Raw genomic sequence first — 66648 nt, 5'->3', positions numbered from 1 at the left:
GATTTTCTTTTATCTTTACCATCGAAAATGGAAACAAAAACATACTTGCGACATAAACATAATGCAACACAGTGTAACATACTACAACAGCCAATTTTTATGTTGTTGTTGCAATAAGTTGCGATATGTTACTTTGATGGAGACAAAGCTTAAGTTTCTAGATACCTGAATTCCGGGTAGATTAAATTCCGACACGAAAACAACCGTATTGTTTATATCATCCTTCAATAATATATCTTAAAATTCTTCCAAATCGTCTGCATATTGGGCTGGGTACCGATATGTCTCTGGAATTGCTACAGTTTTTTTGCCTCTTTTTCTATTTATTGACGAAATAATATGCCGTTATCGATTGTTCCCATATATATTGGGTGTCCACTTACGCACCGATTTAATATATATTATGTTCTCAAAAAGTTTGTGAACATTCTGGATTGTTTAAATATAAATTACTTCAGCAGTTTTGCGAGATTTCCTATCCTTTAGGTTCATAATGATTTTCCTCGCTTTGTAGATGTATATCTTTATTTCTTCACCTTATATAGAGTAGAGTGGGGTAGTTTGGTACACTTTTATCGGGAGCTTATATTTTGGTACTGTTTGTATAAGACTTCCAGCAAACATGGAAATAGTTAGTATGATGTTTCACAATATTATTTTTTGTGAAATAAGTATAAATTTTTACATAGCTTATGAAAAAAATTGAAATAAAATTACATTCATCATTTTCCCAATGTGCCCCAAGGTGGATCAGTTTGGAACAAAAATAGTCTCAAGCTGTCCTAATGGTGAGAAACACGGAATTAATAATAAAATTGATCTTTTTGATAAAGTTTTGTGATTTTCATAAAGCAACACAAAGTGTACCTATAAAACAGTTCATAAACGAAACAGTAAAGTTTAATAATAGGTTTGTTCTAGCAAACAGTCAAACTAGTCAGAAACCGTCAGAAAACAGTTGGTCAGTGAGAAAACATAATACATACAGTCACCAGTGCTATCCCCTCTACTCGCGCTGGTCCACTATTCGCTGATGGTTTCAAACCGTTTGAAACGGATGCTAGAACAAACCTAAAACATATTAGATGCCAGTCTTCTAGTAAATACTCCCTGCCACTTCATTGCGATATGGCAGTTTAGCTACAATTTCGCGTTTAAGTATACCTAGAGCTAATATCATTATGTACCGGTTAGAAAAATCTACATTTTTTTGAGGGGCAGTTTTATAGGTATACTGTACCAATCTGCCCCCGTCTATTTAATCCAATCTGCCTCAACTGACTCTGGCGTCTAAAAAATTAAGTCGTCAGTTTACAATGCACTCTATACTTGTAGTTACTTAAATATGGCATAATTTATAACCGTCTTAGATTATTACATTAAATCACGAATAGCAGCACTCTTATTAGTTTTGCAAACTATATTACCATATGATGAAATATTTAAGTTTACTTTTGACGCCTAAAATTTTCAATTGACCACAAAATTTTTAAATGTACTCATGCCGGAAATATTGGATTGCATTGAGACGGTAAATTCGAATTGTCCCATAGTGCCCCACGTACCAATGTACCCCACCCTACTCTATGTATTAATTTTAACGAAAATTCCGCAATATATTGCTGTCTTGTTTGTGTCAGTAATTTGTTATTTGTCTGTTGTTTTACTGATTTTGAGAAATTTTACACTTCTGTTTTCCTTATATGTGTTCTCTGTTGTATCTCTCAACATTTCTAATCTTTTTTTTCTCTCCTTTTTTCGATCTTCTCATTTCTCTATTAGTTTCTTTATAGGCATATTGGTCTTACTTTTTGTGTGTAAGTATTTGAAATATTTTTTTTTTCTGTTTCACCATTCAATTTAAATACCTACGAACAATACCATCTTTAACTGGAAATTAGAAACACTTCTAGAACTTACGCGTTGACGTTAATGAGGATTAAAGATATATTTTTACAATATGTTATTAAATACGATTGCTCTGGAATATTAAAGTTAACCAAACCACAGAATAACTAACCATACAGAAGCGAAACTCAGGCCGAAAACGGTAATATAAATTTCAAATTTCATGCTCATGCGTCACGTAACTGGTGCAACCTCATTTTGCGACTGACAGTTACAGTTAAATTTTATATTTATATATGTTTTATTTTATAGTTTATTTATATTTTATAGTTAAATTTTATATTTCATATTTAATTAATAACTACTTGTCAAAAATATCACATCATTCGGAATGGTCTATTCCTTAGAACATCAAGTTCTATTCTGTAACTGGTGCACAAGGTCAAATATTTCGGTCTCCACAAAATCAATGGAAACGACAGTAAGATTCGTTTCTGTATGGTTATTTATTCTGTGACCAAACTAAATTTTCCACTGAACATCGTATTAAGAAACCGTAATATAAAGTAATGAGCGCGCCAATAACCGGCAAAATAACGCAAAAGATGGAAAACATCATACATTGCAAAGTAAAGAGAGATAAAACTAGTAGAGATGGAAATTATCGGTATAAACGTATAAATTAACATTATATTACATAGTTTCCCACCTTTAAAGGTCTGTGACGGGAGTATTTTATAAAATTCTGTTACAGTGACAGTTGTCATATTCCTTCAATACGTCTAAAGGTGGGAAACTAAGTATGTAATGTAATGTTAATTTATACGTTTATATCGATAATCTCCATCTCTACTAGTTTCATCTCTGTTTATTCGCAATGTATTATGTTTTCCATCTTTTGCGTTATTCTGCCAGTTATTAGCGCGCTCATCACTGTATTTCTGTCTTTTGCATAATTTTTATGCTGTACTTGTACTTTTCTGTTTATGAACTCTCTGTTCCTATAAATGAATTGATGGTTCCATGACATCTCGTAACCCGACAAGTGGTAACGGACAATTCGTAATGGCGACAGTTCGTAACTATACATATTCGTAACGGTACAATTTGTAACGCCTACATTTATTTTTTTTAGCAAGTTTAGTATTACTGAATTTAATAAAAAAATGCATTTTGCATACATTGCTCTACTGAAAGTGGTAGTTTTTTTAAGATTACTTTTTTTAGATATATTTCACACATATTTTTGCATATAATCTTCTTATTAATATGACAACTAAAGAATTAAAAAAAAATATCTTGAATTATCTCTTTAGTTGTAACACTAAGTGAGAAAATTAATTAAACAAATAAAAAAAGTTTAATAATATTGTATTTATTATAATACATATTATATGTAATTATATGTAGTTAATACAATTTACATTACTATACTAAAATTTACAATCAAGATGCAGTAGAAATAAACAAACCAAGATACGTTAAATGCTACTAAGGAGCACTCCCAAATCATAATTTACAATGTATATACATTGTAAATCCCAAATAATGATTTCCAAAGTTTATACATTGTAAATTATGATTCGGGAGTGCTCCTAGCAGCAGTTAATGTGTCTTGGTTTGTTTATTTCAACTGCACCTTGATTGTAAATTTAGTATAGATGATATTAATTTTAAGACAATTTTAAAAATTTATTGCTCAACGAAATATTAAATATGTTGAAAATGTTTATCCTGATACTCGTTCGTTAAATTAATAAACGTAATTCCAATATGTAACTGTAACTGTAATAAAAGTTAGTTTCCACTTTAACAAAAATAAACAGAATTATTCAATTTTGACGTTACGAATTGTCCGTGACCATCTCTGTGGTTACAAATGTCGCGTTACGAGATTGATTCATGATGATTGTTGGTCACGGAATTGATTTTTTATTTCATTTGATTTGATTTGATTTTGATTTCTTCATCCATTGATTTTTTTGTTTAGTCCAGTCGTCAGAGATTAGACCTCTAAAAATTATACGAACAAGCTTAAAATTTTGCTGAGAATATCAATTTTGGGATCCCAAAACACACCAGAAAAAGTTTGCCACTACTGCCCCGAACTTCCCCCTAACGCCTCTCTCTGAGGGGGAAACAGATAACATTGCTTTATAAAGATTTTGTAGGCCGTAGAAAAAATGTTTCAAACAAAAAATAATAACTTTGATAATTTAAAAAAAAATGTTAATTAGCGTTTTTTGTGTAGAATGAACCGTTCTTTTAGAAATATCCCATGAAGTAACCGGCGATTTTGAAGTTCAGTGAATGTCAGAAAAATTCGATATCTTTTGATCAGAATGTCCTATCGACAAAAATTAGTCAAATAGCGTTTTAAAGGTGAAGAGTATGTCTTTTGTTTGTATTTTTTATTTTTGTGTGTAGATAAACTGTTAAGATAAACTTTTTGCCACAGAAATCGAAATTATCTGATAAATAAATAAAGATTTTGCGATTTTTGCCATTTTTCGCTTCAAATAAGATCAAAACTTATAATATCAAATTTCGATTTTGAGTTTTCGCAACAAATATGAGGTATTTGAAATACGCCTAAAAACGGTAAATTTAAACTTTCACTTTATAAACTATATAAAATATTTAAAACAGTTTCTATTCGGTTACACAAGTAGGTACGTTTTTCGAAATAACACAACTTTAGTTACAACTTCCACTGAATGCCTTTTTCGTGACAGCATTTTTATCGTGACGCGAGATCATATTTTATAGTGCGAAAGTTTATATTCATCGCTTGTAAGACATACTTAAAATACCTCATATTTGTTGATAAATCCCAAAATTGAAATTTATTTTTATAAGTTGTGAAGATTAGGCTCTGGTAATATAAATTCCATAGCGACCTGTCAACGAAAGTGATCAATTTCATTGTTCTCATAAGATTCGTAAGAAATGGCAAAAGTCACCCAACTTTTATTTATCTAACAGTTTTATAGAAAGGGACTTCATTTGAGGCAAAATGCAAAAATTGCATACGAAAGTTGCACTCTGTACCTTTAAATCCTATTCGGATTTTTGTCGATAGGACCCTCTTTTACCACTGAATTGAAATAAATTTGATTTGAACAATTGATTTCGCGCGCGTAACTAACATTCAAAATCGCCGGTCGGTTCAAGCGTTGTTTCTGAGACAACGGTTCATTTTACGCAAAAAGCACTAGTAAACATTTTTCTTAAGAACCATGTCAGCTACATTTTTTGTTTGAAACACTTTTTTTACAGCTTACAGATTCTTGGTTAATCGATATTTTCCGTCCTCAGTAAATTTCATGATTTTTAGAAGTTCAGTGGCATTTTCGTTTCTTACGACTGGAATAATTTGCCTTATTAATTTTTGACTTTATTTTGACTCGAATCAAGTTTTTGTTTAAATTATCAACACTCTTTTTTATTACATTACAATGAAAAAAAAAAACAAAAGTTTTATTGCTATTACTCTCAGAATATAATTTTTTTATTTGCTTTGACTATATTGATGTTTTTATTTTAAATATTTGTTTTTAATCCACGGGTGGGCGAGCACTTAAGAAATAAATGATTGGGTGCTTGACAATAGATTGCTGTCTTCATAGTCATTTACGTATTTTTAGTCTTACAATTTTTTATATTGTAATAAAATAACTTGTACCTAGATTTTAACGTTTAAATTTTTAAAAAGATTTTAAGCCTACCCAAAGTTTAAATATAATATTATTATTTTACTTTTTATTATTTTCGGTAGTTGTTCTGTAGTTGTGTAGTTTAGTTTTGACTTTTGTAAACTTTGTACTATTCTATAATACTGTTATAAAATAAAATTTGCATTAAAATATCTGTGTAATATATTGTGATTATGTGTTATAGAAAAAAACAAGAGTATGAAAGTGTTAAAAACTTTAAATAACAAAGGCCGACAACAAATACATCGAATGAAAAGTAAAAATGGAATCATTATAGACGACAAAAATCAGATAATAAACTTTTTTGAGATTATTATACAGAATTATACTGGTGTCTAGCGTAGCAAACCCGAAACCCATGATATCTCCCCAAGTCCACACATGAAAACAATCAGACCTGCTTCCCGCCCCCCTTCCCTTGGTGCAAGGTGAGCTACAGGATGTCGAAGAAGCTGATATTAAGTGGTTTAAACAGTTCCGGGATAAAAATGTACCAGTTGGAGGTCCCATGCTCCAAGAAAGGGCTCGCCAGTTCGCAGAACAATTAGTGCAAGCAGACTTTCGAGCCAGTAATGGCTGGTTGGATCGGTTCAAAAAGAGGCACGAAATTAGTTTCAAACAAGTTTGTGGCGAAAGTGCTGCCGTGGATGATGTAACTTGCGAAGATTGGAAAGCTAAATTGACAAACTTGGCCCGTGGATACAATGCTGATGTGACAGGGCTTTTTGACTGGGTTAAGTGATGAGAAATTCGTTATATAGAGGTTTGAATTCGGCTTTAAGAACCCCTTTTTAACGAATATTGGCCGCATTTAACCTCAATATAACGAACCGCGTTATTGAAAAATTCCCGATATAACAATTTTTTTCAGACCCCTCAGATTCGTTATACCGAGGAAATCTGAAACCGTCTTTATTTTTTTAGATAGGCATGATATTCCTATTAAATATTGTAGAGGATAACACTATGACAACGCTTCAAATATTCTGGTCTACAAGTAAGAATGAAGGAGAAATGCGAATTTACCACCTTTGTACCATGTGCCGTACATTCACTAAACTTGGTCGGTGTTCATCCCGCTGAGTGTTTATCAGACGTGACACAGTTCTTTGAAATGATTCAGGCAACTGTATGTATAACTTCTATCTGAAAATACATACATATATCACCTAATTCGGAATTGGTGTTTGTAGTTTCTTATAATATCAAGGTCAGGATGATTTCTTCTCAGAACACGATATTTTTTCCTCTCGGAGCCATATCCTACTAAGTACTATATGCACATGTTATAGTCAAACCCCGAAGTTCAGGCACTTCTAGGTTTGACTAGGCAATCCTCAGGTCTGACTAACGGTCTTAGTCAAACCTCGAAATAAATTCCATTTTCGGCCTTTGACAGAAGTGATGTTGAAGTGACAGTTAAACCTAGGAGTGCCTAACTTTTCAGTCAAAGGTCGAAGGAAAAATAATCTGTTTCGGGCTTTGACTAGGCGATCCTAGAAGCGATTGACAGACTCGGTCAAATGTAGATCTTTTGTACTGTACACTGCCAGATTCGATAATAAGGTTCTTCAGATATAGGAAGAGTTAGAAAACGCTATCAATTCATCTGGTGAGAAGCAATATGATACTGATGATACTATTAAGGGCGTAAATGAATGGATTTAAAACACATTTTGCGCAATGTGTTTTAAATCCATTTATTTTTTTCAAATCCTGGGAAAACTAATAAATATTTTTTAAAAATTTACACGCAGAATGAAAGATTTCATTATTACCGAAGGTCGAAAGTCCCTTAGAATAACCAAAAAATTTCATTTGAGTAAGATATTTGAAACTAGGAATCTCACTTGAATTTTCTCTTTTTTCACCCCTGTTTTTGTATTAAATTAAACATAGAAGTTTTCAGCGACTTTTGGCCCTCGGTAATAATGCAATTTTTCATTCTGAGTTTAAATTTTTCAAAAATACTTCTTAGTTTTCTCAGGATGCGCAAAAAATGAATGCATTTAAAACAAATTGGCGCGAAATTTTGCCCCTATACCCTTAACTTTCTCACTAAGTCCTGTAATTTTAGATTTACTTAACTATTCATTTGAATAATGTTTCTCTTATAACTTGCAGACTAAATCAATTGTTTTACTATACAGTGCACTACACCGTGTACGCGCCTTGCTTTGCCTAGAATCTTAAAAAATTTCATAAAAACGTTTCAGCTTAATATAAAAATTTTATTTTAGCTCAAAAATATGAAATGGGAATGTAATGTCAACTATGAAATGAGATACTTCAATAGAAGAAAAAACTAAAGATCACTATACTGAAAAATCCCCTGGACCGTCGTTACTAAGAGAGGAAGAAAATTGTTCAATAATTGAGATTATTTCTTCGATGTGGTTGTTGCATTCGGCAAAAATGCATCCTCTACATATCAGCAGACGCGTCTGCGGATGCATCTGCGGATGCATCTGCCGATGTATCTGATGCCTCCTCTACATATCAGCAGATGCGTCTGCGGATGCATCTGCGGACGCATCTGCCGATGTATCCGATGCCTCCTCTACATATCAGCAGACGCCTCCGCGGATGACATCCCCGTATGCATCCGCAGATGTGTAGATGGGGTAATTTGGTCGTCTGTTGGTGGTCTGTTGTTTATTTTTCGCGTCGGCAGATGCAAAAAATAAACAACAGACGACCAAATTACCCCATCTACACATCTGCGGATGCATACGGGGATGTCATCCGCGGACGCGTCTGCTGATATGTAGAGGAGGCATCAGATACATCGGCAGATGCGTCCGCAGATGCATCCGCAGACGCGTCTGCTGATATGTAGAGGAGGCATCAGATACATCGGCAGATGCATCCGCAGATGCATCCGCAGACGCGTCTGATGATATGTAGAGGAGGCAAAAAAAAGAGAGCTCTGGCACACACGTGAATAATTTGTATCAGGTTGTACATATTGAGTGCTCCTACATCAGACTTCGTGGTCAAGCTAATGTTATGAAACAATTAACTGAATAAAAATGTTCGGCCAATTACGGTCGGAAAAACTTTAACTGTTAACCATACTATTTTCTCAGCTTTGATAAAGGAGATGCTCGAATTGTTTTGGGTATCATACAAGTCTCATAAAACCGTTGCCGGTTTATACAGAGTAGGGATGAAACACGGAACAATGAACAATCAACACACTTTTTTCGAGGAGTCGAATACAAGAATGCAAAAAGAATTTTCTCAATAATTAGGAAGACGTGTCAGACGTTTGGCTCTTTCTAAAAAAAATCAGTGCAAAATATTCTAAAGTGGGTCAAGTCTTTATAAAATGTTACTGCAATAAAAAATCCTCGTCAAAATTATATAAACATTAAAGGTCCAATTATAATTATAATTATAATTATAATTATAATTATAAATTTAATATATATAATTATTTTATAAATATATTTCACCATGTGAGAATAAAGAATTTTTTTATTTTAATTGCGACAGTATAAAAACAATAAGCATTAAAATTAAAAAATGACGTTTTATTAAAGCCAATTTAAAAAGTTATATTTGAATAGGTACCTGATAGGGGTTTGACTGGTCAAAGCCCGATTTCACGAAATTAAGTTTCGACTTTTGCCTAACTAAATTAGTCTCTCCTAGGTTTGACTAGTCAAATGCCGAAAATGGAATTTATTTCGGGGTTTGACTAAGAACGTTAGTGAGGCCTTAGGATTGACTAGTCACTAGTCAAACCTAGGAGTGCCTGAACTTCGGGGTTTGACTATAACACATACATAAAATAAAATAAAAAGGAGAGGTTAAAATCATAATTGTCCCCGCCACTGAATATTACATAAAACTCTCAAAAAAAAACATAATTAGATGTGTTCTTGGGTCTTCCCCACTTGCAAAAACTATCGTCAGAGTGTCACAACACAAAATACCTCCAACCAAAGCACTTCAACAAACAGAGAGAAATTGTGATTTTGATATTGAAATACATATCGACATTATCAAGCTATCTGTGATTTATTAGCGCATGCCAGCGTTATATATTTTGACCAGTGCGTCACTTTACTGGCGTTTATTGAAATTAAATTGATATTCAAGCCGGTTTTGAGACTCAAGGTGCTGCTTCTCAGTTGAATCTACCTCTCTCTTTTTGATATCAAGTTTACAGTTCGTGATCAGAAGGCTACTTTTGGAATAAACACTACACAAAGGTAAGTTTACATCGTTCCTATTGTTTAATAATCGGTTCGATATTGCTATTTAATCTTATCGTTCATGATTTTATTAGGTTGTTATAAAGTCATTATTATTTGTGTTATGTAAATAAATTTCATTAATTTAAAGTTGTAATAAAAACTATAAATATTAATTTAAAATTACATGAAGGTTTTATAACAATTATTCCAGTCATATTGAAAAATTTAATAGTTTTTAGTTGAAAAATGATATTTGATAACGATAACTATTCCAGATTTTATTCTATATAAAATTTTATTGAACCAACGCGTAAAATTAATTAATCAAGTTGCAGATATTTTACGTACATGACAGTTAATTTTTTTGATCTCTCATTCTATTTTTATTACATATTATGCAGAGTGGAAATAAAAATATTTCGCTTGCAGATATATTTTTTTCATTGCCCTTGCAAGTTTCTTACAAACATTGCGTCTTCGATTTCTTTACCACACCAACTTCTCCATGGTCGTTCATTATGTCTGTTCCATAGATAAAGAATATAATATACAGGGTGTTTGGTAAAGAATGGGCCATAGCTTAACCTCAGGTTCCTGAGGTGAAAATAGGCCGATTTAAGCTAACTTACCCAAGGGCGGATCCAGGACCGATTTTCGGGAGGGGCCATGAACTTTTTTGGGGAGGGGTACCAGGAGGTCTGGAGGTAATTTTTAAAAATTAGGGTTACAATGGTGAGTTTTAAGGTACTTTTCACACACTTTTGAGTGCCTTAGAGACATTCAAAGCTTATCGTTATTAAAGTTAGTACTGACTCCTACATATTCCTTCGGATCCAAGGGCAGTTCTTTCAACACATTTAATACTATTTTTCCCAATGCTTCTCCTGTCAGGCATTGTTTCCCCCTTTCTTGATATTCACTAATTATTTTTATGTTCTCATAAGCGTCAATGAACTTGACAAATTCTTCATGAATGTTGTTATTGTGTATGTATCTTAAATTTAGAAAAAGCTGTTCCACGTGTTATACGTCGGTCATTTCATCAAATATGGCAGAGTAATAATTTGCACTTTGACTCTTATTCATTATTTGTTCATCTTTCTTCACCACAACATGTTACCAATTGATTTTGACTAGTGCTGCTAATGTATGTTGCTCGGAAAGATGCTTTGGATAGGTGTTGTTTAGAAGTCTTATCTCCTGATGCGATTTTAAATCTTAACAATTCCCCTCATTGCTATGTCCAGTATCTACGTCTAGAAGCAGAAGGCCATCATCACGATGGCCTTTTAGAGGAATACTTTATCGACCTAAGAACACTATAGACTCTACTATTGGTCGAAGTCTTTCCCTACTTTCTAGTATCTGTGTAGACCTGTGAAAGTCTGTCTGGTTAATGACTGACTTTTGCGGGTTGAGATAACTTTGTAGAAAATCCAGCCCAACCTGAACGCACTCCTTGTGGTATGATGTTTTTTCATGGGTTTTTATCGCTCCGTCTTGGCCCATGAGTTTGGCGAAATATTTTAAAGGTTTTGTGACAAGGCTTTGGGCTGTCATCCCTTTATTGTGACCATATTTTTCATTAGAAAAATAAAACGCAATACTTGCAAAACAATCCCTTTTGAATGTGCGAAAGTACCAGCCAACTTTATTCTAAGTGATGGTAACACACGTATAACTCTTCATTTCTTTTTTATGCTTTTTGTGTACAGAATATGCAAATTCATACGATTTTGATGGCTACCAAGGTCGATCTAACAATTGGCACTTTGTAAAATTATCAACATTTTAATTTACAAAACATCCTATGTCATTCTTGAAGCTTTCGTTATTGCTTTTGTTCAATTATAGTTCAGAAGACATATTTATCCCTTGTTTTTTTACATATAATATGTGTTTGAAACTAAAAACCTGTGAACTGCAAATATTTAAATTTCTATGTTTTTTAATTCTCGGTAGGGGGCCATGGTCCCCATGGTCCGCCCTTAAACTTACCTTAGTACAAAGCTTAAAATAACCGAGATACAGGGTGTCAAAGTTAAACTTTTTTATTATTTATTATTGAATATTTCCTGACAGGTACGAGATAGAGATAACAACATGAAATTTGGTATGTGGGGTTTTTTGGGTCGAAAAAACTAAATTCCCTACCAACAAATTATTTATTGCCCAGAGGGCGCCACATACGCCTTTCAGCACTCATTTATTACGTTCAATTTTTTTATCCCTCACTCTGTATAATTTTGACATTAAAATTTTTATTCTACTATTAGTTTTACTTAAAAAAGGTATACTTCTTTCATCTCCCTAAACACAACCGTTTTCGAGATAAACGCATTTTAAATCTGCGATACACCATCATTTTTAGCATAATATCATTGTAGTTACACCCGAAAAATAACTTAAAACCATAATAATTGTGCCAGTTCTCAAATTTATATTATTGCATCGCAAATTCCATTTGAAGAAATTTGCGATACATTTTTGGATAATTTTATGGTTTTAAGTTATTTTTCTGGTGTAACTACAATGATATTATGCTAAAAATTATGTTGCACCGCAGATTTAAAATGCGTTTATCTCGTAAACGGTTGAGTTTAGGGAGATGAAAGAGGTACACCTTTTTTAAGTAAAACTAATAGGGAAATAAAAATTTTAATGTCAAAATTATACGAAGTCACGGATAAAAAGGATTGAACGTATTAAATGAGTGCTGAAAGGCGTATGTGGCGCCCTCTGGGGCACACATAACTTTTGGTACAGAATTTAGTTTTCTCGTCCCGAAAAATCCCCACATACCAAATTTAGTGTTAATATCTCATGCCTGTCAGGAAATATTTAATAATAAATAAAAAAAAGTTTAACTTTGACACCCTGTATCTCGGTTATTATAAACTTTGTATTTAGGTAAGTTAGCTTAAATCGGTCTATTTTAACCTCATTCTTTACCAAACACCCTGTATACATATATCACTCAAGTCTGTTCTCAGAAACTACTAAAATATTTTCCGCTATAAAATGTCTTCTGTCATCTTCACCAAACCACATACCTATTAAGTACACTTATGTATGTCCATATTCTCATAACTTTGCATCTTTAATTTTGACACTTTACTGCTATTTTTACCGTTTATTTTATGTAAACTTATATGCGAAGATTATGCAAAATTAGATGCTTTTATTCTTCGGTCGTCAATATATTATGTGTTTTTCAATTTTTATGTTAGCCACCAGGAATAAAGTAAATGTTAGCTTTATATTTATATACTAAGGATTTCCACTGTTTTTACTGTATTCCTTCACTCAACCGTTCTCTCCAGATTTTCTGTTTTGCCAGCCCCCTTCCTGCGGATTTCTTCTTTACAGTGCTTCATCCCCTTCATCTCTGAAAGATCTTCGGGGTCTCCCTCTCTTCCTTCTTTCTATCGGGCTCCACTCTGGTATTCTATTTATCCAACGATTTTTGTCTGGTCTTCTGACATGTCCGTACCAGGTTAATCTCTTCTGTCCTATGTTCTATTTATTATATCTGAGTTCATTCCCATTATTTGCAATCGCTATGTTATTGATTCTATCTCTTCTTGTTACTTTGCAGCTTCTCCTTAAGAATTCCATCTCTGTTGCTCTTATTTTTTTGGTGTCTTATTTATTGTTCAAGTTTTACACCCATAAGTGAAAATACTTCTTGTCATGGTGTTATATATTCTTCCTTTTGTTTTTACACCGATGTTCTTATCCCACAGTACCGGGTTCAATTTTCGTAGCAGTCTCTTGTTTGTCCTAGCCTATTTTTTTTATATCTTATTCAGTTGTTCCTTTGTTTGATATTATGAAACCTAAATATTTGTACTTATCTTTTCCTATGATTTGTTTGCCTCCGTCTATTTCCAGCTGTTTCAATTCTGTATTTTCCGTTATTAGTTATTCAGTTTTCTTTAGGTTTATTTCCATCCCATTCTTTGTATATTCCTGTTTAGTCCGTTCTTTAACGGTAAAATATTGCAAAATCTCTAAATTTTAAAGAACCGCTTGGATTGACATGAAATTTGGCATACACATAGCTAACAAGTCAAAGAAAAAAGTGATATTGTGCCGATATGTGCTTTTGCCCTGGGGGGTGGTTTTCACCCCCTCTTGGGGGTGAAAAAATATTCGTCCAAAGAAAGTCAGGAAATGGATAAACTGGCTAATTTTAAGTAACTTTTGTTCTATAGAGTTTTTTCACTAAGTCAATACTTTTCGAGTTATTTGGCAGTGAATATGTTCATTTTAGCAACAAAATAGCCACGCTTTTAGACGGTTTTTCGCAAATAACTCAAATAGTAAGTATTTTGTCGAAATAACATTCTTAGCAAAAATATAGCCTGTAAAATTTTTTAAAAAATGGTATATATATCACGTCTCTACACCTAGTAGAAGCAGAGTTATAGCTAATAAAATTAGGTTTATATTCGTCAAATTCCAAATGGAATACTTTAACGTGAAATAACCAAAAATGAAGCACATTTCGGGGAAAACTCATTACAACTTATTTAAAGTGTTTAAAAAAGCTTTATTTTTGTTTTATAAAAAAAATTTCTAGCATCAAAATTAAACAAGTTACGCTCAAAAAAACGTTAGTCCCTTTTGGTTTTGGTAAAAAAATCGAGAAAATCACCCCCTAATTAGTATCTTAAATGATCTTAATCGTTACGACTTTACAAGTTTCTTGACTCGTGTATATATTGTTTATATGATCTGTAAGTTTCATCGGTACAAAGTCCTTATTATTGAAAGGGCTGTAGTTAAAATGGGTTGAACGAGTCACTGATCACGAATGTATGCAAATTTAGAAACACCAAATCTTAATCAATTTTTGTCTAACAGAAAAACAAAAAAATACATGATATTCAGAAAAGCAAATCTGACTTTTTTTTGTTTTTCGAGATTTTTGGTATCTCTAACAATTTTTAAGTTATTTTGAACAAAAAAGCATATTTTTCAAAATTTTAATTTTTAAAAATTTTACTTTGAAACCAAATTTTTTCAAAAATAAGCACTTTGAATCGATGAAACTTACAGATCATATAAACACAACATAAGTAAAATAATTTTTGGAGTGGTAACGAATAATTTCATTTAAGTTGCTAATTAGAGGGTGGTCTTCCCGATTTTTTTTTTTGAAAAAACAAAAGGGACCAACTTTATTTTGAGCGTAACTTGCTTAACTTTACTGATAGAAACTTTTTGTAAAAACAAAAATAAAGATTTTTTTAAACACTCTAAAAAAAGTTATAAGGGGTTTTCCCCAAAAAGTACTTAATTTTTTGGATATTTCACGTCGAAATATTCTATTTGAAATTTGGTAAATATGAATCTATTTTTCATTGGCTATAACTCCGGTTCTACGAGATCCAGAGACCTAACGCGTACACCATTTTTTTTACTTTTTTATAAGCTATATTTTCGCTAAGAACGTTTTTTTCGACAAAATACTTACTTTTTGAGTTATTTGCGAAAAAGCGTCTAAAAATATGGTTATTTTGTTGAAAAATGAACATATTCACTCGCAAATAACTCGAAAATGTTGACTTGGCGAAAAAGCCCTATAGAACAAAAGTTACTTAAAATTAGTCAGTTTACCCATTTCCGGACTTATTTTGGACATATATTTTTTCACCCCCAAAAGGGGGTGAAAGTCACCCCCAGGGCAAAAGCACACATCGGCACAATATCACTTTTTTTCTTTGACATGTAAGCTATACGTATGCCAAATTTCATGTCAATCCCAGCGGTTCTTTAAAATTTAGAGCAAAAACCGTGAAAGAATGGACTAGTTCCAGTTGTGTCATCATGAAACTGAGGTCATCTTCGTCTTGTGCGATCACTATTTGGTCGTTAGCAAAACTTAAGGTATATAGATATTCGTTTCTTACTGGTATATCCATTACTTCGTCTTTCCTTTTCCATGGTTTCAGGTTTTTTTCCAGGAATATTCTTTGAACAGGGTAGGAGAAGTGGAGCAGCCCTATAGTAGTCCCTTTGTCGTCTTAAATAGACTGTATATTCCATTGGCCGTTTTGATAACTACTTTTTTTATTCTTGTAGAGTGCTTTTATTAATATTCATGGAACTTCAATGTCTTCCATTGCTTCCCATAGCCTGGTTCTAGATATCGAGTCATAGGCCTTCTAAGATCTACAAAAGCCAGATGAACGGATCTATTGTTGGTCATTCTTTTTTCTGTGGTCCGCGCTGTGGAACCTGCCTGGTCTTCTCTGATTTTCTCCTTTATATGCATTTCTAATTTTCCTTTATGATCTTTCCACACACTTTCTATAGACCATATATTTCTGATTCGTCGATAGTTTTTCTAGATTTTTCTATTTCCTTTCTTTATTTAATACCTAACTGTCAATTTGTGTCGCGTCTAAGTTGATCATTGTCTGCGAAAGGTGTATTTATTTTACCCATCAATAATCCGGCTGCACATGGATTCGCTCCCGGCTTCAGGTAGGAAGACCTAACCCTTCGGTCATAACTTAACTTTCGGGTATGAGTTTCGGAGCGAACTCGTGTACAATAAAAGTGGTTTTATAGGGGTTGGGAGCGAACCCATGTGCGCCGAATAATCCGCAGCACACTCTGGTCCAGTTTTACATCTTGTACTGTCAGCTTAATATTTTATTGTCTGATTGTAATTCTGTATTTTGTGCGTTGATACCACGTCCTGGTAGGCAAAAAAATTATTTCAAAATCTTTCAAAATCATGTTATTAATAGATGATAAATATGCTTCTTTTCATGAGCATTTTTCAGTGCGTCACAAATGATAGAAAAAAAAAAGGTTAAGTCCGTGATAATACACATTTATGACATTTATTCTAACATGACATTGTGTTTATTGTGTTTATTTCATTTATAAAATGGTATTTTCTTTGATTTGCATAGTCTTATAAATTGTACAGATTATATTCGTAGATATATTATATAATTAGTAAATATTTTTTTTTCGATTATAGCGCCACCTACTGACAACTATAATAAATGTTATAAATGTCACCGACGAAATGTAATCACCGACGTGCGTTTTTTTTCTGTCACATGCAATTTAATGCGTTAGAAAGAAATCGAAAAACTGTGACGAACTGAAAGATCCTCATGAGAAAAAGCATACATCATAAATGTAGTATACAATCAATACAAGACCAAGGTATACAATCAATGCGTACTCCCTGTTCTCACTTACGGTTCCCAAACGTGGACGTTTACGAAAGCAAAGATGGACAAGATCATAAAAACGCAAAGAGCAATGGGAAGGCAAATGTTGCACATACGACTAATGGATAAAAAGAGAAACGAGTGGATAAGAGAGAAAACCAAAGTTAGGGATGTTAGACAAGAAGTTGCAAAGTTGAAATGGAGATTTGCCGGACACACTATAAGACAGAAAAAAGACCGATGGAACAAAATTCTCATAAATTAGAGACCGTGGGAATATAAACGAAGCAGAGGAAGGCCACAAATGAGATGGGCAGATGATGTCAAGCATCACGTGGGCTCTAGGTGGATAATTGTAGCGACAGACATAGAAGAATGGAAAACGATTGGGGAGGCCTATGTCCAAAGATGGACCGAAGAAGGCTAATTAGAAATACATTATATTTTGGAATGTCATGACCCTCGGAGGTATAGTCCAGAGAAATAAGGTTTTTGTCGGGACACTTGAGCAGCCAGGTTGCAAATGGATTTTTTGGGTACTATATACCTAATATATTATAAATACAAAAATACCCGTCACAGTTCGGACGAGAAACTTAGTTATTAACAAATAAGGGTCAAAAATGGCAGTTTTTCGTTTAAATCGCTACAGGTAAAAATAGGGTAATTAAATATCTTATTTATAATATTCTTCTTTTTATAGATGAGCCACGGTTTAAAATGACACTTTTTGAATTTTGGTCCGATCCTTTTTTGTTTCGGAAAGTGCAAAATCAGACTAAAATTTCAAAAATAAAAAATGTGCTATACCTTTTGCGAAAATGGCCTTAAGACTTTCATATTGCACGAAAAGTTGAGTCAAACATTTCATATAATGCACAAAAAATTTTAAGGCGATTTGTCAATTAGTTAAAATTTTATTCAATTTGTTTATCGCAATGAGCTTTTTTTCGCAATGTTATTGTTGAGAAAATAATAATGAACTAGCAATTCTGTGAAAATCACATGCAAGAATGATAGTTATATTTTAAAAGTATTGAAAAAAAAATCATTAAATAGTCGTTTTTATCACTCCGAAAAAAGTTTAGTAAAATAGAGTCATTTTTGGCTTCTAAACAATTTGAATAACTTTATTAATATTGACTATAGAGTAAATCTACTTTAGGATTTCAAAAGCTGGTATTTTTATACGAATTTTCAGAAAAAAAACTTTTTGTCTGGGTTAATCAGGTTCAAAGTTAGCCACTTTTATTATTTAATTCGCAGTTACTTCTATATACATTAAATTCTCCTGTAAGAGTGTTAGTTACCATACTCCCCCGAAACGACTTGGCCGATTTTTATAAAATTTTACACGTTTATCCTGTAGGACGTTGAAGAGGTTTTAATCTATTTTTTATACCCACAAGTTATAAGGGCGGTTGCCCCCTGACATTTTTTTTATTTTTTTGGACAATATTATATACCTTAATTTTATATGATGTAGAATAAAAAATACATGCAACCCTTAATTTTCACTCTTCTATCACCAACCCCTATTTGTTAAAAAAACAAAAGATGTAGATCTTTGAAACACACTCAGTGATCAAAAGATCCACAGGTACTGGTTTGGACGACCACTCGTACGAAAACAAACAAATGAAATAGAGAATGCGGAAAAATCCCCTTACGAACAATTCACACATCCACTACATAGAGGTTGAAGAGGGCGAAACACATTTCTAAGAGCTGGTGTTTGGATCTTCGATTCTATTCAAAAAATTTTTCCCAGCCCGAAGTAGTGGATGTGTGAATTGTTCGTAAGGGGATTTTTCCGCATTCTCTATTTCATTTGTTTGTTTCCCTATTTGTTAATAGCCATCTATATATTTACATCTATAAAATTCTCCTGTCACAGTGTTAGTTTCCATACTCCTCCGAGACCGCTTGACCGATTTTTATGAAATTGTATATGTATATTCGGTAGGTCTTAGAATCGGTCGTAATCTATTTTTCATATCCCTGAGTGATAAGGGGAGTTCCCCCTAACATTTTGTAATGTTAGGTGGGGTTGTGTGTACATAACGTACTCAATAAGACTACGAGTACATACAAATTAAAAAAAATATGATCAAAATCCATCAACAAGTTCCAGATATATTAATCGCAGCATGTATTTGCAGAATCAGTTTCATTTTTTGAGTGCACGTATTTTAGTAATTTCCCTCCACCGACCACGAATTAATTCCGTTCGGACTCCATTTTTAAAGCTTTATTAAGCACTCTGCCGAGGTTCAAAGTTTACTCAAACTTTTACACATAACCTATATAGGGTGAGGCAGATAACTGGCCTATTAGAAATATCTCGAGAACTAAAGGCAACAGAATCATGAAAATTTGAATAAAGGGGTTTTGAAGGATGATCTATTAAATGAAAATATTTTCATCTCTTTGCAACTTCCGGTTATACCGGAAGTTGCTTATAACTTCGTTTTTTAAATGGGACACCTTGTATATTTTTACATTTTTGGATTCTCTTCGATGTCTTCTTTCTTAAAATATGAGGTTTTGTAATATTATATAGGGTATTTTAAAAGATAATTACGTTTTTTTATTAATTTCGTAGTAATATTCACACCCTGTAGAATTGTAGTAGTTTGACATCTAAAACTCTACTTACGTTTAAATGATTTCTAATATACTCTACTATTGTTAAGAATCATTAGTATAGCTAAATTTTTAATTTTAGTATACAGGGTTGGTCGAAACTTGGAATGAGTATTTTCTGAGTTTTCTTAAATGGAACACCCTGTATTTTTGTATTGCAATGAAATGATATTTTATAGTACTTTTTTATTTCTTAAGCATTCCCTATACCTAACTGCTTTAATTTGTGAGTTATTGGTGATTCAAGCTAAACATTCATTGCAACAAAAAATACGTAAAATTTTATTAGGTTGGCCGTGAAAATACTCAATCCCAATCAATTTTTCAGAAATAAATACAATATTAATCCAGACTGGTCCTTAAAATTACCAATAATGGTTTAGCTATCAAAATACCTACGTAGTTAAGATTGTTGGTGATATTAACAATTAAGCACAAATTGAAGCAGTTAGGTATAGGGAATGCTTAAGAAATAAAAAAGTACCATAAAATATCATTTCATTACAATACTAAAATACAGGGTGTTCCATTTAAGAAAACTCAGAAAATACTCATTCCGAGTTTCGACCAACCCTGTATACTAAAATTAAAAATTTAGCTGTACTAATGATTCTTAACAATAGTAGAGTATATTAAAAATCATTTGAACGTAAGTAGAGTTTTAGATGTCAAACTACTACAATTATACAGGGTGTTAATTTTGCTACGAAATTAATAAAAAAACGTAATTATCTTTTAAAATTCCCTGTATAATATTACAAAACCTCATATTCTAAGAAATAAGACATCGAAGAGAATCCAAAAATGTAAAAATATACAGGGTGTCCCATTTAAAAAAACGAAGTTATAAGCCACTTCCGGTATAACCGGAATTTCCAAAGAGATGAAAATATTTTCATTTAATAGACCATCCTTCAAAACCCCTTTATTCCAATTTTCAGGATTCTGTTGCCTTTAGTTCTCGAGATATTTCTAATAGGCCCTTTATTTGCCTCACCCTGTATATCTTCAACTTTAAAATGGCCCTAGTTAGGTTGCTTAATTGTTATAAACAAAGTAGCCGTCAATTAAATAAAAAAAGTGGCAAGCTTTGACCGTAATTAACCTAGGCGAAAAATTTTTCTTTGAAAATTCGTATAAAAATACCAGTTTTTCAAATTCTATTGTAGTTTTAGCCTATAGTCAATATTAACAAAGTTATTCAAATTGTTTATAAGCCAAAAATGACTCTATTTTAGTAAAATGTTTTCTGAGTGATAAAAATGACTTTCTAATGATTTTTTTAAATGCTTTAAAAATATGACTATTCTTCTTTCATGTTGTTTTCGCAGAATTGCTGTATCATTATTATTTTCTGAACAATAACATTGCGAAAAAAAGCTCTTTGGGATAAACAAACTGAATAAAATTTAAACTAATTGACACATCGTCTTAAAATTTATTGTGTATTGTATAAACTGTTTGAGTCAACTTTTCATGCAATATAAAAGTCCTAAATTCATTTGCTCAAAAGTTCTAGCAAATTTTTTATTTTCGAAATTTTAGTTTTATTTTGCAATATCCGAAGCAACAAATAATCGGACCAAAATTCAAAAAACGCTATTTTAAACCTTGGCTCATCTACTAAAAGAAAAATATTATAAATAAGACATGTAATTACCCTTTTTTTACTTGTAGCGATTTAAACGAAAAAACTCTCATTTTTGACCCTTATTTGTTAATAACTAAATTTCTCGTCCAAACTGTGACGGGCATTTTTGTATTTTTAATGTATTAGGTATATAGTACTCAAAAAACCCATTTGCAACCTGGCTGCTCAAGTGTCCCGAACATGGTATATTCAGCTCTTAATGTGCCATCTTAGTTCCTACTGGTAACAGAAGGTTCCTTTTTTTTAATATTGTGTTTTTTCACCATATTAAAAATATACTTACTTACTTACTTACTTACTTACTTACTTACTTACTTACTTACTTACTTACTTACTTACTTACTTACTTACTTACTTACTTACTTACTTACTTACTTACTTACTTACTTACTTACTTACTTAAGCCGTCCTCTTGTAACTTACGGTGTCGAGGTAAGTGGAGATGGAGAAATCAGACGTCTCCATGCCTTTCGGTCAGTAGCTAGTCTTTCTGCTTCTCTCCACCAAATATTTCTTTTTAGGCAAGCCTTTTCAATATTTGCGTTCCACGTTCTTGCTGGCCTGCCTCTTCGTCGTTTGTTGTCGGATGCCGCTTTCCATACCCTCTTTACAGTTCTACCTTCACTCATTCTCGGCATATGTCCGAACCACGATAACTGATTAAAAATATAGGATTTTTAAATATTTATAATCTAAAAAGTCAATCCTTTTTCAAACGGTTTTTTAGTAACAATTTTGATCGATTTTTAATCGTTCTTCTGGATAAACAAATTGAATAGCTTATAAACTGTTTGGTCGATCTAGCTGAGGTTTAGCACACTTCAATAAATCATTCAGTTCCATAATATCAAGTAGTTATGTTACATGTCATTATGCAAAAAACAAAGTTATTAACATTTATAAATTAGTGCAAAAATAATGGTTTTATGCTATTATCTCGGTCATTTATTTATGTACTTTAATTTAGAAACTCTAAAATTAAAGAATTTTTTAAGATCTACAAATTTTATTTGGACCATTTTTCTCTAAAATGTATAAAAAACGTCTTTTAGGCAAAAAATTGTTTTTTCACTTTTTATGATTGTTAAAAAACACAAAGCAAAATCAGTTGTATAATAAGTATTCAAGGATTGGTCATCAGCTATGCCTCATATACCTTTTAGCATTAGCGTAACCGGGGGCTTTTGGGGGTTAAAGCTCTCCCATTGGGATGTACTTTGAGCTCTAGATGTTTAACACCATTATGAATATTCAAAGGTGTTGCTTGCAAATCTAGCCAACTGGTTACGCCGTTGCCTTTTAGAACCTTCAAAAACTCATAATATAAGATTTTTACGTAAAATCGATATTTTTCACAGATAGACTGGGATAATCAATTACGATCACAATAGTATACGATTTTTCGTCGTTTAATGACCTTGCAAATCAATTAAGTTTCCGCTTAATGAGTAAACATAATGGTAAATACCATAAAATTCGTTATTATTCTGTATTTGTTTTTAGAAATTTATTTGACTTGCGTTGGGGTTTCCTCACTTTGCTAACATAACAGTGACGGATCCAGGGGGACGATGGGGGTGATCGGCCCCCTTCTCAAACTAAGTGATTTTTTTATTTATATTTAACGATTATAAAAAAATTCATTTATTTTTATAGAAATTTAGCCAATCCACCCCCCCTCTTAACAGATATTGCTAGATCCGCCGCTGTAGCACAGTAATAAAAGTAATAAGAGGGACTCATATTAACACCAATTATTAAAAGATAAGACTTAATATTCTTGACTAATATCACAATTAAAAATTAATTTGGTCACGAATTACGAATACTTATTATGGAATTATATTTACTATGTATCCTTCAATACCTAATGTGAAACGAAAAGGAAATGGAATTTACTATGCTTCTGGAGACAGATTAACTCATTATAAATAAAGGGGGAAACAAGGAGATGCCTTATTCACAAGTTTAATCTATGCTACACAAAAATGAAATCAAGAAAAGACGAAATATTGCGATTAGGGAAAAACCACTAAAAAAAATCAATATAGGAAGTTTAGAATTTGAAGAAATAGTTTCCAAAAGATCATAGAACAATAAATTTAATGAGCCATAGACTGAAATTATTTTTAAAAATTATTCACAACCATATTACAACAGGAGGAATACAAGAAGTGGGGACTAGAGATCAACATAGGAAAAACCAAATATATGAATATCGGTGGGACGCAGCAGGACTTGATACTAGAAGGAGTAGAAACAATCAGTAAATGTAACGAATATAAATACCTGGGTATGAAAATCACGAATGATGGAACACTGGACGGAGCTATTAAAGAACGGAATATTCAGGGCAAGAAAGCATTAGTGAAAAGCATTATAACATACAGCTGCGAAGTATGGCATATGAAGGAAAACCCAAAACGAATGTTAGAGGTCACCGAAATGGATTTCTGAAGAAGACCTGTAGGAACAATAAGAGAACATATCATCAATGAACGGACACACATACAATAAATGACGAAATCAACGAAATACAACTACGAAGGTCACGTACAAAGAATGCATGAGGACATATTCCCAAAACAAGTACAAAATTGGAAACCCCAAAGTTGAGGAAGAAGAGGTAGACCGAGGAAAAGTTGGCAAGCAGGGCAGGAATAAATAAAGCCATGGATGAAAGAGGTCTGCAAGTAGATCAATGTGCGGACAGAGAGGAATGGCGAACGGGTATCGGAAGACGGAGAACGTTGTAAACCTATAATATCAACCATATTTACAACCATATTTACAAAAAAATAGACCCTAAATTAAAAGTAACACATACTTCGAATTTCGTAATGGAGTGGGAACTATGTCCCTATACAGTTATTAGCGCGCTAATAACCGGAAAAATAGCACAAAAGATGGAAAACATATTAAGTTGTGAGATAAAAAGAAATGAAACTAATCGAGCTGGGAAATTTAGCGATATTAACCTATAAATTTACATTATATATTGATTGTTTTTCACCTTTACACGTATCAGAGAAGTATGTCAACTAAAACTGTCACTGTGACAGTGACAGTTATGCCCAAACTCGTGCGATACGTCTAAAGGTCGGAAACAATCAATATAATATAAATTTATAGGTTAATATCCCTAAATTTCCCAGCTCGACTAGTTTAATTTCTTTTTATCTCACAACTTCATACGTTTTCCATCTTGTGTGCTATTTTGCCGGTTATTAGCGCGCTCATCACTGTACTATACAATGTGAACTAAAGAGGTTGAAATAAATTAACTTTCTCGAGAATGGGCGACTTTGGGGAGAAATACCGAGATAGGTCGATTTTTATTTTTAAATTATGATTTTTTTGGCATATATTTCATACTAGTGACGTCATCCGTCTGGGGGTGATGACGTAATCGACGATTTTTTAAATGAGAGTAGGGGTGGTGTCATCGCTCCTTTGAAAGGATACTTAATTCTCTATTCAATAATATAAACATTAACATAATTATTAATACATGGTGTCCAAATTTGTTTTAAATAAATTAATTGAGACATAAAGAAGAATGTACGTAATGCTGCCAGAAAACAGGAGAAAATGTTTATTTGACAATGTTTTTATGACAAGTGCTAAGTGGCAGGTGGCTGGCAGCTTGAACATTGAATTTAAGGAAAGCAATGTTTATTTGTCAAATAAACATTTTTCTCTCTTTTCTGACAGCAGTAAAATGTATTTTGAATTAAATAAATTACATAAATTCTTGTTTTTCTGTCAATTAATTTTACTCAAAAATTATTATTTTTGGCCACCCTTTACAAACAATTATGTTAATAAGACTAAGTTTTCACTCTAATGGCATATAAAACAACATAATGCTATTCTATACCACACCAGAATGAAAACAATGGGAACCTTCTCTGGTTTCTCTGGATTCATTTTTAATTATGTTAATGTTTATATTACTGAATAGGGAATTGATTGACATTTCTAATGAGCTAGCACACGACCCCTAGGCTCATTAAAAAATCGTTGATGACGTCATTAAGCCCAGATGGATGACGTCAATATTATGATATATATGCCAAAAATCATCTATATAAATAAAAATGAATGTTTGTATGTATGTATGTATGTATGTATGTATGTATGTATGTATGTATGTATGTATGTATGTATGTATGTATGTGTGTATGTATGTATGTATGTACCTTATAGACTCGCCAACTATGAATTTTATTGTAAGATGATCTTAATCAAAGTTGTTGTGCATGAACCCGGGAAGGTTTCTGAGTTGATTACGATCTACCAAAGTAAAAAGGGGGCTCCCCCCCCCCCCAAATTTTCTTTTATTTTTTTAGACAAACTATTTTTTCTTAATTTTATACGATGTAGAACCAAAATATACATTCAAACCTAAATTTTCACTTTTCTATCACTAACCGTTATTTTTTAATAGCCAACTAAGTATTTGCCTCTTCTATATAAATAAAAATGAATGTTTGTATGTATGTATGTACCTTATAGACTCGCAAACTATGCATTTTATCGTAAGATGATCTTAATCAAAGTTGTTATGCATGAACCCGGGAAGGTTTCTGAGTTGGTACGATCTACATGAAGAAGGACGTAACTAACCAGGCAAAGACCGATCCAGGGTTATGATGTCAAAAGAACGAGAATAATTAAAAAATACATACACCACTGAATTTTTACCCTTTTATCATTTTATCAACGACCCCTATTTACTAATAGTCAGATTAGTTCACAATTATCCCCGCCAGGCGTCTAACGGTGTCACTTCTTACTCAGTAAACAGCAATATAGTTGTTTATGTATCGAGAGTGTGGTAGTGACGTTTATAATCGTCATTTTACCTTCTCAATGTAACTCTCAAGTAAATTTATTATTAATTTGCTGGACCACAATCAACAAGGAGAAATACAAAGGAGAGGATGTCTTTATCCAGCGTATTCCGACGATTCCAACAGATTTGCCATTTGATTTCAAGTATCTACAATTTCCCGTGCCCTTGGCTTTTGCCATGACGATAAACAAATCGCATGAACACGCTTAAACAAGTTAAAGTGTGTCCATGTTACGGGCATGGAAAATTAATCGAGCGTTGGAAAACCGCCATCGTTGTAAATTTGCCCACCGGAAAAAAATATTGCTTATCAGACAGAACTAAATTAATTCTTTTATATTACATATTATATTTAATATTTTTTTTGTTTCCTTTTAATTTTTATTTATTGAACTTTGACAGAATTTTATATATTTCTAAAGCGGTACGAAGTTCGCCGGCTCAGCAAGTTTGAAAATAAAAATCGATCTGTTTCGAGATTTTTTCCTTAATGTCACAGTCTTATGAAATAAATAATGTATTCCTTTGATTTACACCATACTGTATATTTAATAACAAAATATTATACTAAAGTAATAAACTAAAGCAGAAATAAAAGTGTATTTTAGTAACTAAGATCTTTAACAAGAATTTGTGTGCGATATCAGTTTCTACATAACCTTATCTGTAAGTTGAAAAGGTTAATAGCAATGTTGACCCTTCGTTACCAATAATTTTTTCAAGAACTTTATCCAATATAAAACAACAACAAAACTATTTGAAAATGTTATTCACATTCACCAAAATGATATTTTTTAGTAATGGATATAATACGCAAATAAGTAGTTTTAGGAATTTAATTTTTATAGCATCTTTCGACGTTAATGCAAAATTAATTTTTTTATTGATATATCTTTATATCATTCGCAGACAGCCGTGTTGAGCCAACTACAGAAATCAAGTCTATTTGGCAACTAGATGTTCATTCATGAAATACTAAATACGGTCAAGAAAGCGAATAGCAAAGCATGTTTTAATCTCATAATATATGATAAACTATGGCGATCGTACAATATTAATTTACACACAGTTAGATATTTTCTAGCAATACAGCGAGCCAAAAATAATAAAGCACCTGGACCAGATCAAATCACTGCTAAACTACTTAAACTTTTCGACGAGGAAAGCATTAGTTATTACCTACTTATTCACTGTCTTTAACAAAATCTACAATTAAGAAAAAATACCAGATGATTGGTTGGAATCACTGTTTATAAACCTACCAAAAAAGCAGGCCCACCGAAGGCAGCAATTTTAGACTAATCAGTTTGATGAGCCACACGCTTTTACCAATTATACGAAACCAAGTACTCCTTCTATGCTAAAGTAGAGTGGGTAATAAGCAATTTGTATTTAGAAATGGACTGGGAACTAGAAAGGCACTATTTTGTATGCACGTCCTCTTAAATACAAAAAAGTTCCAAAAGAACGTCTATATTTCTTTCATCGGCTTCGAGCCTTCGAGGAGGCATTCGATCGAGTCTAACACGATACACTTTTCGATTGCCTGCGAACAGCAGCAGGGCCCTGATTCCGTGCACTGTAGATATCTACACGTCGCTTTCTATCGATGTCAATTTTCGTAAAATATTTGAATTTTTAGCTTTAATTGAATTATTTTCTAGTTTTACTAGGTTATAATCTAATTGATGTTGAAGTGACACTTAGTAAAACAAGAAAATATTTGAATTAAAACTAAAAATTAAAATATATTGACATCGCACCGATCGCTTTCTATGAATGTCAATATATTTGAATTTTTAGTTTTAATTCAAATATTTTCTTGTTTTACTAGGACTTTTATGCCCGATTTCACCAACGATACCTAAACAGTTGCCTTATTAAGTAATTCTTATCGATAGGAACTTCTTAAGTCAATACTTAGGAACAATCGCATTTCACAACTAAAAGAACTGCTTATCTAGGAAATGCTTTCTTAAGTATGTAAGTACCTAGTAAGTAAGTACCTAGGGTACGTTTGAACTATTTTTGATAAATAAAAAGAAGAATAAGATGACATTTCCTTACTTTTTCGATTAGGTATTTGTCATTATTGTTTGTTTGCCAATTTGGTTTTATTCAGTTTTGTACTGTTATATATAGTTATTTTATTTAGTAGTTAGTTATTTGTGCATTAAGTTTGTATATAATAAATATAGTCTTGTATCTATGTTATTTGTATATGTACAGTGAAATGGAGGAAAAGAAAGAGTTGTAAATTTCATATATGACCAAAAATTTAAGTTAGTTGAATTGTCATTAATGAAATAATTTTAAAATAAATAATATGTTGAAAATTGCTTTTTATTATTAATTTTTTAATGACCACTTTTAGTTATATCATGAATTGGTTTTTGAAACACAACACTAGTTTGTTAGGTAGTAGGTACACTACATAATTTTGTCAACAGCCCTGTAAAAAACTACAACGGATTTTCTATATTTTCCAACACATATTATATTAATAATATAAAAGAAAATACAAAATTACAACTATTGTTGTTTGTTTGGGTTTATATGACTGCGGACACTAAATCCATTCGCCAAAAATTACAACTAATATACCTAATATTACAGAATAACAGAAAAATTAAGGCAAGAAGCAAATTATTGACAAACGTCACAAGTACATTAGTCAAAATTGTAAAAAATATAACCTGACTGTCAACGATAAGTAATACCTAAAGTTTAGGGAGATCGAAATCCGTATCCTAACGTAAGGTAATGCTTAAGCGTTTTAGGCAATTCTTATCGTATGGCGAAATCCGTTTTAGCCTCCTCAGTCCCAGGAAATTTTTTGTTTCTTAATTTCAATTTTTCGGTGTGTTCTATGTTACATTAGGCATCAAGAAAAGAAAAAAAATTACAAAAAAATTTTTTTATGGCGGCCATCTTTAAAATCCAATGTCTCCTATGGGCGACATTGGGTTTTAAAGGAATTTGTGTTTTATGCGTAACATAGCCATGATTTTTTATGAATACATTGGAAATAAATACACAACATTGTTTATATCATTTATTAAGTAATAAAATATGATAAAAAATAGCTGATAGATAATTCACTGGTGTCAGTTCATACACAACCTTGATGCTGTTTCGGTTTTCTTGGAGGCAGAGGAACACCTGACATGTAGAACATTGATTCTGGCTGAGTTAACGCACTTGTCATAGTTCATGGTACAGCTTGAAGCAGTTTCTATTTTCTTGGATGCAAAGGAACACCTGGCATGTAGAACACCTGATTCTAGATGAGTTGGCTGAACATCCTGGCATTTGGCATCTATTCTTCTTGGCTGGTGTTGGGATTTCTGGCAAATGCAAAGTGTGCTTTTTACGGAGCAAGTCTGGAGGGTGGGATACCCTGGGTTGCTTCCGATGAGGGGGTAAGGAACACTCATAATCTGGATCACTATCCTCCGAGCTCTCCTGATGACCATGGGCTAGGAAATATGCATACTCTTCTTTAAAACAGAACAGATCCATAATATCTTTTTTGTGGGTTCCTAAAAGTCGCTGATCTCGTCGATATTCGATCCATGATGCTGAAATTGCGAAGTCAAACAAATGCATGATAACTCTGACTGTCCATTTTCTAGTTCGAGCAGAGATCCTGTAATAACTTATCATTCGGTCTAAGAAGTCAATGCCTCCCATATTGGCATTGTAGACCTTAACTGCCAGAGGCCTGTTGACTTCAATGAATCTCTTTTGTATTTTGCACCATCTTCTACATTTATCGACAGGTTGTGAGCCCTCTCTATTTGACATCAAAATTACGGCTCTGTTATCAAACCATTTTACAACAGACACTTGACCGTCTGATCTTACACTCTCATCAATTGCCCCCCTACCTTCTTTTTTCAAATCAGTATCACTTCTTAGCTTGGAGTTTTTGGGTATTCTTACTTGTTTCAAAGTGCCAGTACCTGTAGCTTCTCTTTCTGAATGTAATAAATCTAAAAGGTGTTCAGAATTGAAATATCTATCCATATAAATTGAAACCCCAGGAGGAAACGTAGTCAGAAGCTTCATCACAGCCTTACCACCAACATCTAGAAGTTTGAAACGTTCATCATGAACTATAGGGTCACCTTTTCCCTGGTAAAAGAAAAAATCTAGTGGCAGTCCATCTGGAGCAGCTACAACAAAATTTTTCAAGCCACATGGATTGGGTTTTGTTTTGATTACTTGTCTGGCTGGGCAATGCCCCCAGAAAGGAATCATTTGTTCATCTATAGCCACTACTTGAGGCTTTGGATTCAGCAAACAACCTGTTTTAACTGACCTGATCAGTGGTTCTACTTTCCAAAACTTGTAGGCGTTCTTTTTTTCATCCGTTACGTCACCATCATACACAATTTTCAGATTCTTTCGAATACAAAAATATTTATCCCTTCGCATGAGGTTACTTATACATTCTGCTTTGGTTTTTCTGGCCCAATACATCCTAATCCGTGGATATCCCATAATAGACATCATCAAACTTGCTGAAAAAAACTTTTTTACATCTTCCACATCATTCAAAAGAACTTTCCCAGTTTTTTCCACATACGTTCTGTTTGTTTGTTCTAAAATAACTTTGAAAATACTCTCAGGAATATACTTGCTAACATATGCATGAGGTTGCAGATTTACAGCATTTATTTCTAAAGGAGTATTATCTGGAGCTGGCAAGCATGGTTCAAAATCTGAGTTTTTTTTCCAGAAGTATCTTTCACTGCTACTCACGGCTTGTGCGACTGGAGTATTGTCTTCGCCAGTTGTAATATTAGAAGCCATCATGTCTGAAGTAGTTGAGGTACCATCCGATATCGTTTCTTCGTCTTCTTCCTCTTCTTCGTCTATTTCCCCAATGTCAGTGGTCTCCTGCTGTGGTAGCCACGTTGGATCTGCATCCAAGTCATCATCATCGCTGATGTCCACCTCACTGTTATCTCCATCAAATCGATCGTCAACATATTCTTGAATTCGCTTGGAATCTGTAAATAACATACGCAAATAGTAAAATGCAGATACATATTGCGAGTTTAAAACTACAGTAAAACCTGTCAGTAACGGTCACTAAAAATGACAGAACTATTGGCCGATATAAAAAGGTGGCCGCTAATACCAGGTTTTGTGGTACACAAATTTTGGTTTGGGGTACTTTGAAATTGGCCGGCTAGTACAGGTGGCCGGTTTTGACAGGTTGCCATTAACAAAGGTTTTACTGTATTTAGTTTATTATTTCCAAATAGTTAACTTGGTTTACACGAAATATTCCAGGTTTAGAACAGCATATAAAAATATTTATATCATAAAAAATTAATCGGTCTATTAGTTTTTATTAGTATTCAGTTTAAAATGTTACTAGAATATTACAGATTTGAAGAAAAAATTCTAATTGTATATTTAAATAATCAAATCCAAACGGTAAAAAAATATATCTAAAATCCCAATGTCTCCATCAGACGACATAACCGTTTCCATGGTAACTGCTTGAAAAATATAAATGGAATGATAATTATCTATTTACAGATGAAAAGACCAAGTCTTCAAGATAAGTGTTCAATCATTGAATGAGAATTTTATGCTAAGGAAAAAACAGAAAAAATACTTACAGAAACTTGAACATGGAATTGGCCGTTTGGGACAGTCCGCCATTTTTACTTCTCACTCACAGTTGTCAGATGCGAATGAATGAACTAAAAACTCACTCTAGCAGGTGATGCCACCTTTTGGCTTTCCAGTGTACTACTTTTCAAGGCTGCCTACCTAAACTTTCATCCCAGAAAAAATTTCTAAACAAAGCATGTTTTATGTCGCTTGTAGACGACGCGGGGACTAAGGAGGTTAGAGTTAGGAAGTACCTAAACCCACTTATTAGGTAATTCTTAAATATTTAGGTATCGTTGGTGAAATCGGGCATGAATCTTTTTAAGCCTCTGACAGGTTCGTTTTGGTAAAATTCTGGGATTTTTTTTTTGTAACAATTTTAAACCTGAAAAGCATTTTATATTTTTTGTCTGTTACGGGTAAACTTCGAAATACGCTACCCCTTATTCCAGATGTGTACAAAAGTTTTAATGATAATAAACATTTGCAGTGATGTATTTTACTTGTACTGTTTTTTTCAGCGAATAAAACTTTTGTAAAATCCATTCTTTTACGTTTCTGTTTCTAGATGTTATTCAAATACTAAAGTATTATAGGCCAGGGTAATAAGACGAAAATATACCCTGTTCGTGACACTTCAGCAGCCAGGGTACTAAAGCATTTTCGACAGGTAATACCTATAGGAACAAATTATAACTATTTCCTGCGTAGGATCTGGCGGCCATTCTTATTTATAAACTATTAACTATCAAAAAATGGCATTTTCCCCTTTTTTTAAAATCAACGGAGAACAGTGAAACTTATGATTTTTTTAGTACAAATATCTTCGAGATTATGGAAAAAGCTTTGAATGACGTATTACAAAGTTTGATATACGCATTTACTGTTTATATAATTGCGAAAAAAGGTCGGAATTGCAAAAAAATTATTTTCGCAATAACTCTTGTAAAAATTAGTGTACAGCTTTAAAATTTTTGTCAAATAAGGGTTCTTTAGTGCTTGATATGTGATAAAAATTTCCAAGCGATTCATTCCATTGTTTAAATTTTATTAAAATTGTTTATCCCAGACAGCATTTCTTTTGCAATAACATAAGTCAGAAGAAAATGACGTTAGAACCATTCCACAGGTGTCAAATGAAAGAGCATGAGCTATATTTTCAACATGGTTTAAAAAAGTGGATAAAAATTATGGACATTTGGACATAAAATGGACATTTTTTGGTAATAAATAATTATGCAAAAGTATCGTCAATTTTTCTTTATAAACTTTTTGAATAACTTTTTACAAAAAAATTAACTTTTTTACCCTGTTTAAAGTGCACAACTACTAAGTAATGTTATCTATATCATAGTAGATAAAAAATTGTAATAAATATGTATAATTTCTTAAATACCAAAATAAAAATTTATAAGGAAAGATTTACGATACTTTTGCATAATTATTTATTACTAATAAATGCATTTTTCATTAACTTTTTTTAAACCAAGTTGAAAACATAGCTCATGCTCTTTCATTTGATACCTGTGGAATGGTTGTAACGTCATTTTTTTCTGAGTTATGTTATTGCAAAAAAAAATGCTCCGTGGGATAAACAATTTGAATAAAATTTAAACAATTAAATGAATCGCTTTGAAATTTTTATCTCATATTAAGCACGAAAGAACCCTTATTTGACAAAAATTTCAAAGCTGTACACTAATTTTTACAACAGTTATTGCGAAAATATTTTTTTTGCAATTCCGACTTTTTTCGCAATTATATTAACAATAAATGATTATATCAAACTTTGTAATACGTCATTTTAAAGCTTTTTCCACAATCTCTAAGATATTTGTACTAAAAAAATTATAAGTTTCTCTGTTTTCCATTGATTTGAAAAAAAAGTGAAAAATACCATTTTTGACACTTAATTGTTTATAAATAAAAATGGCCGCCAGATCCTACGCAGGAAATAGTTACAATTTGCTCTTATAGGTATTACCTGCCGAAAAAACGCTTGAGTACCCTGGCTGTTCAAGTGTCATGGAAAAAACCTTATTACCCTTGTCTGTTACCATACTTATCATTATTTAACCATAATAACACTCTTGTCATTATTACTATACTGGCTAGCATGTCTGTTGTTCATATAGGCTTAAATCAGTAATCGCAATCAAAATCAGATCCACAAGACTTAAGTCAATCAAAAGTTATAAATTTGAAAAGATATAACCTACTTTGTTATTGTCTATAGCTTTGGTTAATATATCGTATTTATTACCATAAATGTAAGTTTAATTTAAAAATGGCTTTATACGACAAGAATGAAACCTTTAATAAATCCTCCTGAAAAATAACAGATTTCGACTTATGCTCTTGTTCCCAACACTAGAGAAAAATAATATAGGCACTCACACCTAAAACTTCCTAGTTCTACAATTATGTTAATCCGTGGCGATTGCTAAAACACCATAGTTCACATGGCTCCAGTATTCGTTGGACCAACTAGTTGGCCAATGAGTTGGGCCAATAGGTTGGGCGAAGTAAGAACAGTGATTACACGTTGGTGAAATTGCTCAGTCTGCCTTATCCTTTCATATGCTCTGAGCTTCGCTGGTGGCGCTCCTAGCGGATTACTAATTCAACTTTCACCGGTAATTTTTAAATTTATTATTTAATTGTTATCGCTTAATATTTACAACGCAAAAAAGTAATTAAATTGTAATCGATTTTTTTTAAGATTTTGCTAATTATTTTGAAGTTCTATTGATAAAATATGAATTTCTTACTTCGGATACTTCCACAATTATCGTGTAGATGGCGCTAAGATTATTAGAATAATTTATAATTACATATTACGGAACAGTAAAAAAACTTAAATTCAGTATTTAAAACGTAAGTAGGTATATTTAAGGTAAACATATATACCACAGCTTTGACCAACTAATATTTTTTATAATTAATGTTTTTAATTTTAATTTTAAATTAATCACTTTGACATTTATGTCAAATTTCCGGTAAACGTTTACAGACTTGCCACTACTGGCTCTCGCGAAGTTGTAAATATCCCCTCTACGTACGAGCTCACAGCGTATAGTGGGTGTACTCTGATTATAGATGTAGAGACTGTAGCAGCCTACATAAAATATTAAAATAGTAGCTCCGTGAGAAAAACTCAACGACCAACGTGTGAATCACCAAACGTGTCAAATTGCTGTTTTGTAGAGCAACGCTGGCCGCCAATCCCAAATTTACGCCAAGTGGTCATATACACGTTCGACCAACTCATTGGCCCAACTAGTTGATCCAACTTGTACTGGGGCTATTAAGAAGGTCGGTCCACATATGCGGCTCGATCTGTTCGCGTACTGCTCGCGTACAGATCTTTGAACATATATTTATATTTACAGCGGACTCATCGCAAACTCTTCACGATCCATAGAAAGCGACGAACCAACACTTGTGCGAAGTTTATATAAATAATTCGTTTAATTTGTAATTTGGGTATTAATTACATTGCGTTTCTCACGTTTCTTATCTCTTTTAAGTCAAGAAGGAATACTTCATTCACACAATCTCGATGCGACGACACGTACAGACACTAGGGGAGACCGGGGCTGGTTGGCGCCCCGGGTTGGTTGACGCACTAAGATTTACTTACAACTAAAAGACTTGAGAACATCGCAATCAGCGGTGTCCGAAGCATTTCGATGACCACCACTCACAAACGTTACTCTTAGTTTGAGATCAGTAGTGATAGAGTGTACACGGCACATTTTTCGTTTTTTGGCGTGGTAAGTAAATTTTTAATATCTCACACTTTTTGTTGTAAAGATTTTATTTTAAGAGATAATGTAATATTTTCTCTTGTATAATGATGGCAAAATCTTCTTTTATAATATGTTCTCGTTAGATTTAATACAAATGCCACATTTTAGGTATAGTTTTAGTAAATACAAAATGGCATCACGTGGGGTTGGTTGACGCACCCTCTAAGGGGCTGGTTGGTGTATGCGTCAACCAACCCCGACCCAAAAATTCACATTTTCTTTAATTTATTTTATTTCAGCAAAATGCGTATCTATAAAATAATGTCCGAGAAGGGAAAAACCCCACCAGATGTTATGCTAAGGGCAGTCAGATAGATAATAGGAACCTGATGACGTTTCTCTTTTTGAAAACAAACTTGATTGTCAAATGAACTGTTCTAAAAGTTCCATTCAAGAGGAGAATAAGAACTCACCTCCTATCACTCCGTTAAAATTAAAGCCTTTACCAAAAGCTGCAGCTAGAAAGGAACAACCTAAAAATAATAAAAGAAAGCGTCATACAGCAATCTTGACAGATACGCCTGTAAAAAATGCTCTTGAGGAGGAACAAAATAATACAAAAACTGCCAAAAGAAGGATTGGTTCAAAAAAAGAAACAAAGGCCAAAAACAAAAAAATGAAGGAAATTGATGAAGATTGTATCGACTCAGACGAAGAGGACTCCTTTTGCCTCTATTGTATGGACAAATACAAAAATAGTGCTTCGGGGGAAAACTGGATACAATGCTCAAATTGCAAAATGTGGGCGCATGAGGCTTGTGCTGACAATCCTGGTATTTTTTTTGTTTGTGTTAATTGCGAAAGCAATTAATGTTTTTCTTACACTTAGGTATTTTAATGTTTTTGTACGTATGTTATCTACAGTTCATATTAATGTATTTAGTTATTTAGATTTACGCCTGTATGATTGTATGTATTTTTTTAGGTTTTTTGATAAAATGTTTTTACATTTTAATTAAAAATGTGTTTTAAATTATTTTTTTTTGTCTGCGTCAACCAACCCCAGGTAGTGCGTTAACCAACCCCGTGACGGGGCTGGTTGGCGCACAGTGACATACATGTTTCCTTCTCAAATTGAACATAAAGTACAGTCTGTAAGATATTTATTTTTACAAGATCTCTTGCCCAAAAGATTAGATTTTCGTACATTGAGCAAAAAGTTGTAATAAATCTTTTAATTTAGCATCTAGGTACAAAAATGTAAAAAATGCGTCAACCAGCCCCGGCCTCCCCTATCGCTGAGTACACCGTCCAAATTAACTGCGAATATTCTTTGTGTTCGTTCCAAAAATCTACAGGCCGTGGTTCGTGACGAGCGACAAACGAACAGCTCGCAAGCGGTCCGTCCTGCCGCGTCGTACAAATTATACGAATATAGCGTCCGCAAGCAGTTCGGCTCGCATATGTGTACCGATCTTTAAATTCCTTTTCCGAGTCTAAAGAACGTAATCATCCTGCACTGCTTAACATGATATGAATAATTTACTCACAAATAAATACTTTTTCAATTACTTATAAATTAGGTATTGTACATAGTACATGGTGTAACATATATTTTCATAATTTACATTATAATAAGTTTGTATTTAGTCATAGCTATACTTCACAATAGTTTTAAATGACCTTGACAACTAGGTAGACGTAAATATACAAAGAAAAATGCACCATCAACAATGCTATTATTACTCTCTATAATAATTATTAACATCCTATATATGTAAAATATTTGTGGGAATCTTGAAAAACCTCGACGTGATCCAGTAGTCATCATAACATACATTCTATAAACTGGTAGTTCCTATGAATATGGAAAAAAAATTTTGTGGTTGAATACTTTAAAATATTTTTGAAGTATTTGAACCCGATAACCATCTTTTACATCCTTGTGCTTCTTTTTAGCATAAAGATTTATTTATTTATTGGTATAAATTTGACAAGTTCCCCTAGATATCATAAAAACTTTGAAGACATCTACCAAAACAACAAAATGGAAGTGAGAATAGATGGAAAACTTACAGAACGTTTGGATATATAAATATATAGGCAGCGGAATAAGACAGGCAGACTTATTAAGTCCTATGCTCTTCAGTTTAATCATGAATGAAATCATCAAAAGCTTCAACAAAGGAAGGGGATACAGAATGGGAAACAAAGAAGTAAAAATAATCTAGAGGCTGGTTTGCGCTCTCTTCTAAGTGAAAAATAAGACAGTTTTGCCATCGCATTGCAACTGAATAAAAATGGTATACATTTTTATTTCATTTTATATTAGTTTTACTCCTTTGAGTAACTAGGTCCATTTTCCGTTGGAATTTACCAGCTGAACAGACTGGGTCGTGAATTGTAAGTTTTCGAATTCCCTCTTTTCTACTTCGCTTTAGCATCCATCTGGCTTGCAATTTTTAGAAGCCATGGAGGTGTTAGCAGGAAAATGGTCCAATAAGTTTTCAATTAAATATCTTTTAGAAATATTTTCAATATTTTTAATATTTCTATTAGGTTGAAAACTTTGACTTTCAGTTGCCAGATGTCGCTAGACACCTACTCCATAAACGTCAGTTGCAATGTGGGATAAGCTCTCGGAGTTTCATCACTTGGGGCAGGGAGCAGCAGACCTACGCCTCTCTGATGATGATTCCAATTAGAGTCGAAAATCGTCGCTTTAGAGTGCTGGTTTGCGCTCTCTGTTCTAAGTGAAAAATAAGGCAGTTTTGCCTTCGCATTGCAACTGAATAAAAATGGTATACATTTTTATTTCATTTTAAAAATAATCTGTTACGCAGATGACGAAATATTGCTAGCCTAAATGGAAGAGTCTACAAAGATTAGTCCACAAATTTAACATAAGAGCAAAAGGATTCGATATGACAATCTTAATCAGAAAACTAAAACAATAGTAATCAGCTAAGAACTAATCACATTAGGCGAGGAAACGAAGTATTACACCTAGGAATTTTGTGTAGTAAGATGAATCGTCATGCAACTTTTGTTTGTGAACTAAATTGATCTCCGGCAGATGAAAATTTCCATAAGAAAAATGCATTCAAAGTGCATCTCGAGGAGATGGAAAATGAAAAATTTTTAACTCAGGAAATACTAACTGAACTGAGTTCAATTTTTATACTCGGGGGTTTTTCAGATCGTTGAACATGAATTTCATCTCGGCGATGGACTCCAAGGTACCTGGTGCCTAGGGTGGAACTCATCGCCTGGAGTTTTATATTATAATCATTCAAAATCAGTCGATAACCATTACTCGGGGGGTTTTGAGGGTCGCTGAGCACGAACTTCATGACGGCGATGGTCTCCGAGGTACCTGGTGCCCAGGTTGGTACTCGTCGCCTGGAGTTTTAAGTTATAAAGGCACCAGATACCTTCGAGATCATCGCTGACATGAAATTCGTGCTCAGCGACCCGCAAAACCCCCCGAGTAATGGATATTGACTGATTTTGAATGATCATAAATCATAACCTAAAACTCCAGGCAACGAGTTCCACCCTGGGCACCAGGTACCTCGAAGAACATTTCCGTTATGAAGTTCGTGCTCAGTGATCCCCAAAAAATGCGAGTAATAGTTATCGACTGATTTTGAATGATTATTACATAAAACTTTAGACTGCGAGTTCCACCCTGGGCATCAGGTACCTTGGAGTCCTTCGCCGAGATTAAATTCGTGTTAAGCGACCTCCAAAACCCCCGAGTATAAAAATTGAACTTGTTTCGGTCAATATTTCCTAAGTTATAAATTTTTCATTTTCCATCTCTTCGAGATGCATTTTGAATGCATTTTTTTATGGAAATTTTTATCTGCCGGAGATAAATTTAGTTCAAAAACTTTCCTGACACTCTCCTGAATCGAATGCAAAAAGTTACATAACGATTCATTTTACTGCACAAAATTTCTAGGTTTTGGGCTTTTTAGTCCTTCGTTCACTTCGTTTCGCTCCTCTTCGGGGGAAATTAAAACTGTCAAAGTGTCACTCGGGATACAACTTGATAATTTTAGAGCTCTTGTGTAATTACTACTGAAAATTCTCGTGGAACCACTTTCGGGTAACATTCTTAATCTCTGCCTTTTACAATTTATAAGGCAAGGAGCAGACGAATAAAGAAGAGGAAATATATTGTATCCTATATTGTGAGTCCCTTTCAAATATATAATTATGATGAAAATGAGAGGAATAAATTCATTATTTCGTAAACCGGCACCTTTAAACAAAATCCCGAAACAGGTCGATTTTTATTTTTAAATTATGATATTTTGGCATGTATGTGATACTAGTGACGTCATCCGTCTGGGCGTAATGACGTAATCGATGATTTTTTTAAATGTGAATAGGGGTCATGTGCTAGCTCATTTGAAAGGTCATTCAATTCTCTATTCAGTAATATAAACATTTACATAATTATTTGTACAGCGTGTCAATTTTTTTTTTAATTAAATCATTTGACAAAAGAATAGAAGAATTTATGTAATTTATTTAATTTAAAATGCATTTTACTGTTGTCCGAAAACAGAAAATAATGTTTATTTCACAAATAAACATTGCTTTCCGATTAAATTCATTATTCAAGCCAGCTTCGGCCAGCCACCTACCTCTTGGAAGTTTGAACACTTAATTTAAGCGAAAAGCAATGTTTATTTGTGATATAAATATGTTTTTTAATTGCTGACAGCACTATAATATATTTTGAATTAAATAAATTACATACATTCTTCTTTTTTGTCAAATAATTTAATTTAAAATATTTTTTTTGGACACCCTGTATAAATAATTATGTAAATGTTGATATTACTGAATAGAGAATTAAATAACCTTTCAAACGAGCTAGCACACGACCCCTATTCTCATTTAAAAGAATCATCGATATCGTGATCACGCAAAGATAGATGACGTCACTAGTATGGCATATATGTCAAAATATCATAATTTAAATATAAAAGGTGATCTGTTTCGGGATTTTTTCTTAAAGTATCACGTTCCTGAGAGTATGCTTGAGGATGGCAACTACAAGCTATACTGGGACCGCAGTGTGCTCACAGACCAAACAGTGGCACATAATAGACCAGATCTCGTACTAGTCAATAAATTAACAAGACAAACAACACTAATTGATGTGGCGATACCTAACAACAATAATCTACGAAGTAAATTTACTGAAAAGATCGCCAAGTATAGAGATCTGGAAATTCAAATACGGAGACAATGGAGAATGCAAAGTACCCAGACGATACCTATTGTTATGTCTACTACTGGAGTCATTCCGAAGACCCTCCTCGAAAGCATAAAAAAGCTGGGTCTCAATGAACATATTTATAAGACCATGCAGAAAGCTGTACTACTTGCGACGGCCAGAAGTGTAAGAAAATTTTTGGGAGATACACCTGCATTCCAAGTCACCTAGGGCTCGATAACACGGAAAGAGTCCCACCAGAGCTCAATCCTTTTGATACCGTAGGTATCAAAAGTTATTATTATTATTATTATTACATAGAAATAAGGGCTGGGGTCATGGAGACCCATAAGCCCATTTACAAGAAAAATGAAATAGTACCTACATTACAAAAATTAGCTTCGCAAATAAACTATAGACTAATAGATTGTGCACAACACTGATCAGTTTACAAACAAATAACTGTCTAGTTGGTTTTTGAAAACATTAATAGATGGAGAATTTATAATTTCCGTTGGGAGACTGTTCCATATACTAAAAATGCGATTACACAGAAAATGTTGGCGCTTTATCGACGAAAAGGGTTCCTTCTTCACTTTCAAACTATGTCCACGTAGTCTGCTGTGATCGTCTAAAATAAACAAGTGTTGCAAATCTCCATATCCATACTTTAAAATTCGGAAGGTGATAATTAAGTCACCACGGAGTCGACGAGCTTCAAAAGTTGATAACCCGGCTAAAGAAAGTCTTTGTTGGTAATCTGGCCTTCTTCGTTTGAAACATAGTCTGGTGGCCTTCTTTTGAATATTTTCGAGAAGAGTTCTATCGCGCACTAATTCTGGGCACCAAACCGTTCCACAGTACTCCAGTAGGGGTCGGACATAAGTTTTATACAAACGAATAGAACCCGAAAATGATATTTTTGTAAAAGTCTTACTAAGTAGGTATAACTTACTATTCGCTTTTTTAGTAACGTTTGAAATATGCTCCGACCAACTCAAATTTTCAGTAATTGTTACACCAAGGTCACTATATGATTCCACAGTATCCAGTAAATGCCCGTCTATCGAGTAAGACAAACGAGGGTTATTTTTTCCCAAATGTAAAACCACACACTTATCTCTATTTAGAGGTAACATCCAATCCGAACACCACTTGAAGATCGAATCTAAGTCACTTTGTAAGTCTTGCCCATTCAAGAGTGGGTCAGCAAATATTTTTGTATCGTCTGCGTAGAAAGCTTTCCTAGATTTGATATGAGATTCAAGATCACTAGCATACAACACAAATAGAAGTGGACCCAAAACAGATCCTTGTGGAACACCACTTAAAACCGTTTTTTTAGATGACAGCGACTTGCCAACTCTAACACAAAACTCCCGATTTGTTAAAAAATCATTAATCCACTCAAGAAGTTGTCCGCGAATGCCAAAATGTTCTAGTTTATACATCAATTTTCTTCTTGGTACTCGATCAAATGCTTTTGCAAAGTCTAAATATATTATATCCACAGGTCGTTTTTTATCTAATGCTGCTGTCCACTCATTAACACACCACAGTAAATTAGTCATGGTTGATCGACTTTTCACAAAGCCATGTTGTTGTAGAGGAATAATTTTTTCTCGAAGTAAAAATTCTGAAAGACACTCTGTAATAATTGATTCCATAACTTTACAAATAACAGGTGTAAGGCTTATTGGTCTGTAATTATTAGGATCTAACTTATTCCCTTTTTTAAATATAGGTGTCACCGAAGCACTTTTCCAAATTAAAGGCAAAGAGTGTGCATTAAAAGATGAACGCATCATTAGTGATAGTGGAACAGAGAGGGCATCTGAACATTTTTTCAAAAATAATGTAGAAATTTTATCGGGCCCTGGAGATGAGTTGTTTTTTAATTTGTCAATATGGCGCTGAATGATTTCAGGTGAAAAATCAATATAATCAATTTTGGAAATAACTCGTGGATTACTGATTATAGGAAACTGATTTTGAGACGGTTCAATAGCAAAAACTTTAGAAAATGTATCTGCGAGAATATTAGCGACCTCACACGTGTTCTGACAAATCGTTTCATCATGCTTTTTTAACAGTGGAATGGACACTTTAGAAGACATAGCAGACCTAACATATTTATACAGTTTTTTAGAGTCGTTGCAGCTTACAATAGATTCTTCATATGCCATTCTGGCTTCGTTGATATACTTTTTTAGTATTCCTGTGTAGTTTTTGTGAGTTTGCAAGTCACGTGTATCACCTGTACGTTTGTATTTTCGCCATAATTTTCTTTTGTGTCTTATAAGTGATATCAATTCACCGTTAATCCATGGCTTAAGTTTATTCCTATATTAAGTTTTTTTTGTAGTGTTGAGTCTTTTGTAGTTGTCAATGATGTTCATGAAATTATTCCAAACTTCTTCCGGATGTTCTAGACTTCCCAGTAGTAACGGCCAATCAACATCACGCAATTGAAGAGAGAGGTTTTCAAAATTTGTTATTTCATGTATAACTGTATTTTCAGAAAGATGATTATATTCCATAAGAAACTGTATGTTTGTCGTGATAACTACATGATCAGAATTGCCCACTGGAGTGCGAATCACCGGTTCTGTAAGCAACTGGTCATCATTTGTAAAAATCAAATCTAACGTTGATGGCAAATTGTTTATTCTGAAACGAGTTGGATTGGTAATCAATTGGTGTAGATTAGAACTTTGAACAAAATTTGTAAAAATGTTTTTCGAATTTGTTAGTTCATTGCTTACAATAGTCAAAGGCCAAGAGATATCGGCAAAATTAAAATCACCAAATAAGACAAGGTTTTCAAGGTTTGAAAGGAGTTCCATTTTTTCAATCAAGATTAGGTCATCTTCTAGGACAGTACTACCCGGACGATATATGCACGCCAAGTGAATAACAAGTGAATTAAGAGAAATTTTTAAACATAAAAGTTCAATGTTAGGTACAACAACATCCAGATTAGCAACAGAAAAAGTCTCAGAAATATCTAATGACAAGTATATGCACACTCCTCCCCCTCTTCGATTGCTGCGATCAAATCTGTAAAGAGAGTATCCATCTATAGTATATAAATTGTCAGAATCTTTTTGTGTTAGCCAAGTCTCGGTGATTAATATTATTTTAGGTTTTAAATCCTGAATATAACATAAAAGTTCATTAAATTTAGAATGCAATGTCGCTAAATTGGTATAAAAGCAGAGCCAGTCGTAAAAGCAGGTTTTTATAATATTATTGTCGAAAATTAGTGATTTTTGGTATACCACGTATGTATTTTATTGTTAAATTTTGCTCTCCGTTTTCTTTTCTAGTCTCTAACTCAGATCGCAATTCTTTTAAAAAGTTAACTTGCATAGGTGTCTTATCGTCAACAATGGATACATTTTTTGTTTTTGTTTTTTCTAAGAGTTTCCTTTTATTTCGTAGAATTTGCTTAGCTTCATACTCATTATTCATTACCATTTTAATCATTCTAGGAAATCTATCACCAACTTTGCCTACTCTAAAGAAAGTAACCGGGGTAGCATTACATTCTACAGCCGACAAAATTTCCTCCAAAAATTTTTTGTCTTCATCTTTTTTAGTTTGAACATCACCTGTAGATTCTGGTACGCCTCTGACAATAACATTTTTGGCACGATTAATACGATCGACGGCTTCATTGGCGATATTTTCAGCAAATTGTGGTGACGAATGTTGGTCAGCAGATGATAATTTAATTTCTAGATCATCGAATTTCGTTGTAATTTCAGCGATCTTTTCATCTATTTGACTAATTTTTAATTGTAGATCATCATTATATTCCTTAAGAATGGATTTTAAATTTGAAAACGCTTCAATATTGCTTGAGCAGCTGTTACAAATAATTTTAATGCCTCGCACCTTACATCTGGTTATGCGATCATCTTGGAGAAGCTCGGTACATGCCAGGTGAATTCCTCTTTTGCAGGCATCACATTGTAGGGCCGAACGTTCACGGTCGTCGATCGCTTTTAAACAATTAGCGCAGGTTTGACTAGTTGGCATGGTGGGAGTGATAGATAGTAATTAATGTAAATAATGTAAATAAAGCTGACCTTGCAATACGATGAATTTAGCTACACACAGGCCTGGATGCACTTTTCTGGAGCCAAATTCACCAAACAGACTGGATAACACTTTAACTTATGTGCACTACTTTTAAAAATTTAATTTCAGATAGTTTACCACTGCTAATTCCAAAACTAAACGGACTATCAAAATAACGTGTGTACCTTTCAACGGCTCGCTGTATAATAAAAGTTGCTGGTTTAAGAAATAACGAATTTATTCCTTTCATTTGCACCATACTGTATACAACAAATATATTACATTTTATTAATAAATGTTTATAATTTTCAGTTACACCATGGTATCACCCTTGGTCGGCATAGCCGTTTTGTGTTTAGTTTGTTCGATAAATGGACAACAAGGTGAAGACCTAGATTCTCTAATAAACTCCGTGTTCTCCAGACCAGCAGAGGATAAACCGACAACTGAAGCGACAAAGCCAGTAACTTCTTCTCCAGGAATCAACTTACAACCCGTAGAAAGCCACGGCGGGGAAACTGGTATTCCAGGTATTGGGGAATGCAATTGTGTACCGTATTACCTTTGCAATAATGGCAGTATCAATACCAATGGAGAGGGAATTATTGATATTAGGTAATTTTTTTATCATCATCATCATCATCATCATCATACAACCTCTTCCGTCCAGTGCTGGACATAGGTATCTCCCATTTTTCGCCACTCTCCACGGTTCTGTGCGTCTTGTTGCCATTTCTTGGACATTCGTTTAATGTCGTCCATCCAGCGTGTGTCGTCATCTGCTACGTTTGTCTTCTCTTGGGCGCCAGTCAATTAGTTTTCTGGTCAATCTTGAGTATTTTGGTCTCGCTACGTGGCCGGCCAATTCCATTTCAGCTTGGTTATGCGTTCGACGACATCAGTAATACGTGTTCTTTTCTTCAGATCTTGGTTTCTTATTTTGTCTTTTTTTTTGTAACGCCGAGAATCGATCTTTCAGAACGCATTGGTCAAATGTCTTCCATTTCATACCTATCGGGATATTGCTCTTAAATATGTCTATTAGTGAACCATACGCTGCCCAAGCAAGTGTTATTCGTCGTTGAAATTCACAGGTATGATTATCCTTGGTTTGAAAATCAATATTAGTAAAACCAAATCCATATGAATAAATGTAAGGAACAACATGCTATTTACTATCGAAAACATGCAGATTGAAAATGTGGAAAACTATACGTATCTTGGAAGTGTCATAACAAAAAATGGAGGTACAAAAGACGATATTCGTATGAGGATACGAAAAGCTCAACAAGCTACAGCATATTCAGACCTGGAATATTCCAGTTAAATGTCATGTCTGTTCTACTCTATGGATGTGAAACCTCAAAAGTGACAAAAGCCCTTACAGACAAATTGCAGGTCTTTGTTATCAAATGTCTACAAATAATTATTGTCCGTATTTTCTGGCCAAACATCATCAGAAACGAAGATCTGTTACTCCTGACCCAACAAAAGAAGGTAGAAAATGAAATAAAGTCCAGAATGTGGGATTGGATCGGTCACACTCTCCGAAAAGATAGTTCCAGTATTGCAAAAACTGCCCCAGAGTCGAATCCACAAGGAAAATAAAAAGAGGTTGCCCAGCACAAACTTGGAGAAGATCCATCATGGACGAGATAAGAGGTCAAGGAAAGTCTTGGAATGAGGTGAAGGTCTTAGCCCAAAATAGAACCCGATAGCACTTTTTCCTGAAGCTCTATGCTCCACTTAGGGGTTCAAGAACATGATAATATAATAAATAAATTATCCTAATATATAAATACATAATATACTTTTCTGTCAACTCGACCACTTGATTTTGGATGGTTTGGGGTTCACTGGGAACTAAATTTGTCATAAATTTGGTCTTACTGAGGTTAATTTTTAGACCTATTGTTGAACATACGTTTTCTACTTCTTGTAGCATTTGTTGTGTTTCGCCCAGATCTTCGGTGATAAGTACTATATCGTCGGCAAAAGGCAGATGATGGAGCATTTCTTTATCAATTTTTATTCCTCTATTTTCCCGCATTTTAAAAGCGTATTTGAGGACCGTTATAAATAATTTACGTGAGAGAGTGTCACCCTGTCTCACACCTCGCTTGGTATGTATTTCTCTGGTGGTGACATGTAGTTTTACACATATTGTAGCATTCTGGTACAATGTTTGTACTAATTTTGTAAAGCGGTAGTTATTCTACTGTTGTCCAGAGCCGTTATAATGCTGTCTAGGTGCTGCTGTCCAAGGTGTCGAAGGCTTTGTAAAAGTCTACGAAGTACCAGTAATTTCTTATATTCTATAAATTTTTCTATTAAGGTTTTTTAGACCAGGGCATTTAGCACAAAATAAATAATTTTTTAAATACAGCACCTAGAGACTTACAGTTTTTTGCATTATGTTCAGGATGACGTCAGGAAAAAAGTCTACTATTCAAAAATGGGTGGAAATGCATAACTGCACTGTAAAGTGCATAAAATGCATCTAAAATTGCATAAATATAAAAATAAAGTCAAAATCAGTATACTAAGGAACAAAATGTAGTATCTGGTGGATTTTTGGGGTCACTGAATACGATTACGCCATCAGAACTGACCTCTGGATCACCTGGTGCTCAAGGTCATGGCAAGAGCCGTCATCCTCTGGAGTTTCGATGATTTTCGGCATTAAATCGATGCAAACGGATTACTCACGAGTTTTAGGGGTCGCTAAATACGAATATGCCATCAGAATTGACCTCCGGAGTACCTAGTGCCCAGAGTCGCTACTAAGGCACGTCATCTTCTGGAGTTTCGAAGGATTTCGGCACTAAATTGATGCAACTGGATTATTCAGGGGGTTTTTGAGGTGGTTAAACACGAATATGCCATCAGAACAGACCTCTTGATCACCTGGTGCCCAAGGTCACTGCAAGGGACGTCATCTTCTGGAGTTTCGAGGGTTTTCGGTATCAAATTGATGCAAACGGATTACTTACGGGTTTTTGAGGTCGTTAAACACGAATGTGCCATCAAAACCGACTCCCTGTGCACCTGGAGCCCAAGTTCACTGCAAGGGGCGTCCTCTTCTAGAGTTTGAGAGATTTTGGCAATAAATTGATAAAAATGGATTACTCGGGGGGTTTTTGAGTCGTTAAACACGAATATGCCATCATAAGAGACTACCGGATCACCTGGTGCTCAAGGTCACTGCAATGGACGTCATCTTCTGGATTTTCGAAGGTTCTCGGCTTAAAATGGATGCAAATGATTTACTCGGGGGGTTTTTAACGTCGCCAAACACGAATATGCCATTAGAACAGACCCATGGGGCACCTGGTGACCTTGGTCACTGCAAGGGACTGAATGTGCTATTCAATTTTCTTACTTATGTATATATAAAATTTATATAAACTTTATTTATATCTGACAATATTTTTTCTTTATTTATTTCCAGATAGATTTACTATATTCTATTATGACAATGTTATTATGCGTTGGCGTTATTATTGATTATCGTAATCACTAGATATTCCAGAATCCTTCACCTAAGTCATACTCGTGTTCACCAACCCCAAAAACCCAAAAGTAATTTGTTTGTATGAGTTTGGTACCGAAAACTCACACAACTTCAGAAGATAACGTGCCTTGGGCACCGGGTGCTCCAGTGTGTGTTCTAACGGCGTATTCGTATTCAGCAACCCCAAGAAGCCATTAGAAATCCGTTTGAATTCATTTAGTACCTAAAACTTTCGAAACTCAAGAAGATGGCGTGCCCTAGGTACCAGCTGGTCCGGTGTCTTTTCTGATCGTATATTCGTGTTCAGCAACCCCAAAAACCTATAAGTAATCGGTTTGCGTCAATATAGTACCGAAAAACCTCGCCCAGAGGATGACGCCCCTTGCAGTGACCGCGGATACCAGGTGCTACGATGGTCTATTTTGATTGCATGTTCATGTTTAACGACTTTAAAAAACCCCGAGTAATCCATTTTCATCAATTTAATGCCGAAATCCCTCAAAACTTCAGAAGATGACGTCTCTTGCAGTAACCTTGGGCACCAGGTACACAAGGTGTCGATTCTGATGGCATATTCGTGTTTAGCAACCTCAAAAACCCTCCAGTAATCCATTTGCATCAAGTAAATGCCGAAAATCTTCGAAACCCCAGAAGATGACGTATCCTAGTAGCGATCCTCGGCACCAGGTACTCCGGAGCTCAGTTTTGATGACATATTAGTGTTTACCGACCCCAAAAAACCAGTGAGTAATCCGTTTACATCAATTTATTGCCGCAAAAACTCGAAACTCCAAAAGATTACGTGCCTTAGTAGCGATCTTAGGTACCAGGTTCTCCGGAGTTCAATTCTGATCGCATATTCGTGTTTAGCGACCGCAAAAACCCGTAACTAATCCATTTGCATTAATTTAATACCGAAAAGCCCCCAAAACTCCAGAAGATGACGTCCCTTGCAGTGACATTGCGCACCAGGTAATCCGGTGGTCTATTCTGATGGTATATTCGTGTTTAGCGACCTCAAAACCCCCGAGTAATCCGTTTGCACCAATTTGATACCGAAAACCCTCGAAACCCCAGAAGATGACGTCCCTTGCCGTGACCTTGGGCACCAGGTGATTCAGTGGTCTGTTCTGATGGCAGATTCGTGTTTAACCACCTTAAAAACCCCCAAATAGTCCAGTTGCATCAATTTAGTGCCGAAATCCCTTGAAACTCCAGAAGATGACCTGATAGCGTAATCGTATTCAGTGACCCCAAAAACCCCCCAAATAATAATTTTTTTTCCTTAGTATACTGATTTTGACTTTATTTTTGTATTTATGCAATTTTGGATGCATTTTATGCACTTTACAGTGCAATTATGCATTTCCACCCATTTTTGAATAGTAGACATTTTTCCTGGCGTCATCCTGAGCGCAATGCAAAAAACTGCAGGTCTCTAGGTGCTGTATTTAAAAAATTATTTTTTCGGGTGTTTTTAGTGCTAAATGCCCTGGTCTATTTTACTGCTTGTAGGTAATCGTTTGTTGCGAATTTTGAGCGGAAGCCAGCTTGTTCTTGGGGCTGATAGAAATCCAACCTTTTGCTTAGTCCTGTCGTAATTATTCATTCTGAAGCATGTGGTACCTATTCTGAAAACCAGCTAAAATCGCATTTTCCTATCGTTTTAACTCAGGAAATATGGTACCTGGTTAAGAATACCATCATCAACCCTTCAAAATACTAAATATAAGCGGCATTGGTTCTTTCCTGTTGTCGACTACAACGCTTGCTGAAGATCAGTTTCATAAAAAAGCAATTTTTCTTTATCTTGTTTACTTTTATCTCACAATAAAACACTGAAAACTTTTATTTTCTATACTTCCACAAAATTTATTATTTACAACTATGTAACTACAGCTGTTTCGGCAGAGTGCCTTTCTCAAGTGATATAATTTACAATGTGTTTGCCTTTTTAAGTCTCTAACTGAAGAGGTTGAGGAGTGGGGAGCTGTTTGTCTCGAGTTGGTCACTCAGAATTATATCTGTATTTTTCAGTTTATTAATTTCCATAGATTCTAAAAAAGATAGCTTAAGGCCTTTATTTTGGATATGCAGAATTTGAAACTCTTCATTGAAAGAATGATTATGATCTAGAAGGTGAAGTGCGTATGTAGAAGTGTCTGTTTTTCTATTGTTGAATATCCAAAATAAAGGCCTTAAGCTATCTTTTTTAGAATCTATGGAAATTAATAAACTGAAAAATACAGATATAATTCTGAGTGACCAACTCGAGACAAACAGCTCCCCACTCCTCAACCTCTTCAAATAGAGACTTAAAAAGGCAAACACATTGTAAATTATATCACTTGAGCAAGGCACTCTGCCGAAACAGCTGTAGTCACATAGTTGTAAATAATAAATTTTGTAGAAGTATAGAAAACAAAAGTTTTCAGTGTTTTATTGTGAGATAAAATGAACTTCCATCAAGTAATGGTCGAATCCATCAATTGTTTACTTTTCAAATCTGTAGAAGTGCCGTCGTGTTTCGTTTATGACCATCAGAGTAGATTGTACTTTTATAGCTATAGGTTCCAATTGAAGAGGGAAATTCAAGAGACATTATTCGACCTTTCTGTTTATGAATTTGTTTCTACCCGGTTCACTGTCAATGCAGAGGTACCTATTCTGAAACATGTAAGATCCTATTGATATCAATTCAGATACAGAGGATGTATATAGCAAGGAGTACGACTGTTTAATATTTACAAACAGAAAGTAAGTGAGGAGAAAGTCGCACTCTAATAATTGAGGTTATCAGTCAAGGAGAAATAAAAAATGAAAAAACTATTTCAATCTTTTAATAGAAGACGTTTCGTGCCGAATTCCTGCATTTCATCAGTTCTACTGATTGTGAAGTTATATAACATGTATACAACAATATCATTACAATGGGTAATGTTCAAAGATTGTATAAACGAAAAAATTGTCACAAAAATCCTTAGTGGTAAAAATCCTAAGGTAAAGAACTCATATGATTTATTAGAAACATAAGGTTAGGAGAAGAGATATTGTGTTGAAGTAAAAAGAATTATTTTCAATCAATTTCTTGTTCTAAACAAAAAACACCAAATAAACCTATGCAAAAAACAACTGCTAGTTGTCTAAGAATTACAAGATTTGAAAAGAGGATGTGAAAATTTAAACCAAATTAATGAAAATTACTAAATACCTATAGTTTCATCAAAAAACCCTGTTTGTGATACGCTAAGGATAAATTAAATTAAAGATCTAATAAGAACACAATGAAAATGGCAGCAAAGTAAGAAATGTCACAAGGCCTTCAAACGAAAACCCGGTTAATAGGTTGGCAATACACTTGAATTCTATCTGATTATATTTAATTTAATTGTAAAAAAATTATACATTTCAGGGTTACCGAAAATTGTAAAAATCCATGAACCTAGAAACAGGTCTGGATTAGTTGTATATTTATATAAAAGACTGATTTACTTGCCTCATGATTATTGATTACAATATGAGTGTACGAGTATGTATATACATATTTAATAATAATAACAAATATGTTCTCTTTTTCAGAATAAACGAGGGTCCTTGTGGTAACCAATATATTGATGTATGCTGTGATAAGAAAAATACAGTCGATGAACCCATAACTCCAACTCCCAACACAAATACTGTTGGATGTGGCCATAGAAACTCAAGAGGAGCTGGAGTAAGAATTACCGGGGCGACTGATGGAGAAGCTGAATTCGGAGAGTTTCCTTGGATGGTGGCAATCTTAAGAGAGGAATCGGTAGAAGGTAACCCGCTAAAACTGAACGTGTACCAATGCGGTGGTTCATTGATCCATCCTCAGGTTGCGCTTACCGCGGCCCACTGTGTCGCAGGTAAAAATAAAGTATTTAAGGTTAGAGCTGGAGAGTGGGACACCCAGCACGAGAAGGAGCTTTACCCGTTCCAAGACAGAGAGGTGCAATCGATTGTTGTTCATCCACAGTTCTACGCTGGAGCCCTCTACAATGATATAGCTCTTCTCTTTTTAAAATCCCCTGTCAGTGCCGCTGAACATATATCCACAGTGTGTTTACCTTCACAAAATCAAGCGCCATCTGGATCTGGGTTTGCTACTGGTTGGGGAAAAGATCAGTTTGGCAAAAAAGGAAAATACCAGGTTATTCTAAAGAAGATTGAATTACCGGTAGTATCAAATAATATTTGCCAAGATAAACTAAGAACGACTCGTTTGGGTAGGTTCTTTGAACTTCACAATAGTTTTATGTGCGCGGGAGGAGAGCCTGGTAAAGATACTTGTAAGGGAGATGGAGGAAGTCCTTTCGTGCTTAGTACTGGTACAGAAGAGGATAAATTTTACCAGGCTGGTATTGTAGCTTGGGGAATTGGTTGTGGTGAAAATGGCACCCCAGGTGTTTACGTAAATATTGCTAAGTTTAGGAGTTGGATCGATGAGCAAATGGCCAAACAGAATTTGGATACTTCTACTTATAAATACTAAATTTAGGTGACTTATTATGTAATTATGATTGACTTTTATACGCTTTATTTCAATAAAGTTTAAAATTTTTACAATTTTTTTTAAATGTATTTTTATAATGTTTTGATTTGACAGAAACCATGAAGTTCAAAGGAGAATCGGATTAATAAATTGTCGTAATTGTCTTTTCCATCTTCTTCTTTTTCGTCATCAATTAAGCAAAGATAGAGGACTTCTTTTACTTTGTGTGTTTATTCATATTTAAGTTTATCCATATATTCATGAGTTTATCCAAAGATATTAAACGAAGATGCAAGGCTGATAAACAACAACCTATCACAATATCTTCGTCTTAATGTTCCCTATCAAGTCCCCTTGAGGTTGGCGGTTAACATGGCAAAACTTTTTCTGTCTCGAGCTATTCTAAATAGTTGCTCTTCGTTCTTTATTCCTGTCCACTCTCTGATATTCTTCAACCAAGGGGCCTGTATTCTACCAATTCCCCTGCGTCCTTCGATTTTACCCATCATAATAAGTTGAAGAATATTATATCGGTCTCCCCTTACTACGTGTCCAAAATAGGCCATCTTTCTACATTTGATGTTATCAAACAGCTCGCGAGCAGCATTTGCTCTCTTAAGGATTGCTACATTTGTCAGCATAGTAGCATATCGCAATATATGTAAATAAATTGAGAGCCATGATCAAAACAGTAAGCCGAGATATATATTTAGAAAAATACGGTACATAACAAGACACTTTAAAGCCAGAACTCGTGCCGTTGAAGACCAAAGAGGAACCCTGTGAACCAACAGAAGATATAGCAGAGGACTTATATAAAAATAATCAAAGCCAGGAATTTGTTCACTAAACCCCTCAAAAACAGGAAGAAGAGCCTAATATACTCAAGAATGAAATAAGACTGACGATCAGTAAACTCTTACAGGGCAGTTTCATGTCTAATAATAGCAGGAATGCTTAAAGCCACAGAAAAAAACGGAATAAAATTGCCTCACGTGATGTGTAACAAAATATGGCATTCCAAGCAATGGCCTGACGAGTGGACAAAATCTACAATAACGACAATACATAAAAAAGGCAGCTTCCATAAATGCGACAACTATAGAGTATAAAACCATCTCCCGTTTCTCACATGCCAGTAAAATAATGCTACATATAATCAATGAGAGACTGAAAACTTTCCTACAAATAGAAACACCACAAGAGGTTTTCGACAACACATTCTGAACATAATATCCTACTATACATTTGTTTTATTGATTATTGCAAAGCGTTCGACAGTGTCAAATGGCAACACTTATGGCAGATACTAAAAGAGATAGGCGTACCACACAAACGAATTCCATCCAGAACAAAGTTCCAGACAGTGATGTATACTGCCTTTACAATTATTTAACATATAATATGGGGAGCGTATTATGAGAAGAACGCTTGAAGAATAGAAAAAAGTCATTTCAATAGCTGGCTGAAAAATAAAGAACCTACGTTTTGCAGATAACACAGCCCTTCTTGTAAATAGTCAAGAAGAGTTAATTGATCTTATACGACTAGTTGAAAACGAACGTCAAATATTTGGTCTTTATTTAAACATATCAAAGACAAAAATCATCATAGTGGATAGACTGCAAACAACCATCCATACATAACGACGATTGATCGGTTTGAGGTTGTGGCCTCATACTTATATCTGGGATTATTGATCACAAATACCTCTTCTACAGGAAGAAATAAAACGTAGATGTGATCTACAAAAGTTGCCGTAAAAAAGATGGCCAAAATATGGAAAGATTCAAGGATTCTCACATTTTACGAACTCAAAATGAGTTTGATCAATTGCTTAATATTTCCAATACTGACATACGGATGTGAATCTTGGACTCTAAGACAAGCGAAAAGAAGAAAGATAAAATACTACTTACACTACGATGTAAAATCGAAATTGATGGGAAAATAATAAAGCAGGAAGCAAGGTTTAGATATCTGGGAATAGATATAACCAGTAACGGAGATGTTGAAGAGTAAGTACGACAACAAAGCTTAAAAGCAAGTAAAGCGGCGGGATCTCTTAATGACACAATCTGGAAGAACAAACACCTAACATTAGACACAAAAGCAAGAATCTATAAAGCAGCAATTAGACCTATATTGACATACACGGCGGAGACAAGACCTGACACATCTAAAACGAGACGACTACTAGAAACAACAGAGATGAAAATACTCCGACGAATATCAGGGAAAAGTCTGTTGGATAGGGAGAGAAGCGAAAACATAAGAATATCATGCAATGTAGAAGATATAAATGGATGGGTGACAAAACGGAAACAGGAGTGGAAGGAACACATTAGTAGAATGGCAGAGGATAAGATAATACGAATAGCACGAGATAAGTCACCAAATGGACGAAGAAGTATTGGCAGACCAAAAAAAATATGGTGCGATAACTTAAACAATTTAGGAGGCTAATATTGAAGAAGAAACAGGCTTTAAAGCCTACATACAAGAAGGAAGAAGAAGAAGAAGGAAAATTACATTAAAAACAAAAGCATTAGTGTTTAACCTTCCGATGACCAACCTTTTTTGTAACACGGATGACCAATGGGGGTCAAAAATGACCCCAAGTCAAAAATGACAATTGACAAAAAAATTAAGTTGTTTTAAGAAATAAAATAATGTACGTATTCGTAATTTTAATGTTAGTATTGTGTCAATAAATGATAAATAAACATTTCTTCTTCTTCTGGTTCCTATCCGCTTCGTATGTTGGAAATCATATTGCCAATCATAACCTTGCTCGCTGCGGCTCGAAACAGTTCCTTTGAAGTTTTCTTAAACCATGTTCTCAAATTCCGCAGCCATGATATTCTCCTTCTACCGGGTTCCCGCTTACCTTTGACTTTACCTTGCAATATGGACTGCAGCAGGGAGTAACGGTGCTGATTTCTCATAACGTGTCCCAGATACTGCAGATTTATGCGTTTGATGCTAAATACAATCTCCGTCCAAATAAACATTAGTAAAATATATTTTTATTACAACTGGACAAAAACAGGAATCATCATTCTGAACATAAAACTAAAGAAATTTTAAAATATATACACTAATTTACGTCGCCACAAGTTTAACAAAATTTTTTTTTCAATATTGGAATGTTTCTTACAAACAATTCCACATAATAGACGGTATTTACTTAATATAAAATTGGAACATAGAAGGCCAAGGGAGTTCGTCTTTGACCCCAAATTCAGATTTTTTTTTTTCGTAAAATATAGGGAATTTTTTTGATACAAAATAGGAGGGTATCTAGAATTATTATTAAAGTCAAATAAAAAAATACTGAGTTTAAAATTGAAAATATTTTTGAATTTATTAAATTAAAAACACATTGTGGTCAAAATTTGCCCCCCTTGATTATCCGAAGGTTAATCTCAAACATTCATTATTCATTTTTTTTCTTTTATGGTCTTTTGGAACTGCGCTCATTTAGCCAGCAACACTTCTTAAAACCAACGCCTAACATACACCAAGACCATTACGAATCCAATCGAACAATCAAGGGTAGGGAAGGGAAAAAAGAACTTTTCGCAGCCAGTTCGTTCAGGGTGACTAACCACAGACTAAGTAGGGATACGGGGTATTATTAATTTACACGACTAATTTTATAATCTAAAGTTTCAATTTACACGACTTAACATAATCTAGAAGAATCCTAAAGATTGAAGGTTTGTTCAAAGCTAGTAAGTTCATCAGATTATATGGGGGATCAGATTTGTCACATGCAAAAAATATATGATCCAACACTTATTGTATTGCAATTTTCGCACAAATCCGACTGTATAACATTTATTTTATATAGATGTGCGGGATAACAGGCATGGCCAAATTTCATTATTCATTTCCGAGAATTAAACAGATATATTCATCACCCAGTAGATTAAAACCTATATAATTTGTTGTTGTATAAATCAAATAGGATGTGATGTTTTAATCAGTAATGTTTTAAATAGTAGGTACAGAATAAAGAATCAGAGCATTACATTTTAAACCGCGTTACTATCAACATTGGAAATTGGATGCAAACAGCACAAAACAGAAATGCATGGAATATACTGAGGGAGACCTATATCCAGCAGTGGATATATCCGGGTTGAATGATGAGGAGTGGTCTTGGTGTTTCAATTACTTCAGAAGACTCCAGGCAACGATTCTAGGATCAGCTAGACCTCTTAGTTCATTCTATACAATTGGAAAAGATTATGTATATCAGTAATAAACTGAAAATTTCTTACGTTATCATTGAAGTTTAAATTTAAAATGCTTAAGCAGATTTGTAGTATTTGACTTTGATATTGACATTGGGTTTATATTTTACCTTTTCCATGTTTACAACGTAATTATTTGTGTAATTACTATGAAAATGTTCGTGTAACTTTATCACTACTACCTTGTATTATGAATGCATCATAATACGAGGGAACCTAATAAAAAAATAATTAATAAACTATTTAAATTGCAAAAATAATTAGATGTTATTTGATTTTATCTTCTTTGTTGAAGTAACCACAGTGTTAATTTATTGGTAGGTAAATTTATTAGCTTTTAAGTAGTATTTGACAAGCTCTTATCGATCTCTTGTGCTAATATAATATTAGTCACTTGGTAACTCGCCTGTTTGTGCATGTTAAATATTATTAAGACGGATAAAAATACTTCGACATTTTTACTATTTAATTTGGGCTCTTATGTATTTTTATTTTTTCTTTTAAAGCAAATTGAAATATTTTATGGACGATTCGTCATTAAATTTTAAAACTAAAGTTTCCTAAAATGTAGGTGGTTCAGTGGGGTTAGACGAAAAAAGGCCTAACCTTGCATGGTGAGCTACCCCAAATTTTATTATTCTAACCTTTAGGTTGGCCAGTAATAGTGTAAATTTAAAATCGCGACTGCATTTCGCCACCGCGTTAGCCGCCATCTTGAATTAAAAAAACAACCGTTTTTGCTCAATATCTCCGCCATTTTCAACATTTAGACAAAAATGGTAAAGACTGAAACTGTTGCGATTTCCTACAATTTATTTTTTGCAAATGTTTTCGTGCGATTAATATTTTCCGAGTTGCAGGGAAAATGGTGAAAAAGCATAATTATTGAATTATCAGTAGTAATTGCACGAGAGCTCTAAAATTATCATTTGTTTTCCGAGCGACAGTTTTAATTTCACGACCTGAAGGGGAGTGAAAATATGGCAAAGTGTCACGAGGGCAAGAAGTCGATAATAATTTTAGAGATTGAGTGTAATTCGCTGAGATTATTTCATGAATAAAACTGTCTTTTTAAATCTTTTAACTAACATTTTATTTATATCTTTACCTGAATATTTGCAAAACCTGTTTCTTGGTGTTCTTTGTATAGTTATAAAACATTAATTGTCATTAATGTTACTGAATGTTCATTTTTGCGTAGTAACGAAGGGCATCTGACGTAATGCTTGACGACGGGATATTATCAAAAATTATCAGTAGTAATTGCACAAGAGCTCTAAAATCATTGAATTTTTTCCGAGTGACACTTTGACAGTTTTAATTTCACGACCCGAAGGGGAGTGAAATTATGTCAAAGTGTCACAAGGGCAAAAATTCGATAATAATTTTAGAGATCGAGTGCAATTTGCTGCATTATTTCATGAATAAAACTGTTCAAAACCAAAATTTTATTGTAATTTATTTATGTAAGTACAAATTAGTACAATTAAATACACTATCTATCTATCTAATCAGCCCTAAACATCCATCCTTGGATATAGGCCTCCTCTTCCTTCTTCCATGCCTCTCTATCTTGGGCAATTTGCATCCATTTTGACCCAGTGTGTTTCTTCAGGTCATCTGACCATCGCATCTGTGGCCTTCCCCTTTTTCGTTTGTGGTTCCACGGTCTCCAATGTATAATCGTCTTAGTCCATCTTTCATCCTTCTGCCGTAGGGTGTGTCCGGCGAACTTCCATTAATTTAAGCTTTGCTACTTGGGTAGAGACGTCTTTCACTTTTGTTTTGTTACGGATCCATTCGTTTCTTTTCCTGTCTGATAATTTAATGTTCAGCATTTGTCTTTCCATGGCTCTTTCTGTCTTTGCTATTCTTTCCATATTCTCTTTTGTAAACGTCCATGTCTGAGAGCCATATATTAAAACAGGGAGTATACATTGATTGAAGACTTTTGTTTTTAGGTATTGCGGGTATTTTCTGTTCTTCAGAATATAAGACAGTTTTCCGAATGATGCCCAGGCCAACCTTATTCTTCTCTTTATTTCTTCGGTCTGATTTTCTTTATTTAATCTAGTGATTTGTCCTAGATATATAATAATATATTCTTTTACTTGTTCTATTCTTGTTTGTGCCACTGTAATTACTAGTTCTTCTTGTTGATTGGTCATGGTTTTTGTTTTACTGTAATTCATCTTCAGTCCTATCTTTGTCGATTCTCTATCTAGTTCTTCCATCATTCTTTGTAATTCTTCACTTCTTTCTGCTATTAATACAATATCATCAGCATATCGTAAGTGATTCAGATATTGCCCGTTTATGTTTATACCCAAACCATCCCAGTGCAGTTGTTTGAACACATCTTCTAGCGCTTGGTTGAATAGCTTGGGCGAGATGGTATCTCCTTGTCTTACTCCTCGGTTTATTTTAATAGGCTCCATTTGTTTCATTAGCTTGATAGTTGTTGTTGCCTTATCATATATATTTGTAATTAAGTCGGTATATCTGTAGTCTATTCTGCTGTTTTGTAGGGAATTCTTTACTGCCCAGTGTTCCACACTATCAAATGCTTTTTCGAAGTCAATAAATGCCATGTATAGCGGGATATGATATTCGTTAGCTTTTTCGATTAATATCTTCATCGTTAAAAGGTGGTCACTTGTACTGAAGCTTTTTCTAAATCCGGCTTGTTCTCTTGCCTGGTATCCATCTAATTTAGTTGTTAATCTGTTTGTTAATATCTTGGTTAATAGTTTGTACATCACATTTAGTAAAGTTATGGGTCTGTAATTCTTTAGATCCTTTTTATCTCCTTTCTTAAATAGTATCAATGTTACTGCTTCGTTCCAAGTGTTGGGTATTTGTTTTGTCATTAATATTTTATTCATAAGTGTGTACAAAACTTCTCTAGTTGTTTTCCCACCATTTTTTAGCATTTCTACAGTTATCCCGTCTATTCCTGGCGATTTATTATTCTTCATCTCCTTGAGTGCTCTTTTTATCTCATTCTTACTGATTTCTGGTTGTAAGTCGGAATTGACATTTTTTATTTTTATTTGTAATTGCTTAAGGATTTCTTGTGTTGGTTTCTGTTTTGTATTGTAGAGGTTTTTATAATATTCTTGTGTTATTTGTATAATTTCTTCTATATTATTGGTCTCTATGCCTTCTTTGTTCTTTATTCTTTATACTATTAATCTGTATGCTTCTAAGCTGTGGTTTTAAGCACTTCATATTTTTATTTTGTTCAATGGTTTTTTCTATTTTTCTTCCTGTACTCTCCTTTGACTTTCCTTGATGTTCCTTCTGATAGCTTTGTTTACCTCTTTGTAATCTACTGTGTTTCTCTTATCTTGTTTTTTGTTTCCTGGGATATATAGTTTTCCTTTTTTATTCTTGTTTGTGCTACCTCTTTTCCCGCCTTTGCTAATGTATCGGTAATAGCTGATTTATTTCATCGATATTTTTGTTTTCCAAATCTCTAGTGGCCGGCATACTTTCTCTTATTTTTTGTTTATATTCCTCTTTTGCTTTCTTAAGTTTTCCCATATCTAGTTTCGATCTATTTTCCATTTTCTTTTTTGTTTCGAATTGGCTATTAATGCTGAGTTTGGCTCTGACAAGTCTATGATCACTACCGGTTGAGAAACGATTCAGCACTGTAACATCTTTGATGATGGCTTTTTCTGTTGTAAGGATGTAATCTATTTCGCTTTTAGTATTGCCGTTGGGACTTATCCATGTCCATTTTCTTTGCGGTTTTTTGTTAAAAAACGAGTTCATAGCAAAAAGTTGTCTTTCCTCCAAGTAGTTCATTAATGTATGTCCTCTATTATTTCTTTCGCCGTACCCATATTGTCCTATTCTGTATTCTGTGTAATTAAATACACAGTTGTTATAAATATTTGACGGTTGATAACCATCACTTTTATAATTTTTAAAACATTAATTGTCATTAATGTCACTGAATGTATTTTTTCGTAGCAGTGAAGGGCATCTGATGTAATATACTTGACGACGGGATATTACCAAAAATTATCGGGTATAATATCATAAGAGAGTGAGAATAAATTGAAAATAATGCCACAGTTTTTCGAAAATTTGTTGTCTGGCAATAGACACGAGAGCCCGCAGGGCTCGAGTGGCTATTGCCCAATGACAACAAATTTGAGTAAAAATGAAGCATTTTGTTCTTATTTATTCTTACTCTCGTGTGATATTCGTAAGATTATTTTTTAATACGTATATTATGTAAATTTTCTTAAATGTGACAGTTGTCAAAACTAGGAAACTGGTTGCCATTAAACAGAAACAATCTACTTGAAAAAATTCTATCGGTAATTTTCTACAGTAGATAATTCTCAGTATAATTTTAATCTGATTGAACAGAATTAAACACGTAATCAAATATCTTACTATACGATTGGAAGTGAAAATCATTAAAAAATAATCAGTAGTAATTGCACAAGAGCTCTAAAATTATTGAATTTTTCCCGAGTGACACTTTGACAGTTTTAATTTCACGAGCCAAAGGCGAGTGAAATTATGTCAAAGTGTCACGAGGGCAAAAATTCTATATTCATTTTAGAGTTCGAGTGCAATTTGTTGCGATTATTTCATGAATAAAACTGTTCAAAACCAAAATTTTATTGTAATTTATTTATGTAAGTACAAATTAGTACAATTACACACAAAGCTTTTATAAATATTTGACGATTGAAAGATCACTTTTATAATTTTTAAAACATTAATTGTCATTAATGTCACTGAATGTATTTTTTCGTAGCAACGAAAGGCATCTGACGTAATATACTTAACGACGGGCAATTATCAAAAATTATCAATTTAATTCAGGTTTCTGTAGCTTTCTATTGGTCAGAATCTCCTATGAATGAAATAATCACTTTAATTTTTATTTCTCTAGCTTTCTATTGGTCAGAATCTCCTATGAATGAAATAATTGTATATAATAATATCATAAGAGAAAAAATTTTGCCGGAAACATTTTCGACTGGTATGAAAGTTTGTTGCCTGGCAATTTTCTCAAATTAAATTTTGACAGTTAAATTTATGATTTTGTCAAAATTTTATAAGCGAAAATTGCCAATAGGTAACAATCTTAACTAAAACCAGGCGTGTGATTAGGAACACTCGACACGAATCGTATCCGCCATGTTTTACTGTAGCGCCTTCCGGTAAAATATGGCGGATACGATTCGTATCGAGTGTTCGTAATCCCTATGCTTGAAAATTTTGCCGGTGAATAATTTTCTCTCGAATGATATTCGACAAGACTATTTCACGAGACAATTAATGCACCATATCAACGAAACATAATCTTTATTTATTTGTTAACAATATTAAATTTACAATTATTATAACCTATAGTAGTTTGCCCATTCTTTTCTACCAAAGCATGATTTTGTGTATTATTGACCTGTAGCATTTGGGAATTCGAAAGATCCAGCTTCATTTGTTGTTCTGAGATTTTCGATCAACTTCTGGTGGTGACTGGAATCCAGCTGCAGATATGGTTTTAGAGAGCTTGTATTTGAGTGACCCATTAATTTAATTAACTCCTGTTCAGGAACACCTTGCTTGAACAAGCCTGACATAGATGAAGATCAATGAGAATGGTTTGTTATTTTATGTTTTTTTTTGTGTCTATTCCAATTTTTTCAGCTGACATTTTTGTCCACTTAGATACGAAGTTGATTCCAAGTGGACAGTTTTTGAACCAAGATCCATCCTTCCAGTTTAGGTGAACGGTAAGAAAGAGTCTGCCTGATAAAATCTTTGGTTTCCTTTTTTCCATTAATTTAAAAAATAATCTAACTGGGCATACATTTTCGTTTGATCAATTTCTTATCAGCTATTTGCTGCTTGCCAAACTTTCGAACCGCCTTGATTTGTTTTGGAAAAAATGCTGTTATATTCAATTCGGCCCGTAAATTCTCCCATAACATTAAATTCCTTCTGGAAAAAGTGAATCTTGTTGTTTACGGCCTCATTGTCTCTCCAAGCAAGTTCAAATGAGCAAAGGTTAAAAAACTTTTTATATGCTCCATCGGGGGTTTCCTAGTCGTAGCTTTGGATGATTTTTCATAGTTCTTCGGTGGATAATGCTTTTATACGGAGTTTTCTTTTTTCTTGAACATTTTGAAGCTGCCCCCGCTTGATATCTCTGGCCAATCTTCCACATTTGAAAGATATATCTGTGAAAGGGTCGATTTTTATACCGTACTCCGTAAAATATTTTTCATGTACCATTTTTGCTGTAGTATTCCACATTGACTTTACAGACGACTCTTTATAGTCTTCACCATTGCCTTTTTTCGTGTTAAAGGCATAATCCTCGAGAATTTTTGCTAGTTCCGTTATGGTAGTAAATCTTTTAAGCGTAAAATTTCTCACCCGTAGGAACTCCGAAAATTGGGTCCAAATAGAGCTTCTAGACCTCTGCGTGTTCAATGGGACATTTTCCGAAAACAATTTTTTGATTTCTTTACCTGACTGGCATCCAAATCTTGATTTTTCGTCTGAATTCATTACCGGACCAACCGGTTGTTTACCAACAACAGAATTCCAGGCACCTTCGTGACGGATCTGTCATAATTTTCTCGCTGATAAATCTGGGGCAGGAAGGAGTTTTGTCAGTACGAAATGTGGCGTTGCTGTGTAGTTTTATCAGTTAAAAATAGTCTAGTGAAAAAATAGTGGCTGTAATTTTTATTTCGGTATCTTCCTATTGGTCAGAATCTCCTATGGATGAAATAATCGCGTTAATTATCAGTAGTAAGAGCTCTAAAATTTTCATTTTTCCCGAGTGACACTCCCGAAGGGGAGTGAAGTTATGTCAAAGTGTCAGGAGGGCAATAATTCGATAATAATTTTAGAGATCGAGTGCAATTTGTTGCGATTAATTCATGAATAAAACTGTTCAAAACCAAAATTTTATTGTAATTTATTTATGTAAGTACAAATTAGTATAAATTAAACACACAGTTATTACAAATATTTGACGGTTAAAAGTCATTTTTATAATTTTTAAAACATTAATTGTTATTAATGTCACTGAATGTATTTTTTCGTAGCAACGAAGGGCATCTGAAGTAATATACTTGACGACGGGATATTATCAAAAATTATCAGTTTAATTTTTATTTCTGTAGCTTTTTATTGGTCAGAATCTGCTATGAATGAAATAATCAGTAGTAATTGCACAAGAGCTCTAAAATTATCGAATTTTTCCCGAGTGACACTTTGACAGTTTTAATTTCACGACGCGAAGGGGAGTGAAATTATGTCAAAGTGTCACGAGGGCAAAAATTCGATATTAATTTTAGAGATCGAGTGCAATTGGCTGCGATTATTTCAAAACCAAAATTTTATTTTAATTTATTTATGTAACTACAAATTAGTACAATTAAATACACAGTTGTTATAAATATTTGACGGTTGAAAGTCACCACTTTTATAATTTTTAAAACATTAATTGTCATTAATGTCACTGAATGTATTTTTTCGTAGCAACGAAGGGCATCTGATGTAATATACTTGACGACGGGATATTATCAAAAATTATTGAAGCTATATTTCTTTACGCGCGATATGAGGGTGGATTTTTATATGTTAAAACCTACGATCCCGGCGCATGCGCATTATAACTTTGTTCTGATTGGATGTTCAAATGACATGTCAAAAATTATCCAATATGGCAGCTGTAGCGCAGCTGTGGTTTGGACGGTTGACGGTTTGGTTATGTATGGTTGTTGCGTTTTAAAATTTGTGGGAAGAGAAACAACAAAGGTTAGTTAATAGTTATACTGCCTTTTTAAATAGTTTTCATCTTATATTTTTGAAGTTATACTTCAAAATGTTTTAATTTATGTATGTATCAGTCCAGAAAAGGTGTGGAAAGAATATATTAGTGTTTTTAAATATATTTTTCTACAAACGTGTTAAAATGCAATTTTTAGGACTCCATAGGAGCGTTAAAAATGCTACTTTAAGGCACTAGTGCTTTAAAAATTTTAAGGTACTGCAGTTAAAAGTGAATTGCCAAATTGTGAAACGTCAAAATATTTATATTTCATTTATTAACATTAATATTAATAATACAACTTGCGCAATTTGAAAAAGGTGGTTTAAAAGGTTTTTTTATTATAATTTTGTGTCTTTGGATTTGTCTTCCTTGGGCGTAAAATAATAAAACATCTATTTTTATATTTCACTTATCACCGTGATGTATAATTATGTATATCTGAAAGGTAAGTACCATGCGGCTTGATGGCCTTGTTGGTAGAGCATTGGACCAGAGATCAAAAAATCGCGAGATTGCGGGTTCAAATCCCGGACGATTCATATTTTTTTCTTTTAATATTTGGCATTGTTAAATTTGGCATTTGGCATTGTTTTGGTTCATTTTTGGTAATTATTGTTAATTTTTTGTATTGTAACTGTTAAGTAGGTATATTTATTTCGTTGAAATTTTATTATAATAGAAGTATAACTTCTTACGTGCGTACAAAGTACACACACATTCTTTTTCACTTTAATTTTTATTTCTGTATCTTTCTATTGGTCAGAAATCCTATGAATGAAATAATCAACTTTACGGCACAAATGTATATGTATAAAAAATGAAGATGATTATATTTCATAAAATTTTGCTAAAATAAATATTTTGGCGTAATGGTATGCGGTAAAGTGCGATCGTAAAACTTGCTGGAATTGGTTTTACTGGAATTGTTTTTGTTCAGTATATCGGTAAGTTTTAACTTTTTGACAAAATAATAAGGATCAACGTTCCCAAACCATCGTTGCGCTCGTTTAAACAGTTTTTCAAAATATTCAATATTTCTGGGCTACCAAGCACGAAAATTCGACGCCGCAGTTTTATGTAACGCTTTTTCTGCGACTTGATCGACTATATCTTAGTTCTTTATCTTAACTGTTTAGCTTTCAACAAAGTGTATCTTACAGATAAGCTCAGTGCCGGTTTAACCTAACTTCGGGCCCTGGGCACTAGAGGTTTAGAGGCCCCCTCATTGCTATTCGTTGTCAATTTTTTTAACAAAGAAACACATGCATTAACCTGCATTAACTATAAACGTTTATTGTAAAACCCATACATTTTTAAAAATTAAAAAAAAAAAAGATTTTTAAAACAAACGAGAAAAATAGCAAACGTAAAAAATATTCCAAAAAATACATTTAAAAATATAACAAAAAACGGAAAGTTTTACACAACAACACGTGACAAACAAAAAAACATATTCTAAAGAATATATTATAAGACAAAAATTAGCTCACTTTTTTCTTGACTAGGCATTAGCAAACTGCCATATTAATACTATCGAAATTCAGTTGTTCCACTTCTTCATTTTTTACAATACGATAGTGATAATGCGTCTAGGTTTTCTTGATCCTTTGACCTTCAATGTATGTATCTTTATTCTTTTTAAAGCCAAAAAAGACCGCTCGCCTGACACATTAGAAATTGGTATCGTCAAATAAACTTGC

The 66648-nt window shown here is 33.6% G+C and overlaps 1 protein-coding gene across 1 annotated transcript; it reads left to right on the top strand.

Moving 5' to 3' along the window:
- The first annotated feature begins 9469 nt into the window (after positions 1 to 9469).
- Positions 9470 to 52938, top strand: LOC126888144 (phenoloxidase-activating factor 2-like). Its single transcript, XM_050656149.1, has 3 exons — positions 9470 to 9784; positions 45147 to 45449; positions 51928 to 52938. Exons 2-3 carry the CDS (start codon positions 45154 to 45156, stop codon positions 52862 to 52864), a joined length of 1233 nt encoding a protein of 410 aa, XP_050512106.1. The 5' UTR covers positions 9470 to 9784; positions 45147 to 45153; the 3' UTR covers positions 52865 to 52938.
- The last annotated feature ends 13710 nt before the right edge of the window (positions 52939 to 66648 follow it).

The sequence above is a fragment of the Diabrotica virgifera genome, chromosome 1 (assembly GCF_917563875.1).
Source record: "Diabrotica virgifera virgifera chromosome 1, PGI_DIABVI_V3a".
NCBI lineage: Eukaryota > Metazoa > Arthropoda > Insecta > Coleoptera > Chrysomelidae > Diabrotica > Diabrotica virgifera.
Note: the sequence above shows the minus strand (reverse complement) of the source record. Positions and strands in the feature narration are given on the sequence as shown.

Excerpts from the sequence above, each read along its gene's own strand:
- LOC126888144 (XM_050656149.1), top strand. The coding sequence starts at position 45,154 with ATGGTATCACCCTTGGTCGGCATAGCCGTTTTGTGTTTAGTTTGTTCG. Across the intron at positions 45,450-51,927 it reads GAGGGAATTATTGATATTAG|AATAAACGAGGGTCCTTGTG; the intron begins GTAATTTTTTTA and ends TCTCTTTTTCAG.